This window comes from Copidosoma floridanum, unplaced genomic scaffold, assembly GCF_036245765.1.
Source record: "Copidosoma floridanum isolate Cflo_tuat_1 unplaced genomic scaffold, Cflo_Japanese_pri ptg000013l, whole genome shotgun sequence".
Lineage (NCBI taxonomy): Eukaryota > Metazoa > Arthropoda > Insecta > Hymenoptera > Encyrtidae > Copidosoma > Copidosoma floridanum.
The window spans coordinates 30,318,321-30,385,060 of record NW_028321890.1 but is presented as its reverse complement, the minus strand read 5'-3'; the positions used below and the strand labels follow the sequence as shown (position 1 = coordinate 30,385,060).

The window sequence follows — 66,740 nt, the reverse complement described above, 5'->3', positions numbered from 1 at the left end:
ATCTAAATAACTCATTTATAAATTTAACGTCTGATAATAAAGAGAAAAATAGTTTCATTGGTGGTACAGTAGTTTTCACAGCTCACGTTAACGCTTTTCCAATACCAAAGCTCACATGGTAATATCTATCTTGAACAAACAATCGCATCATTGTACTCTCAATGAATTGCTTACTTAGTTAAACGTTGAATATGGATTTTACAGGCTTGATCGTCATGGCAACGAGGTTATTTCGAGTTTTCGAAGGATGATATTACACTCGTATCCTAAAACTGAACTTTCAATAGCATTAACTCAGAAGCAAGACGAAGGAATTTACACACTTAAAGCCAATAATACCATTTTAGTAAAGTATTTAAACTTTACACTTGAAGTTTACGGTACTTTTAATATGACACTTATTGGTTATTAGATATTGAGAATACTATTATTATTTTTGTAGTCTTTAAATTCATGGTTATATTTTCCAGCAAAACCAAAAGTAAGACTTCACAATTCCAACACAAAATCCTATTACAGCTTTAACGAAAGTTTAACGTTTGTTGGCAAAGGCTATTGTTATCCTAAGTGTAACATATCGTGGATTTACATGAAGTGCCCTAAATATTTTAGAAGCGATTGTCAATCTGTGAAGCTACAGGTTTATATATTTATAAATAAAAATTAGCTCATTTTATATTTATACACTTACGTCAAACGGTATGAGAAAAAAAAAAGAACTTCAACTTACTTAGTAAATCAATTGTTCAAGGGTATAGAGATTGATGAGCAAAGTAACACAACTACATCCAAAGTTACATTGAACCTGGATGCAGAGGGCAGGATTATTTGTTTAGCAAGTAATACTTATGGCTCTGATTCTGATTTACGGGAAATTCTTCTTACTGGTATGCCTTATTTTAAGAATTATTTATCTTTATTTTTTATGAAACACTGATTTTTCAATAACACTTTTCTATTTATTTTATTTTAAAGATGGACTACCTAATGTTTCCTTCGGAATAATCAAGCCAAAAAAAGAAATATTTGAAGGTGATAATGTTATTTTAACTTGTGCTGCTGTGAAACGGGAATTTTCTTCGGTAAAATGGTTTTATAATGATGAAATAGTGACTAATTCCGGTTGGTTCTAATATATTAAAAAAAAATCTTTTTTTACTTTATAGTTTCTTAAAATTTATACTTTTTTTGATACGTATTTATTTTTAGATAAAGTGAAAATTAATTTTGAAGAAACCACATTTACTCTTCGCGCTGTTCTGTCCATTTATAACGTCAGTCTACTAGATGTGATGCAGTATTCTTGCGAAGCATCTTATGCTTACTCAAAAAAAACCTCCGAATTTTTAAATCTAGAAGTTAAAGGTTACTATACGTACATAATGTTGGAAAATTAATTATTCATCATCATTTCAGATTTAAGAAAACAAACATTTTTATTGAATTTGAAAATTTTCAGTTCCACAAAAACCTAGCTTCACTGATGTTAATATGAATGATACCGAAGTGAGGCGGTTATCATATGATGCAAAAAACCCTGTTTACTTGTCATGCTACGTTGATGGAAAGCCAAAACCTGTTATTACGTGGTTTAAGGATGGTGTGCCATTAAAGGTATCGGAACCCCAGTTTGGTGCTGTGGACGATAATCAAAAACTGATCATCAGATATTTCTCAGAAAGTGGCAGCGGTAACTATTCGTGTACCGCTGAAAATCGATTTGGAAAAATAGAAAAATCACAAAAAGTTATCATAATAGGTAATTACTGTCGAACCTAAAAATATATTCGTTCAGTTTATTCAGTGCATAGTTTAGTACATCGATGAAAACTCTTTGTTATAATTATAAAAATGATGTACTTTCTTTACCGCAATAACAATATTTCTAGGCAAAGTAAATCATGATCTTTTTATTTCTTGTAGTGAAAGCTCAATTTTATAATCGAATAAACAAAAACTGTCCTTTTGCCCTTGACTCTGCAACATGTACTCATATAATTTTTTATATTGGTAAATAAAATTTTTTTTAAACCTTCAACAATGTAAAATCAATTGAAATCTATGACAGGATTGATGTTTATACTTAAGTCTGTAGCATAATGTAGAAAATATCGTCATCAAAAAATAATTTTAGATGAAAGATTGATTAAAAATCTTTTTTTTTGGTTGGTCCTAATTTTTTATAGACAAAAAATAAAGTATTAAATTTTCGTTGAAGATGTGTGACCTGAAGAAGTCCATGTTTCCAAAATATAATTTGTTAGTAATTTTTACAATTGAAAAATTTACTAGCAACGTTATCTAAATTTATTTTATAATTAGGAGAACTAATTACATTTTAAGACTTCAGTTAAGCAGTGACAACATAGAAAGCTTACAAATTATACCTTACGCCTAGAGTACATTGTAATCATCTCATTTTTTTGTTTTCGTATATGAAGTTATCTGTATTAGTACAGCGTATTTTTTTTTCAATTTAGAAGCTTATTTTATACCTTGGGCACAAGCATTTGGAAATAAGAAATGCAATATCACCCCTGATTTGTACCAATACACTTTAAATATTAAATAATTGTATAAAGTGGTAGGGATGGCACAGACAGAGATAGCAAAAGATTGAGCGACTTAAATCCGACGGCAGTTCATAAATCTTTACTAGTCAAGTCAGTGTGAACCTATAGCTGTGCCACTGGTATCTTCATAAATAATACATAGAGGATACATTCCTCATTTTTGGTGGGTAATCATTTATAGTCTACTCATTGCCTACGTTTAGGCTGACTTGCATATTTCTCTGATTCTAAATATACAAAAAGTTGTCATCAGAACGAGTTGGAGACCCTTGGCAGCGCACAAAGATGAATCGAAGAAAATGGCATGATAAAATGGCGGTGATTCAGTGGCGGACACTACTTATTTCACTTGAACTAATTTTGGGTACGTACATAACCAAATACATAACTCATGAAAAAGAAAAAAAAAATCCACTCGTACACTTGGTAGTGTTATTTCTTATCAGTTATTCTACCTGTTGGAGCTAAAGTTGCAGTTTTAATTGTTGACAGCCAACGCCCCAATCTTTACAATAATCGTTAATACGCACTATCAGTCTGTAGGCAATTAAGAATGTTTTCATTGATAACATCGTCAAATTTCTTTATTTCATTGTCTCAAACGAGCTCATGCAAAATCAACGAATCCACTTTGCCAGTTTTATTTTTTCATGCGACTGATTTCTTACGTAAAGAGCTAAAAAAAGAACAGGTTTGTAAGATTCATTGGAAAAAATATTCTTCTATTTCTACACACATTAGCTTGCTGTGGACATAAACCCCTACTTTATCCCAACTTAACTACGTTAGAAATTGACGAAAATGAAGCTCTGACAATTACTTGCTCCGATGTCAACAATGTCAATTTTTACTATCCTGTAAACGATATACTCGACCAGGTAAGATTTGTTCTTTTAATAGTTTATATGTATTTTGGTGATAAAATAAATTAATAGACAACAGATCAACAATAATTACTTTCCTTAAAAAAGATAGAAGTATCAGAACACCGTATTACGAAAAATCAAAACGGCAGTTGGACGTTTCAAAGGTTATTCACGATTTTTGGCGACACTGGATGGTACTGTTGCACTAGTGCCAGCGAGAAGGAAACATTTCGGAGATACAAACCTTACAACGATCCAAAAGCCAGTTGCATATACGTTTACATTAATTGTAAGAAAAGTTTAATCACTATCCTACCCTTATATTATTGTTCAAATGTATCTGCGAAATAAAACTTGATGTGAAACAACATCAATAATTTAGCATACTTTTTATTTACAGCTAATAGAAGTGCATTTGTACAAAGTTTCGAGGAAGATGACGCTATCATGACGGATGTATGCATTGGTTACAATGTTGTTCCATGCCGTACGACCTCCTCTAAATTTAGAGTGATTCTTAAGGAAATCAACAAGGTAATACGATCTTAATTAAATTACTGTTACAAACAGAGAAAAAATACTTATTTACACAACATATTTACCCACCCCAGACACTCGAGTCCAGTAAAAACATAAATTTTGATCCCAAAGTTGGTTATGTCATAACAAATTTGAGGGTTCCAGCATTTCAAAAATATACTTGTGAGGTGAATCAAAACAATTCATCACAAAAAATAAGTTTCTATCTGTATGAAAAAGTTGCTTGCATAAGTAAGCCCAAATTAAAAATAGTCGAACAGAAACAAGTCACTAGAGGCTCAAAATTAACCGTCAAATGCCAGTTCAAAACTAGAAAAGAAGTTAACTTTTACAGCATCTTGTGGAAAAATCCACAAAATTTGGTAAACAGAAGTATACTTAATCATTATCTCAAATGCATATAATATTTTCTCTCATTTTATTCATTTTAGACTTCCGGGAAAATTTTGGACCCCGTTCAAGAAGAAAATGAAAGTATATTTGAACAAGATACTTTTATGGTAACGTCTGAGTTTATTCTGAACAATGTAACTTATAGTGATGAGGGAAATTATACTTGCGAAATAAAATCTTTATTTAATGAAACAACAAGTAACAGTATTTATGTCCGTATTTACGGTAAGTTGCACAACGCGCGTCTTTTTTTAAAATTATTTCAGTCTCAAAGATATTAAAAACTAATATTTATCTCAACGTCAATTTATCAGATCCAAATACCCCATTTATTAATTTAACATCTGATCACGAAAAAAAAAGTGGTGTCGTTGGTGGGACAGTGGTTTTTACAGCTCACGTGGATGCATATCCAATACCAAAGCTCACATGGTAATATTTATATTGCACAAATAGTGACACACTTATACTCTAAATCGATTATTCACATGATAGTATAATCTTGCATATAAATTTTGTAGGCTTGATCGTTATGGCAAGAAGATAAAATCAAGTTTTCGATATACCATATTACATTCACTTCCTAACTATTTAATGATGAAATATATTCAAAATAGAGATAAAGGAATTTATACACTTAAAGCCAATAATACTTTTATAGTAAAGTACTTTAACTTTACTCTTGAAGAAGTTTATGGTACTTTTGCAGATCACTTTTTTCTAATGAAAAATGCTACTATTTTAATGGTAGACTTTAAACTAATGTTCGTTTTTTTCAGCTAAGCCACAAGTTAGACTTCACAAGACTGATATGAAATCTTATTACAGCTGGAACGAGAGTTCATTATTCGTTTGTCAAGCTCATTGCTATCCTAAATGTAATATATCATGGATATACACGAAGTGCCCTATATTTATTGAAGATTGTCCGGCTGTGGAGAGAAAGGTTTTTTATTTCTATGAATTGGAATTTGTTAATTTGATATTAACATACTTATAAATAAACGCTATGAAGAAAAAAAAAAAACCTAAACTCTAAAAGTTATTTAATTGTTGAAGGTTGCAGAAGCAGATGAGCGGAGTAATATTACTACCTCCAAAGTACAATTTAATCTGGATGTAGAGGGTACGATTATTTGCTCAGCTAATAATGGTTATGACACCGTTTCTGACTCACGAGAAGTCCATCTTACAGGTATGCATATATCAACGTGAAACTTTCCTTAATAAAATTTTTCTATTTGCTTTGTTTTTAAGATGGACTGAAAGGCGTGTCTTTTGGTATTATTGAGCCAAAGGAAGATATATTTGAAGGTGATGACGTCACTTTAACATGTGCTGCTGTGATACGTGAATTTTCCTCAGTAAATTGGTTTTATGGTAGCAATAAAATGGTTATAAATTCCGGTTGGTTCTGATTTACTAAAAAAATAATTTAAATTTACTTTGTAGTTTTTTAAGATTTATATTTTGTTTAATACATGCATATTGATTACAGACAAAGTTAATGTTAATTTTAAAGAAACCACATTTACTCTTCGCGCTGTTCTATCCATTTATAACGTCAGTCAATTAGATGTGAAGCAGTATTCTTGCGTAGCATCTTATGCTCACTTTAAAAAATCCACCGAATTTTTAAATCTAGAAGTTAAAGGTAACTATACTTACATACTATTAGAAAATTTACTATTTATCATCATTTCAGATTTAAGAAAACAAGCTTTTTAATTGAATTAAAATTTTTCCAGTTCCACAAAAACCTAGCTTCTCTGATGTTAATATCAATGATACCGAAGTGAGACGGTTATCATATGATGTTCAAAACCCCGTTTACTTGTCATGCTACGTTGATGGACTGCCAAAACCTGTTATTACATGGTCTAAAGATGGTTTACCTTTAAAGTTATCGGAACCGCAGTTTGGTGTTGTGGACAATAATCAAAAATTGATCATAAGATATTTCTTAGAAAGTGGCAGCGGGAACTATTCATGTATTGCTAAAAATCGATTTGGAAAGATAGAGAAATCACAGAAAGTTGTTGTAATAGGTAATTGCTGTCGAATCTGCTAAGATACCTGTTAAGTTTAGTCTCTCCATAATTTCGCTATTTTAAGGTTCTTTATTAAAAATTTGGTAACAATGCGATTTCTTCACCACAAAATAGTTCTAGGCAAAGTAAATCATAATTTTTTCTTTCACAATAAAAATTCGATTTCATAATGGAAAAAGTTAAAATCTGTTCTATTGCCCTTGTCTGCAATATATATTTATACCTTTTTTTAAATTGGTAAATATAATTTTTTCAAAAATTTAAAAACGCAAAATTAACTGATATTTATAACAGGATTAATGTTTATAGTGTAGTCTATAGCATTATGTAAAAAATTTCGTAATCATAAAACAATTCGCGATGAAAGATTTATTAACAATCCTTTTTTTCGGTTGGTCCTAATTTCTTGTAGAAAAATAAAGCATTCAACTTTTGCTGCATAGTTCACCAAAATTGACTTTTTTCAAATGGTATGCAATTGTAGACAAAGTAAGCATTATTTTTAAAAATACATTTACTCTTCGCGCTGCTCTATCGATCCATAACTCAAGCTAGCAAATGCATAAAAAATTCTTATTGAGCATCAATAGAAGCTTATTCTTATGAGAACGATACATCTTTCTTGTAAGTAAGTTGTTAATAAAAACATTAACTGAGAAGTTTTATGACCTGTTGTTTCTATGAAACAAAACTACGTTACGTCTTCTTTGTGATATTTTTTTTCATTCACAGTTCCATAAAAACCTAGCTTTACTTATGTCAATACGTATGATACCATTGTCATCTTGTTAAAAAATGATGTTCAAAATTATATTTATTGATCATACTGCGCTAATTGAATGCCAGAACCCAATATAACGTGGACGATAGTTGATGCTTAGGTACATATGATTGTTGAGAAAACAGTTTAATCTCGTAAATAGAATGAATTGTAAAATACTTTTTACAAGGTTATAATAAAAAGTATTCATGTCTAGCATAAATTGCTCATGAAAATGTAGAAGAATCTTAAACAGCTATTTACTAACTTAAGACGGTTAAGTAAAGAATGTTCTAAATCTTGTGCGTATATTATTACCCGAGCCGAAGCCGAGCATTCTTTACTTCTGCTCGTGGTGTGTATATGATCTTACACCTCACCTGGACAGCAACTGATAACTAACTGCTGGTGGTGATGAATCATTTTCGGTATAGGTGTGGTGTAAAAATCATTAAGTTTCGGTAGTTAATTTATTTTATGTCATGCTTTTTTCTTGCGTATCAGGCCATAAATTTCTATGTGACATCACATTGATAAAAATGTTAATAAAGTGGTTAATTTTGATTATAGGGGTTCAGAAATCTTTGTTTTGGATTATTATATCAGCTTGGTTCATTCTTAATGTTGTTTTTCTGTTCATTTATCTATACTTGAAATTACGACATCAAAAGGTAAGAAATTGGTAAAAAATTGATCAAATTATTATCGTTAGAACATTGATATATTAAGTGAAAATTGAACTGCATGATTATTTAATGTATAATTTTATTGTTAATTATTTGAAGATGGTTACGAAAGAGTTGTGTTACGCTGGAGTTACGAACTTTGTAAATGGAGCAATCAATTCAATAAGCTCCGAACAAACTCTAGATGATCAAGCAGATTTTCTTCCGTACGACAGAAAATGGGAATTTTCCAGAGAAAAATTACAGTTTGGTATAAAAATACAACTTGATTCATAAATTAATATGATGTTATATTATTAGCATGACAATGCCGAACATTAGTCAATATGATCGGCGATTTATATATGAAACTTACGGTTTGTGGTTTTTGTTTCATAATGAAGACAAACAGTTAGGAAGTGGAGCATTTGGAGTTGTCTACAAAGCAATGGCTTTTGGGATTTGTTCCAACCAGTCTTCTACTACTGTAGCTGTCAAAAAGGTCCGTAAAAATGCAGAAGCAATATGTACTTATGCTCTTGCTAGAGAATTAAAAATAATGTCTCATCTGGGGCAACATTTAAACGTTGTGAATCTTCTTGGTGCCTGCACAAAAAATATTGCCAGAGGTAATGATGTATATAGTTGTTTAAATAAAACTGAGAAAATTAAATTTATGCAATGATTTTATTTTTTAGGTGAACTTTTGGTTATTGTCGAGTTTTGTAGATTCGGAAATCTGGAGAGCTATTTACGGTACCATCAAGAAAATTTCATTGATCAAATAAATGTTACTAATAGTAGAATTTCATTTGTTCAGGAAGGAATGAAAAGGTAGAAATATTTTATTTTTATGAATAACTTAATTTTAAAAAGTATCATGAATGATCGTTAGTAAATATGTAAACGTTAACAAAAATTTGCTGTGGTTTAAGCAATTGAATCACATGGCATATAATGGATAACAATTCACAAAAAATTAAAATTTAGGAAGCATCAATAGCTCAGTTATTCCAGGGATGTTTTATTATAAAGTGATAGTTGTGTCTGACTGATGCTGTGTTGAACTCGGAGAAGATAAAAAGTATAGAGTTGTGTCCTGGTCATTAAATCTTGGCATTGAGTTCAGTCATTGCAAAAAATCTCTGAAAACATCGTTTTTAATTTAGCCACATAACAATGTAATATGAAATAGCTGTTAACTATTTACGTCATAACTTTCGATCATAAATTTTAAAAATTATTATACAAAGTAACGTTTTATATTGAGTCAGATAAATAGATACACTCATCTTCATATCAACAAAAAAACATATTCAAACATGCCAGTGTATACCTACATATTTTTATTTACTGTCAGTTAGTCAAAACTAAGTATGACGGGAAAAACTGGTACATAGTTTATAATATGTTATCTTACTGTTAGGTTTGATACCAAATGGTAGAGAGTCATTAGTCAGGACCTCACGCAATACCAGGATTTAATGACTAGGACCTGATTTTGCCATCAAAAATATAGCATCATAAATTTGTCTAGAACTCAAGTTGACCACTCCTCTGTAGCTCATAAGTTATAGGGTAAATATAGTTAAGGCGATGTCTTATTAAAAAACTATAGATATTTCTTAAATAATATAATCACAATAAAAATCTTAAGGACGTTCATAACACGTAAATTTTATCATAAATATTGTTGAAACTTTAACTGTATATTTGGTACATTATAAAAATATTCCACGCACAATTTCTGACCGTTTTACTGTATCGCTTTTTATACATTTAATTAGCAAAAAATCTCAATTAAACATGTTACTTTATGGAAAAATAACGTAAAATTGCATTTATAAGGAAATGATCTGTTAAAATCTCATCATTTTTTTAAAATAAATAAATAATATGTTAAAGTTTCAAATAGATCTACAAGTTAGTTTTTCAATAAAACAAGGAAGTAGGGATCGAGTGTGTCTAAATGCGTACAAATAGTTACATCCATACGAGCTTAACAATTGCCAGTGTTGCTGCATGTTTGCACTTCCCTTACCTATCTAAACTTACCCCATGCTAACTGCAATGAACCTCCTTAACAAAGCTTCTATTATTCGTGCGCTAAATAAAAAATTCATTATCTATTGTACTGAAATTTATAAATCCAGTGGTCACATGAAGTACAATAGTGTTAACTGCTACTACATCCAACCCAGCTGGCGCTCTAATTACGAAGGTGATTATACAGATAGAAATGTCGAGCCTCTCTGCTCTCAGGATCTTTTAATATGGGCGTTTCAGGTGGCACATGGTATGGAGTACCTCGTTCGAAGAAAGGTATATACGGATATTCAAGCATTAGTTGTATTCATTATCACACACGTACCTAATTACTTTATCAATTAACAACACAGGTTCTGCATTGCGACTTGGCTGCGAGAAATATTTTACTAGCAGATAATAATATCATCAAAATTTGTGATTTTGGTTTGGCGAAGAAGATATATCAAGATGACATTTACAAGAAACAGAGGAAAGATCCGTTGCCCCTGAGGTGGATGGCCATAGAGTCCATTAGATATCGAATTTTCTCAACGAAATCAGATGTCTGGTCTTTTGGTGTAGTACTGTGGGAATTTTTTACTTTTGCTGAGATCCCATACCCAAGAATGGATGAAGAGAAGATGTATCACAAACTCATCGAGGGTTACAGAATGGAAAAGCCTGAATATGCTACCAAAGACATGTAAGTAAAATAGAGAAACAGTTGTTTTTTGTAATTGTTTTTAAACTTGCTCATTACTTTATTTTAGCTACGATATTATGCTTCACTGCTGGAAGGCTGATGCGAATCAAAGGCCATCATTTACAGACCTTAGTAAAAGTATTGGAAAACTTCTCGACGATGGCATCAAAGTAAAGTTTTTACAATTGTATCATACATACGAGAACATAAACAAAGCAAATGATTTGGAAGAAAAAATTGATTACTTGTCCAAAATGGCATCTCCTGATAACTTTACACATGTCCCACCTGAGCATGACTACGTCAACACATTGCCACAACTTGCGAAACCGTTGTATGTAAACGTAATAAATAACTGAATTCCAACCATCTTCAGAAAAACTTAATTCTTATGTATGACATAGCTTTTATTTTTTACCTACTCAAAACGACAATGTGAGTACACCGATGTTGAAGCAATTGTCTCTAACATAGTATTCACCTTTGGAATCTGAAAACCTCTGAAACACAGATAAAAAAAAGCAGATGACAGTTTCAAATTTAATTAACTATTTGTTGAAACTTTTTACATCTTACCAAATTACTTGTTTATGCTTCATATGAAATAATATCAGCCTCAGGCGCTTGGACACCAGCAAACGTCTTGCATTGTTAGCGTGAGCTTAAGTAATTCTTTTTAAAACTCTGGTTTTTACCAGAAGCTTGTCTGTTTGCAAAATACAGTTAAGATATGTAAAGTATAAGATACCAGAAAGATTCTATCTATTGCAGAAAAAATGCCATATCTACGAAACATGAGTAACACGTTTAATTTAATTAGTTTTATTATTTGATTAGATAGAAAAACATGTGTATTTGACACTCACATTAGTACGATCACACTTTTTTAAAATTGAATAAAACTCATGTTGTTCAGTTCTAACATTTCTAAATAAGACAAAGTATGGATCGAAAAAAGTTAACATTAAGATTATGGTAAAAATCACTTACAAGATAGGAAATAAGAAAATGCATGAGCTGCTGAAGTCCATGTTTCCACTAAATTTATTAATTTTTTTTACGATTGAAACATTTATTATACACTTTATCTAAAGTTATTTTATATTTAGGAGGGTAACTCCCGTTTCAAGAGTACAGCGAAGTCATTTAATGTATAAAAAGCTTATAAGTCATACCTAGCACCTGCAGTATGCAACTATCTCAGATCTTAATTTATTTGTCCCGTTTATGAAATAGTTTGATAAGTAGCACTACAGTTTTAATATTTGAATAATCATATAAAGTAGTGGAGATGCCATGAGCAGAGACGGCATAAGTTTGAGTAACTTAAATCCGACGGTAGTTCATAGATCTTTACTATCCAAGAAAGTTTCAACTCTGCTGTGCTACTAATAACTTCATGAATATTACAAAGAGGATACATTTCTCGTTTTTGGTGGGTAATCGCTTACAGTCTACTCATTGTCTACGTTTAGGCTGACTTGCATATTTCTCTGATTCTATAGAAACAAAAAGTTGTCATCAGAACGAGTTGGAGACCCTTGGCAGCGTTTAAAGATGAGCAAGAGAAAATTGCATGATAAAATGGCAGTGATCCCGTGGCTTCAAATACTCTTTCACTTGGACTGATTTTAGGTACGTACATAACAAAATAATGGGTCATGGGATCCACGGTAAGAACGAAGTTCTTTAAATATGAGACGGGTATAGACACAATTTCTCAGGTAACAAGGGAGTCGCCAGTCCCACAGGAAGAACGAAGCTCTGTTAACGTTAGTACTGCATTCATGTTATTTACTAAAACAAAAACTTGAAAAGCGAATAAAAAAATACAAAAACAATAGTTTAGTACTCACGATGGTTGAACTTCGTGAGAACGTCGTGCACAAATGTACAGTACTGACCCATTAATACCCCCTGGTTTGTTGTTTTAATTTCCTTTATAATTTTTTCATTTGTTTTTTTTTTTTTTTTAATTTCTTGATTTATTGTTTTTTTTACTTCTTGTTTTATTTTTTTTTTTTTTTCATTTCTTGTTTTATTTTTTTTCATATTTAATTTCATTACATTTTTTTTAATTGTTTTGTATTTCCTTTATTTAATTTCTTTTTTTATTTTCATATTTATTTTTTTTTTCCATTCCCTTTTTTTATTTCATTTTTTTTCATTCCATTGTATTTATTGATTTTGTAATTTTATTTTGTAACTTTATTTTATTATATTTTTACATTTTATTTCGTTAATTAAAAAAAAATTTTTTTTTTCACTTATTTTTTTGCGATATTATAGCCTATTAATACAATTTTTGTTTTATTTTTATATAATTACTTAATCACATTGTGCCATTATTTGTTTATCAAATTGAAAATAAGTGCCCTTAAAAACCATTAAAATGATACGAAACTCGAAATGTATTTATAGAATGATCTTACATAATTCATTTATGATTGAATGATGTTAATGACTCCAATAATAGCGAGTAGGATGAAATGCAATAAATACTAACACCAAACTAGTTTTTAACAGCAACAGCCATTGAAGTTAGTATTTATTGCATTTCATTTATGATTGATTTAATGAATTACTTTATTTATGAAATTATGTAATATTCTAACATAATTTGTTTGTCGAATTCGAAATAAGCGCCTTTAAAAACCATTGAGACATTCTTCAACTCTACTCTACATGTGTTTTTTTTTTTTTTTTTTTTTTTGTATTAAGTATTTAGAAAACAAATACAAATATAATTAATCATGAATCGAATGTATTATCAGTGAATGTATGTAAAAATGGAATATTTTAGTTATTAACCACACCATAAGTACAAGAAATCGAGTTTCTAAAGACGGCAGCGCTCGTAGCAGAGTGGGTAAGGTAATGGATCATACATGTAGGAGGTCGAAGGTTCTAATCTCTTAAATGGAAAATGTTTTTTTTTTATTTATATAAAATTGTAAAAGAAAAAAATTATTGCGTGAAAATCAAATTAAAGGTATGGAGAAGAGTAGAAGACGGTTGGTATATATACATATACATTGGGGAGAGGGGAAGTGTACAGTGAATAGTCGGTGAGGGGGACGGGGTAAGGGGGAACTTGAGAGGAAGAGTAAACCACTTTCGTTTCAAAAAAAAGAAATCTATCGGTTTTAAAATTCCAGCCCCCCGAGTAACGCGACATAAAGAGCTTCGTTCTAAAAAATACTTGTCGACAATTGCATTGATGCTCAGTTCTAATACTCAAAGCGTAAGTGTCTTTTAATTATTATTGTCAGCCAACGCCCTTATTCCAACAGTAATCGTCATTGCACTGATGTGTCCACAGGCAGTTTAGATTATTTTCATTGGTTTCGTTGTGATGACGTTTTTTATATCTTTTTATATCAGTTCACTTGCAGTTCATATTAAAACAACAAAACAACTATGTAAGAGTATAACGACAGATATGTTGAGCTATAAAATAACCATGAATATTGAGTAACAATGTAGACTTACTAAAAAACTTACAAAGAGTGAGGCAGTCAGAATTAGTCACCGAGACTGTAAGATAAAGACAAGTATAGACAATGATTTTCAAATATACAACTGTATAGAGATTCAGAAAAGTATAGACATGCAAAAAGCTGAGATAGCATATAATATACGTGCAAGCTAAGACATTGTTTACTTTATACCTCGAAATACATGATGCTCTACTTTTTAAGTTTTTCTACTGCGATTGGGGCATAAAGTAGAAAAAGTTTTTAAGATCATGGCATAAAATTAAAAATCACGTGATAGTATTGTTAATTTGACTATTCATATTTACTTGCACACAATAATAAGTAAGGGATCGAGGAAAAATAACTTACTTTCAAAAAACAAAATAATCGTCTAAAGTACTTTCAAGCAGAAATACCCCTAATCTCCGATTCGTTTACTTAATCCCTAACAGGTTTTTTTTTAAAGCTCTAAAAATTTAACATTTATTGACATAAACATTTTCTATTTATACAAAATAGATTGCAGTGGGCACAAGCCCCAACTTTATTCCAACTTGACTGTATTAGAGATAAACGAAGGAGAAGCTCTGAAAATCACTTGTTTTAATGTCAGTTATGTTAATTTTTACTATCCTGTAAACAATCGACTCGAACATGTAGGTTTTATTATTCTATAATTTTATATTTACTTAAGTAATAAAAACATAAATCTGTTCAAACATCATTAACATAAATGATTTATTTTCTGGTTAAAAGATACAAGTATCCAAACACAGTATTAGCCAAAATAAAGACGGCAGTTGGACATTTCAAAGATTATCAACGATTTTTGGTGACACTGGCTGGTATTGTTGCGCTCGTATGAACAAGCCGAAAACAATGTATATATTTAACCTCTACAACATTTTAAATGCTAGTTGCATATACGTGTACGTTCATTGTAGGAGAATTTTTATTATTTCTCCAAAATATAACTATGTATGAAAATGTTTGAATAACTCAGCAGACTTTTTTCGTACAGCCAATAAAAGCGCATTTGCGCAAAGTTTTGAGGCAAAGGAGTATCCTATTCTGACGGATGTATGTATGGGTTACAATATTATTCCGTGCCGTCCAACTTCTCCGAAATTTAGAGTGACCCTTAAACATGACAACAAGGTTAGACGTTTTAGATTAAATTTTTATTACAAATAGACATATATTTTTATTTAACATACTATTTTTATCAACTCTAGAAGATCGAGCCTAGTGGAAACATAAGTTTTGACCCAAAAGTTGGTTACGTCATGACAAATCTGAGGGTTCCAGAACTTCGAAAATATACTTGTGAGGTGAATCAAAATAATTTATCACAAAAAATAAGTTATTTACTATACGAAAAAGGTGCTTGTATAAGTCAACCCAATTTAAAAATAGACGGACCAAAAGAAGTCACTGCAGGCTCAAAGTTTACCATCAAATGCCAATTTAGAGTAAGAAAAGACGTTAACTTTTATGGCATTTGGTGGAAGAGTTCACGAAATTTGGTAAATACTAGAAGACGAAATAATGTCAACTGCATATTGTGTTATCTTTTACGTATCATTGATATCACTATTATCTATTTATTTTTTCAAATAATGAGATTCTCCGGGAAGATTTGGATCCTGTTAAAGAAAAAAATGAAGATATTTTGGAACAAGATTCTTATTTAATAACGTCTGAGATTATTCTAAACAATGTTGCTCTTAATGATAAGGGCAATTATACTTGCGAAATAAGGACATCATTCAATGAAACAACAAGCGACAGTATATACAAACGACATATATGTCCGTATTTATGGTGAGTCACTAAATGCAAATACCTTTTTTAAATTTTTTTTAGCTACAGAGATAAGAAGATCTAATATTTATCTAAACGTTAATTTATCAGATCCAAATGTCCCATTTCTTAATTTAATGTCTGATAATAAAGAAAAAAGCAGCATCATTTGTGGTACAGTAGTTTTCACAGCTTACGTTGACGCTTATCCAATACCAAAGCTCACATGGTAATTTTCGTCTTGCACAAATAATTGCATTAGTATACACAAAATTTATTGCTTTTAATTAGGCTAACGATAAATATGGATTTCACAGGCTTGACCCTCATGGAAATGAAATTAATAAAAATTTTCGAAGTCGCGTAATACGCTTATATCCTTATATTAAACTTAGAAGGTTGCAGACAAAATCAACTATAGTGACGGATATGAGTGGAAGAGAAAAACTTTTTTTTGTTTTGTTTATTTTATAACTTATATTTTTAAAATGATGACCCATTTTAGTTACGAAATTATGCTTCGCTGCTGGGAGGCTGAGCCAAATATGAGGCCACGATTTACAGACCTGAGTGAAAGTCTCGGAACACTTTTAGAGAATAGCGTCGAAATAAATTTTTTGAAATTGTACTATTCATATGAGAACAATGCAAATAATTTTGATAGAAAAAGTGACTGCATGTCCAAAGCGTCTTCATCAGATTACGTTGTACTGGTCCAATCTAAGCATGAGTACGTGAATGACTTACCTAAAGCCATAAAACCATTTTACACTAACGTAAGGAATGACTCTGCCTTGAGTTGACTCTCAGAAAATTTCTGACTACTAACATTAAACATGAGGAAAGCTTAGAAAATTGAAATGGTATTCGTTAATAATATGGACAAGCTGATTGTATAGAGCCAAAAAAGATTGAAGTGTATATTCAAAAGTAAAATACATAAAGGCAGATATTGTTTCCTTCAGCAATGAACTTTACTATCTCCAAACAAATCTATTTATGTTAATATATGTATTAACTCAGACTTGTATGTTACGTATTATAGCAGTAGTTTATTTTACATTTGTCTGCAAAATTATCTTTCTTCGTAAAAGAAAGTTCTATTTTCGATGTTTTTGAAACTTCTATATTTTATTTTTACTGTTAGTACATTTCCGAAAAAAATAAACATTTCATAAAAATTTTTATCGCGATTAATAAATAATCGTTATCATACGTGTACCAAATAAAAGTTATTAGTGAGAGGGTCAATGACTAATATTGTACTAAATCTTACTTTAAGGCGTCATTATAGAAAACGTATAATCTACATTATAAACTTATTTAAAAACTTGGTAAAGCCTGTATTTACATCAAAGTAGTGAGCTTGACAAGTTGAAATTCAATTTTTTCAAAGTGTAAAGTTGATTTTCTCGCTCACGTAGTTAAGCATGTAGTTAAGTTCTAACATTGCAAAGAAAAAAAGGCTAGCACTTGAAAAGTGCTTATGTGTAAGTAAAACAATCTCATAAATTAGTGTAATACTGTGCTACCACTATAGAGAGAACACCTTACATAAGACTATTGCCGTCATGTAATGACTTTTTATTTAGATGTTGCTATTGCAGAATCTTCAACAAACAATAATTATTTCCAACCAACGACTTTCTTAACGAGCAGGAGATCATGTCTCCTATCTTAGACTTCACCCTCATCTTTTTTTTGTTACTTTATCATTATTTATCATGTATAATCGAATTATAGTCTACGTCAAAATTGAGTGAAGAGAACTAACACATCATGAATACGACTATACTTTTTAAGTTCGATTTAGGTCATCACGATTGTTTATATCACTGTATCAATTTGTTTTGACAAACAGTTATTTTTAAGCACGTGTGTCATGCTATAAATCGAATCCTAAATTTCAAGCTATATTCAGAATACTCTAAATCATATTTTGGAATAGTCTTTGAAGTAATTTTTTATCAATCTATACTTTTACTTGTTCATTCTCCAAATTAGACATTTGACATTTTATTTTGCAACAGTTCACGAAAAGCCTTGGTCATACATTTTATGACAAATCTACTAATTTTTAAATTTATAAATACGGAAAGCTATAAAATCATATACCTAGTGCCTAAAATATGCAATTATATCACAATTTATTGTGTGAGTATTTGGAATTATACGATTTGTACAACTACATTTTCAATGTACAAATAATAGTATACATAAGTAGGGATGGCACGATAGCAAGGACAAAGACAGTAATACGTAGGCAGTTTACTGATCTTTACTATCGTTAGTGTCGACTCAGCTCCGCTACTAATAACTTCATGAATAATACGTAAATAATACGTTCCTCGTTTTTGGGGCGTAATCGCGAATAGTCTGCTAATTATCATCTTTCAAACTGATTTATATATTACTCTGAACCTAATTCACTGGGTTTGTACAAATTATCTTCAGAACGAGTTGTAGATTTCATGCAGTGTACAAAGATTTGCCTTACGAAGTGGCATGTTAAAATGGCAGTAATCCTGTGTCAAATACTACTTTTTTCGTTTGGACTTATTTCAGGTACGTACATACTCCATAGAAATATATATGTCTGAAAGTATACTAATTGTAAGTGGTGCGATTAAGTCAATCATCGTCTGTGTGTGGAAATCAGAGTATCTTTTTTAATTATCGCCAGCCAACGCCCAAACTCAAATAGTAGTTGTCATTTGCATGCTATTAGCCCGCAGAGAGTTATGATTATTTTTATCGATATCGTCATGTCACCAACATTTTTTTTTTTTTTCAACCTTCTCATGCACGTACATATTATGTATAATATGCAACCTACCTCAAAGCATTTTTTATGACATTAAAACCTCGATTCAGACGTTGACTGCACCTTTGGTAGAAAAAATAGTATTTTAGACATCCTAACACTTATTCGGTTATCTATAATCACTTATGCATGAATCTATTTAAACAACTAAGACAATATTTATTTTTGCTTCTACTTGACTAATTTTTACCACAAAATAATTCAAATAGAGCAGGCATATATCATTATGTGAAGTAATTAATTTTTATTCATACCCAATAGGTTGCAGTGGGCACAAGCCTCAACTTCATCCCAACTCGACTACATTAGAGATAAACGAAGGAGAAGTTCTGAAAATCACTTGCTCCAATGCCAGTAATGTTTATTTTAACTATCCTGTAAAAGATAGACTCCGTAACGTAAGTTTTAGTGTTTTATACCTTCCAAATATTTATGTCACATAAAAATTATTCTATAGAAACATTGTTAACACTAATTAATTTCTGGTGAAAAGATAAAAGTATCTGAACACAGTATTACCCAAAATGCAGATGGCAGTTGGACGTTTCAAAGATTATCAACCGTTTTCGGTGATACTGGCTGGTATTGTTGTGCTGATGAAATCAAGATGAGAACAATGTGGAGATATAATCCTTCCAACGTTCCAAATGCTAACTGTGTATACGTTTACGTTAATTGTAGGGAAACTTTGATTATGTCTGAAAATAAAATCAATTATGTAAATGTGTCAATAATTTAACATACTTTATTTTATACAGCTAATAAAAGCGCATTTGTGCAAAGTGATGAGGCATATGAGTGGCCTCATCTGTCGGAAGTATGCATTGGTTACTATATTATACCGTGCCGTACAACCTCCTCCAAGTTTAAAGTGACTCTTATAACAGAGAAAAAGGTAATTTATTATCGATTAAATAACTATAACAAATACAGGAGAATTTATAATTTAAACATTTTTATTCGCCTCGGTAGCTTAGTGGAAACATAAGTTTTGATCCCAAAGTTGGCTACATCATGACAAACTTAAAGGGTGTAATATTTCAAAAATATACTTGTGAGGTGAATCAACATAATTTGTCACAAAAAATAAGTTTTCGTCTGTACGAAGAAGTTGCTTGTGTAAGTGAGGCCAATTTAAAAATAGACGGACCAAAAGAAGTCACTGTAGGCTCAAAGTTGACCATCGAATGCCAATTTAGAATTAAAAAAGATTTTAACCTTTACAGTGTCTGGTGGAAGAGTCCACAAAATTCGGTAAATACAAGTATACAACATCATATTAGCTGCATATAATATTATCTTTTGAACATCGTTGATATTACTATTATCTACTTATTTCTTGTAATCCTTAGACTCCCAGAAAAGTTTTGGATCCTGTTAAAGAAGAAAAAGAAGATATTTTCAAACAAAATTATTATTGGGTAACGACTGAATTTATTCTAAATAATGTTGCTCGTAGTGATGAGGGCAATTATACTTGCGAAATACGATCATCATTCAACCAAACAACAAGTGACAGTACATATATCCGTGTTTATGGTGAGTTACAAAACGCGTGTTTTTTAATTTTTTAGCTTTAAATGTATAAAAGCTAATATTTATTTCCACGTTTATTTATTAGATCCAAATATCCCATTTATTACATTAACGTCTGATAATGAAAAAAAATACGGCGTCGTTGGTGGTTCTGTAGTTTTTACAGCTTACGTTGATGCTTATCCAATACCAAAGCTCACATGGTAATTTTTATCTTGCACAAACTATCTCATTATTATACCCTATTTTGATCTCTTATAAGAAGTTTAACGTCAAGTATGGATTTTTCAGGCTTGACCCTCATGGAAATGAAATTAATAAAAATTTTCGAAGTCGCGTAATACGCTTATATCCTTATATTAAACTTAGAATAGTATCAATTCAGAAAAGAGATAAAGGAATTTACACACTTAAAGCAAATAACAATATTTTGGAAAAGTACTTAAATTTTGCTCTCGAAGTTTACGGTATTTTTTGAAACTCTACTTATATATTTTCTAACATTATCAAATCTATTATTCTTATGGTAGTCTTTCAAATAATGGTTATATTTCTCAGCAAAGCCACAAGTTATGTTTCACGTTACCAACATAAAATCTTATTACATTTTCAATGAGAGTTTAACGTTTGTTTGCGAATCCTATTGCTATCCAAAGTGTAATATATCGTGGATTTACAAGAAGTGCTTTAGATATATTAAGTACGATTGTCAATCTGTGGAGCTACAGGTTTATCATTTTTATACATCAAAATTTGCTCTTTCCATATTCATACATTTTTATCGATGCTATAAAGAAATAAAAGAACTTCAACTTGATCAGTTATTCAATTGTTTAAGGGTATCGAGACCGATGAGCGGAGCAATACAACTATATCCAAAGTAACATTTAACCTAGATGTAGAAGGTGAGGTAATTTGTTCAGCTAGGAATAGTTATGGCTTTGGTTCTGACTCACGAAAAATTTATCTTACCGGTGTGCATAATTTAAGAATTTGGTCTTTATTTTTCATTGAACACAGATTCTCCGATAATATCTGTCTATTTACTGTGTTTAGATGGACTAGCTGACGTTTCTTTTGGAATAATTAAGCCCAAGGAACAGTTATTTGAAGGTGATAACGTAACTTTGACGTGTGCTGCTGTGAAAAGGCAGTTTTCTGCGGTAGAATGGATTGATGGCAACACCAAACTGGTCATGAATACTGGTTGGTTCCAACTATCTTTTAAAAAAATATTAAAATTTTAATTTGAGTTTACTAAAATTTTCACTTAGTTAAATTTTTATTTCATTTCAGATAAAAAAAAGGTTACTTTTGAAAGAACCACGTTTACTCTACGAGCTAATCTGTTTATTCATAGTTTAAATCTATCAGACGTGAAGAGGTATTATTGTGTAGCATTAGATGCTTATCTTGATAAAAAGAGTCAATTTTTTGATCTTGAAGTTCAAAGTAATTACAAGAAAATTTATTGAGAAAACTCGTTATTTATCATTCGTATAGACTAAAAATAAGAATGTCATTGATTAACATGTTTTGATTTACAGTTCCACAAAAACCTAGCTTCACTGATGTTAATATGAATGATACCGAAGTGAGACGATTAACAAATGATGCTCAAAACCCCGTTTACTTATCATGCCACGTTAATGGAATGCCAAAACCTATTATTACATGGGCTAAGGATGGTGTATCTTTAATTCCATCAGAACCACAGTTCAGTGTTATGGACGATAATCAAAAATTGATCATCAGATATTTCTTAGAAAGTGGCAGCGGGAACTATTCATGTATTGCTAAAAATCGATTTGGAAAAATAGAGAAATCACAAAAAGTTGTTGTAGTAGGGAATTACTGTCGTATCAGTTGTAAAACAGAGTCAATGCAGAACTAAATAAATCTATTGTCTCTTGATCAGAAACGCAAAGTTGATGTTATTATTTTATCGTAAAAATAATGTTTTTAGGCTAAGCACTCCATGATCTTTTTATTTCTTGGAATGGAATATTGATTTAATTTTATAGCAAAAACACTAATTGCTGTACCTACGTTCTTGACTTACAATATAATTTTATCTTTTGCTATTAAAAGGCAAATAACATCCTCTAGAAGCATACATCGCAAAGCAAATTAAATTGACAATTGTAAAAGAATATCATTCACTTCTTTTTCTGATTTATGTTTGCTGTTGTTTGTTTGCTTTTATCTGTTTCAGTCATGTTAATAGCTGCTCAGAGTAACAGGAAATCGAGGTTGTTTATGAGCATAAATACACTATCATTATTCTAACTAGTATACACTATTATTATTTCAAACAAGATTTTCGATTAATGTTTATCTCTTTGATAAAATAGTTATAAAGTTTTTTCTAAAATTATGTAACAAATATGTACAAATATTAAAAATAAAAAAATTATCGAAATTATCATTGTGATATACAATTATTTCGTCATGTTTTTCATCACTCTAAAACTCCTTTGGACCTAGTAGGCTATCTAGAGACGTATTATGGATTCTGTAAAGGAAAATTTATTATGTATCATTATTACAGACTCAAAAAACAACCTCCTTCAATTAACATTCATTGATTTACAGTTTCACAAAATCCTAGCTTTGTTTAAAATAAGTAATTAAATTAATGTGTTGTATTTATGTGCAACTTGCATAAGTTTTTGATTTATTTATTTGTTACTTTTTAAGCCATCGTAAGAATATTTTGAATTACATTTTGAAAATTTTGAAGTCTTGAAAGAACTCTTAACATGTATTTTTACTGGTTTGTTTTGCTTATAAATTATTTCCTTGTTTTCATGTTACAGTTCCCAAAAATTCTTAATTATAAATTTTCAGAAAAAACATTGAACACGAAAATTTATGTTACAAAGGACTAAATATTTTCAAAGACCTCTTTAAAAAAGTTGACCAACAGAAACGTATGAAATCATCCCTGGTATCTTATCTGAGCAATAGTTTCATATTTTTTTTTGTTATTATATGTGGGATAGTTTGAGTTACATCCACACACTTTAAATATTTGAATGGTAGTAGGAAAAAGTGACGATAGCACGGACAGAGACAGAATAAGGCTGGGTAACTTAAATCTGAAACTTAGTATCAATTTCACAGCGCTACGGGTAAGTACATAAATACAGCATTAAGGATACGTTCCTTTTTCTTGGTGCATTATCGTTTGTAGTCTGCTTATTATCAATCCTTACACTAACTTCTATATTTCTCTGACTTGAGGTTTATGAAAAGTTCTGTTGAGAACGAACTGGAGACTCCCTGAAGCGTGAAAAGATGAGCCTGACAAAGAGGCATAATGTATTGATAGTGATCCAGTGGACACAACTACTTTCTTCACTTGGAATAATTTTCGGTACGTTAATCACGTATAAAAAAAATATACTTAGCAGTGCAGTTAACAGTCAGTTATAGTACCTTCAATAAAGCTAGAGTCTTTTTCAATCATCATCAGCCAACTCCCCGATATTTTCAGTAACCGTGATTGTGCGCTATTGGCCTGAAGGCCGTTTGGATTATTTTTACTCATTGTCTTACACGAGTTCATGAACAGTTTTTTATCTATAAGTCTACATTGGTATAAAAAAATTATGGCATTATAGACTCAACAATCGGTTTATTTAGTTAAACAATTAATTCTACATATACATATTGATTAAATCATAAAATTTTAAATTGAAACAACTGAAGGTCTTTAGATTCTAGAAATTGTGTACAACTTTCAAAATCATTTGCTTTTATTAAAGTAGATGTTTCATGTACAATTAAAACGAAAAAGGTGCTGAGTCTTTGCGGTCGAAACAAAATAATCTTCTTACAAAATAGAAAAAAATACATCACTGAATAAGTTAAAAAAAAAAAAATTCAAACAACCTATTTTTTTATACGTTTCTTTGGATTTCAAAATTTATTTCATAAAGAGCCAAAAGTAGAGCTGGCATCAAATACGTACTAACGTGAACATTTTCATACTTATACACAATAGGTATTCATATAAATATGAGTTTCTAAGTATACGTATTGGTACGATTTATAATCGTATGTGTTAAATTGATATTATCTTTACTAGTTATCGCTAGCCAACGCCCTAATCTATACAGTAATCTTCATTGCATCATGCTATTGGCCCACAGTTGGCTTGTATTATTTTTATTGGTATCGTTATGTTACTTTTTTTTCTTGCCTTTTTAAATCTTTTTCTATGTAACCAATACGTCCACATTGGCAGTAAAAGAACTGTGGTACCATTGACTTGAATGGACCGTTAGTTAAGTTTAATAATTTATTTTCAACTTGAGCACTATTTCAATTACCAAATCTAAAATTAAAAAGCACACGAAGGTCTTCATATTCTATTTTTATTTATAATCATATACTATAAATAACTAAATTTGGAGAAAAATTTCAAATCAATGTAATTTCTTTGGAACAACTTGCACTTATTAACGTAGAAGTTTTAACTACAAAAACAAAACAAAATGTGTTTTGAAACTTTTGAAGAGCCACTTACTTAATTTCCGGAGTATTTTAGTAAAACTCATTTATGACTTCTAAGGTTTAATAATGAAAATTACACACTTAGAAGACAAGGATACATTGAACTATGAAATAATAACACCTAATTCGGTAAAAAGTGAATTTTTTAGAACACATCAGTGACACAGAAATTTTTTAAGATATACAGAGACAGAGATACTGAAATACAAACAAAGAGCAAAATAAAGAGGAATCTGTGAGCGATAGAGACTACCAGATAAAGATAATATACAGAGACTCTGTGCCATAGAAATACTGAGATTTAAGAGAGGCTTAAATCAGCAGAAGAAGATATACTAAAATCTCGTCAATAAAATAAATTTTTTAACGACCACTTGGGTAGTAACAAAGTTTAATTTTTAAAATCTAAGTAAATGTACTTAAGCACGCTTTGAAGTAAAAAAATTTTTAATTCACATGTATTTTTCACGATATAAAACATATATATACTTAGACGCATAAATAATGCAACTTAACTAGCATTTTTTTTTTTTAAAAGGCAATTGAAACTAAGTTAAAATTAAAGCAGACCAACAAATTCAAAGCACATCAAGAAAGAAAATCAAAAATATCTCACAAAATACTTTTGACAACAGTCAATAAACGTTTAATCTGTGATATTGTTTACACTCCACGGTTAGCTACATGATGCAATATTTTCTAATTTCAGGGAATAAAATCCAAAGCAGAAAGAGATTTTGAAATTTATTATATGAAATTAACAACTATGTTAGCGCAACACGTACGCATTCGACTATCCATATGTACTTGTGCATGAACTTCTGTAAGCGACCAAGACAACCATGTTACGTCTACTTAAGCCAATTTTTACCACTAAGGGATATAATAACGAAGCAGGCATCTAACATTACTTAATGTAAACAATTTTTATTTATACAAAATAGGTTGCAGTGGGCACAAGCCTCAACTTCATCCCAACTCGACTACATTGGAGATAAACGAAGGAGAAGCTCTTAAAATTACATGCTCTAATGTCAGTGATGTAAAATTTTACTATCCTGTAAAAGACACACTCCAAAACGTGAGTTTTACTATTTTATAACTTTACATTTATTTAGATACTAAAAAAATTAATCTATAGAAACATGGTTAAAATTAATTATGTTCTGATAAAAAGATTAAAGTATCCGAGCATAGTATTACTCGAAATCAAAACGGGAGTTGGACGTTTCAAAGATTATCAACTGTTGTTGGCGACACTGGCTGGTATTGTTGCGCTGATATGAACAAGACAAAAACAATGCGAATATCCAATCCCTCCAACATTTTAAATGCTAATTGTACATACGTTTACGTTAATTGTAGGAAAATTTCAATTATTTCTAAGAATGTCTATACGTGCATAAATGCATCAATAATTAAGTATCCTTTTTTCCATACAGCCATTGAAAGTGTATTTGTACAAAGTTTTGAGGGATTTCAATACCCTACAGCAACAGATGTATGTATGGGTTACAATATTATTCCGTGCCGTACTACTTCCCCTAAATTTCAAGTGACTCTTAAACAAAAGAACAAGGTAATTAATTCTTAATTAAATTACAATTAGCACTTCGTAAGAATTTCTAATTCACGAAACATTTTTATCTCCCCCAGAAGATAGAGCTTAGTGAAAACGTAAGTTTTGACCCTAAAATTGGTTATGTTGTGACAAATCTGAGGGTTCCAGCATTTCAAAAATATACTTGTGAGGTGAATCAAAGTAATTTATCTCAGAAAATAAGTTTCTACCTTTACGAAATACCTTCTTGCATAAGTAAACCCCATTTGAAAATAGATGGACCGAAACGAGTCACTAGAGGCTCAAAGTTGACCATTAAATGTCAATTTAAAGTTAAAAAAGCTGTTAACTTTTACAGCATCTTGTGGAAGAGTCCACAAAACTTGGTAAATACAAGTATACGCTATCACATCAACTGCATATTTTGTTATATTTTATAGATTGTTGACATTATTACTATCTACTTATTGCTTGCCGTTATTAGACTTCCGCAAAAGTTTTGGATCCTGTTGAAGAAGAGTATGAAGATTTTTTGGGACGTAATTCCTATTGGGTAACATCTGTATTTATTCTAAGAAATGTTACGCAAAATGATGAGGGCAATTACACTTGTGAAATAAAATCGTCACTCAATGAAACAGCAAGAGACAGTATTTTTGTCCGTATTTACGGTGAGATACAAAACGCGTGTAATTTTTTTTTTACTATTTTGGCTTTTAAAATATCGTAAGCTTATGTATATTTTATCATCAATTTTTTAGATCCAACTAACTCATTTATTAATTTAACGTCTGATAATCAAGAGAAAAACAGTTTCATTGGTGATACAGTAGTTTTCACAGCTCACGTTGACGCTTATCCAATACCAAAGCTTACATGGTAATATTTATCTTGCACAAACAACCTCATCATTGTACTCTTAATGAATTGCTTACTTAGTTAAACGTTAAATATGGATTTTACAGGCTTGATCGTCACGGCAACAAGTTTGTTTCGAGTCTTCGAAGTATGATATTACACTCGTATCCTAAAACTGAACTTTCAATAGCATTTACCCAGAAGCAAGACGAAGGAATTTACACACTTAAAGCCAATAATACCATTTTAGTAAAGTACTTAAACTTTACACTTGGAGTTCACGGTACTTTTAATATGATACTTATTGGTTATCTAATATTGACAATACTATTATTATTTTGGTAGTCTTTAAAATCATATTCATGTTTTCTAGCAAAGCCAAACGTAACACTTCACGATTCCAACACAAAATCTTATTACAGAGTCAACGAAAGTTTAACGTTTGTTGGAAAAGTCTACTGTTATCCCAAGTGTAACATATCGTGGATTTACATGAAGTGCCCTAAATATTTTAGAAGTGATTGTCAATCTGTGAAGCTACAGGTTTATATATTTATAAATAAAAATTAGCTCATTTTATATTTATATACTTACGTCAAACGCTATGAGAAAAAAAAAGAACTTCAACTTACTAAATCAATCAATTGTTTAAGGGTATAGAGATTGATGAGCAGAGTAACACAACTATATCCAAAGTAACATTGAACCTGGATGCAGAGGGCAGGATTATTTGTTTAGCAAGTAATACTTATGGCTTTGCTTCTGTTTTTCGGGAAATTTATCTTACTGGTATGCCTTATTTTAAGAATTATTTATCTTCATTTTTCATTAAACACTGATTTTTCAATAATACTTTTCTATTTATTTTATTTTTAAGATGGACTGCCTAATGTTTCCTTCGGAATAATCAATCCAAAAGAAGAAATATTTGAAGGTGACAATGTTACTTTAACTTGTGCTGCTGTGAAACGGAAATTTTTTTCGGTAAAATGGTTTTATGATGATGAAATAGTGACTAATTCCGGTTGGTTCTAATATATTACAAAAAAATCTTTTTTTACTTTATAGTTTCTTAAAATTTATACTTTTTTTGATACGTATTTATTTTTAGATAAAGTGAAAATTAATTTTAAAGAAACCACATTTACACTTCGCGCTGTTCTTTCTATTTATAACGTCAGTCAATTAAATGTGAAGCAGTATTCTTGCGTAGCATCTTATGGTTACTTAAAAAAAACTACAGAATTTTTAAATCTAGAAGTCAAAGGTAACTATACTCACATAATTTTGGAAAATTTATTATTCATCATCATTTCAGATTCAAGAAAACACACCTTTTAATTGAATTTGAAAATTTCCAGTTCCACAAATACCCAGCTTCATTGATGTTAATATGAATGATACGGAAGTGAGACGGTTATCATATGATGCTCAAAACCCCGTTTACTTGTCATGCTACGTTGATGGAAAGCCAAAACCTGTGATTACGTGGTCTAGGGATGGTGTGCCATTAAAGGTATCGGAACCGCAGTTTGGTGTTGTGGACAATAATCAAAAATTGATCATAAGATATTTCTCAGAAAATGATGGTGGAAAATATTCATGTATTGCTGCAAATCGATTTGGAAAAATAGAAAAATCACAAAAAGTTATCATAATAGGTAATTACTGTCGAACCTAAAAATATAATCGTTTAGTTTAATCAGTGCATAGTTGAGTACATCGATGAAAACTCTTTGGTATAAATATGATAACAACGTACTTTTTTTACCGCAATAACAATATTTCTAGGCAAAGTAAATCATGATCTTTTTATTTCTTGCAATAAAAGCTCGATTTTATATATTTAAATAAATAAAAACTGTACTTTTGCCCTCGATTGCAACATGTACTTATATAATTTTTTATATTAGTAGATAATATTTTTTTTAAAACCTTTAACAATGCAAAATCAATTGACATTTATAACAGGATTGATGTTTATACTTAAGTCTGTAGCATAATGTAGAAAATATCGTCATCAAAAAATAATTTTAGATGAAAGATTGATTAAAAATCTTTTTTTTTGGTTGGTCCTAATTTTTTATAGACAAAAAATGAAGTATTTGATGTTTGCTGGAGATTGGAGATGTGTGACCTGAAGAAGTCCATGTTTCCAAAATATAATTTGTTAGTAATTTTTACAATTGAAAAATTTACTAGCAACGTTATCTAAATTTATTTTATAATTAGGAGAACTAATTATATTTTAAGACTTCAGTTAAGCAGTGACAACATAGAAAGCTTACAAATTATACCTTACGCCTAGAGTACATTGTAATCATTTCATTTTTTTTTTTTCGTATATGAAGTTATCTGTATTAGTACAGCGTATTTTTTTTTCAATTTAGAAGCTTATTTTATACCTTGGGCACAAGCATTTGGAAATAAGAAATGCAATATCACCCCTGATTTGTACCAATACACTTTAAATATTAAATAATTGTATAAAGTGGTAGGGATGGCACAGACAGAGATAGCAAAAGATTGAGCGACTTAAATCCGACGGCAGTTCATAAATCTTTACTAGTCAAGTCAGTGTGAACCTATAGCTGGGCCACTGGTATCTTTATAAATAATACATACAGGATAAATTCCTCATTTTTGGTGGGTAATCGTTTATAGTCTACTCGAAAACTTCAAAAATATACTTGTGAGGTGAATCGAAATAATTCATCACAAAAAATAAGTTTCTATCTGTATGAAAAAATTGCTTGCATAAGTAAGCCCAAATTAAAAATAGTCGAACAGAAACAAGTCACTAGAGGCTCAAAATTAACCGTCAAATGCCAGTTTAAAACTAGAAAAGAAGTTAACTTTTACAGTATCTTGTGAAGAAATCCACAAAATTTGGTAAACAGAAGTATACTTAATCATTATCTCAAATGCATATAATATTTTCTCTCATTTTATTCATTATAGACTTTCGGGAAAATTTTGGACCCCATTCAAGAAGAAAATGAAAGTATATTTGAACAAGATACTTTCATGGTAACGTCTGAGTTTATTCTGAACAATGTAACTTATAGTGATGAGGAAATTATACTTGCGAAATAAAATATTTACTTAATGAAACAACAAGTAACAGTATTTATGTCCGTATTTACGGTAAGTTGCACAACGCGCGTTTTTTTTAAAAATTATTTCAGTCTCAAAGATATTAAAAACTAATATTTATCTCAACGTCAATTTATCAGATCCAAATACCCCATTTATTAATTTAACATCTGATCACGAAAAAAAAAGTGGTGTCGTTGGTGGGACAGTGGTTTTTACAGCTCACGTGGATGCATATCCAATACCAAAGCTTACGTGGTAATATTTATATTGCACAAATAGTGACACACTTATACTCTAAATCGATTATTCACATGATAGTATAATCTTGCATATAAATTTTATAGGCTTGATCGTTATGGCAAGAAAATAAAATCAAGTTTTCGATATACTATATTACATTCACTTCCTAACTATTTAATGATGAAATATATTCAAAATAGAGATAAAGGAATTTATACACTTAAAGCCAATAATACTTTTATAGTAAAGTACTTTAACTTTACTCTTGAAGAAGTTTATGGTACTTTTGCAGATCACTTTTTTCTAATGAAAAATGCTACTATTTTAATGGTAGACTTTAAACTAATGTTCGTTTTTTTCAGCTAAGCCACAAGTTAGACTTCACAAGACTGATATGAAATCTTATTACAGCTGGAACGAGAGTTCATTATTCGTTTGTCAAGCTCATTGCTATCCTAAATGTAATATATCATGGATATACACGAAGTGCCCTATATTTATTGAAGATTGTCCGGCTGTGGAGAGAAAGGTTTTTTATTTCTATGAATTGGAATTTGTTAATTTGATATTAACATACTTATAAATAAACGCTATGAAGAAAAAAAAAACCTAAACTCTAAAAGTTATTTAATTGTTGATGGTTGCAGAAGCAGATGAGCGGAGTAATATTACTACCTCCAAAGTACAATTTAATCTGGATGTAGAGGGTACGATTATTTGCTCAGCTAATAATGGTTATGACACCGTTTCTGACTCACGAGAAGTCCATCTTACAGGTATGCATATATCAACGTGAAACTTTCCTTAATAAAATTTTTCTATTTGCTTTGTTTTTAAGATGGACTGAAAGGCGTGTCTTTTGGTATTATTGAGCCAAAGGAAGATACATTTAGAGGTGATGACGTCACTTTAACATGTGCTGCTGTGATACGTAAATTTTCCTCAGTAAATTGGTTTTATGGTAGCAATAAAATGGTTATAAATTCCGGTTGGTTCTGATTTACCAAAAAAATAAATTAATTTTACTTTATAGTTTCTTAAGATTTATACTTTATTTAATACATGCATATTAATTTTAGATAAAGTTGATGTTACTTTCAAAGGAACTACATTTACTCATCGCACTGTTTTATCCATTTATAACGTAAGTCTATTAAATGTGAAAAGGTATTATTGTGCAGTGACGGATAATTTTTCTAATAAAAAAAATCAATTTTATCGTCTCAAAGTTAAAGGTAGGAATAAAACTATTAATTTAGAGAATTATAAGTAAAAAAACAATAAATCTTCAACTTTACATGTTTTATTTACAGTTCCACAAAAACCTAGCTTTACTGATGTTAATATGAATGATACCGAAGTGAGACGGTTAACATATGATGCTAAAAACCCCGTTTACTTATCATGCTGTGTTAATGGAATGCCAAAACCTATTATTACATGGGCTAAGGATGGTGTACCTTTAAAGTTATCGGAACCGCAGTTTAGTGTTGTGGACGATAATCAAAAATTGATCATAAGATATCTCTCAGAAAGTGACGGCGGAAAATATTCGTGTTATGCTGAAAATCGATTAGGAAAAATAGAAAAATCACAAAAAGTTATTGTTACAGGTAGTTTTTGTCGTAACAGGGAAAATGGTTATTTATCGAAATCAGTGAAAAACTGAATAAACTTGTTAAACCCCTCGTTAAAAATGTAATCTGACTGAAAATTTTTTAATATAAAAACAATGTTTTCAGCCTAACTTCACACGATTTTTTCGTTTCCTAATATAAATTATATTTTATAACGAAATAATAAAATACTGATCTCAAGCTCTTGATTTGGTATCATAATTTTAACTCCGTTATTGATTGGGGAATAGTTTCTTCTCAAAGTATGTATGGCAAAGCAAATTAATTTGTAAAAGGATAGCATTGTAAGACTTACACCTTTCTCCAATTTATCAATCAATGTTATACATGACAGTAAATACATCACAGAAGACTGTTAGAGTTGCAACTTGAACTTTTATTCTTTTTTCCTGTACCTCATAAAATTATTCCATAGAAAATGACTTCTTGATGTCCAGTGCTATAACTCTTCCATTAATCACGGAAGTGATGGCTTGATAGAGAATAAGGGATTCCTTGGGGGGTCAGTCCTTGCCCTGATGGCGAGCGCCACTAAGTATGAAAAGTACATAAAAATTCGCTGACATTTACATATATTTTTAAAAATAATTATTTAACATTGCACTTGAATAACAGCTTTATTAACTACACCATTTTTTAGTGATAGCAAGTAAAATTTTTTTATTTATACTTCCCTTAAAACGGCTAGCACATGCTGCACCATTGTAGTGCAATAGGGTGTAGGTATTATCGATGTTTTCTATACTAATCTGACATAGTATACGTAATTCATAAATAAGTTTCCTGCACTCGTGAAAACAATAAAAATTATAATCAATCAATAGGTTCTACTTAAATAAACTCGTGGTGTTTCTTTGAGAATTAAATGAATTTCTTAACTATTTAATTAATATACTTAAAGCTTCCGTAAGTATACTCTAAATCATATTTTTGTTTGTTTTGCTAATAGACATTTGACATTTTATTTGTCAACAGCTCACAAAAAGCTTCGATCATATATTTTATGACAAATCTGTTCATTTTTAAACGTAAATGTACGAAAAACTATAAAATTATGTACCTGGCGCCTAAAGTAAACAGTCAAATCACAGTTTATTGTGTTTTTACGTGGGATCATCCGATTGGTACCTCGACACTTTAAATATATAAATGTTAATTTGTATAAGTGGGGATATCACGGACAGAGCCAGTAATTCGAAAGCACTGAGATCTTCACTATCAAATATAGAGTCGACTCAGCTGCACTCCTCAAGAATAACAGGTAAAAGATACAATTTCTGTTTTTGGTGCGTCATTGAATATGGTTTACAATCATTCATCTTAAAACTGACTTGCATATTTCTCTAAATCTGAATCCTTAACAATAGGTTAATAAAAAGTTGCCTATAAAGCAGCTTACAAGAATAAACGTGCCAAAGTGGCATTATAAAATGGCAGTGATTATGTGGCCAACACTACTTGTTTTATTTGGACTAAGTTTGGGTACGTACATAATGCATTAAAAAAACAAAAAAAAAGAAACATGTATCTGCAATAATACTTAGTGATACGATTCATAGTCAATTATTGTATTTTGTTCAAACTAGAGTGTCTTTTTTAATTATCGCCAGCCAACGCCCAAACCTTAGCAGTAATCGTCATTACGTTTTATTGGCCTGTAGATGCTTTAGATTATTTTTATCAGTATCGCCATGCTATATCCTTTTTTTTTTTTTTTTTTACCATCGTAAACGAGTACAGATACAATACGTAATCAATAAGATTTTATAACCCAGAAATACAGAGATTCAGGAGAGACTGTATTAAATAAATTTAACCTCCACTGTAACTTCATTAAAATTATACAATTTTTTTTCTGACCTCGGGCGTTTTTGAGGGTCAGGTGGGCTCTCGGTAGGAAAAATAGGATTCGCGACATAAGTACCATCGCTCCGTGGCTATCTTACGTCCCTCGGGCCACAAAATAGCCCCGGAGACGATGACTCTTATCCGACGAAAACTACGTCAAGACCATTCAGTCAGTTGAAGGTTAGATTTTCTTAACCTCATTTGATGTACTTAAAAGCACTTTAGAGATAATTAAATCAACATTTTGAATGTGTTACTCATAATATAAAACTATATTTTTTCTACTTAAGCCTGTTTCGTCTACAAAAAAGATGAAAAAAGAGCAGGCACCTAATACTATCTGGCGTGAAAAATTTTTATTTAAACACAACAGGTTGCATTGGGCACAAACCTCAACTTCATCCCAACTCGACTACATTAGAGATAAACGAAGGAGAAGCTCTTAAAATTACATGCTCTAATGTCAGTAATATTAAATTTTATCATCCTGTTAAAGACACACTTCATTATGTGAGTTTTACTATTTTATAACTTTACAGTTATTTAGATAATAAGGAAATTAATCTATGAAAACATGGTTAAAATTAATTATGTTCTGGTAAAAAGATTAAAGTATCCGAGCATAGTATTACTCGAAATCAAAACGGCAGTTGGACGTTTCAAAGATTATCAACTGTTTTTGGCGACACTGGCTGGTATTGTTGCGCTGATATGAACAAGACAAAAACAATGCGAATATCCAATCCCTCCAACATTTCAAATGCTAATTGTATATACGTTTACGTTAATTGTAGGAAAATTTCAATTATTTCTAAAAATGACTATACATGTATAAATGCATCAATAATTAAGTATCCTATTTTTCATACAGCCATTAAAAGTGTATTTGTACAAAGTTTAGGGGAATTTCAGTACCCTATAATAACAGATGTGTGTATTGGTTACAATATTATTCCATGCCGTACTACTTCCCCTAAATTTCAAGTGACTCTTAAACAAAAGAACAAGGTAATTAATTCTTAATTAAATTACAATTAGCACTACGTAAGAATTTTTTATTCACGAAAGATTTTTATCTCCCCCAGAAGATAGAGCTTAGTGAAAACGTAAGTTTTGACCCTAAAATTGGTTATGTTATGACAAATCTGAGGGTTCCAGCATTTCAAAAATATACTTGTGAAGTAAATCGAAGTGATTCATCACAGAAAATAAGTTTTTACCTTTACGAAATACCTTCTTGCATAAGTAAACCCCATTTAAAAATAGATGGACCGAAACAAGTCACTAGAGGCTCAAAGTTGACAATCAAATGTCAATTTAGTGTTAAAAAAGTTGTTAACTTTTACACCATCTATTGGAAGAGTCCACAAAATTTGGTAAATACAAGTATACGCTATCACATCAACTGCATATTTTGTTATGTTTTATAGATTGTTGACATTATTACTATCTACTTATTGCTTGCCGTTATTAGACTTCCGCAAAAGTTTTGGATCCTGTTGAAGAAGAGTATGAAGATTTTTCGGTACGTAATTCCCATTGGGTAACATCTGTATTCATTCTAAACAATGTTACGCAAAATGATGAGGGCAATTACACTTGTGAAATAAAATCGTCACTCAATGAAACAGCAAGAGACAGTATTTTTGTCCGTATTTACGGTGAGATACAAAACGCGTGTAATTTTTTTTTTACTATTTTGGCTTTTAAAATATCGTAAGCTTATGTATATTTTATCATCAATTTTTTAGATCCAAATAACTCATTTATCAATTTAACGTCTGATAATCAAGAGAAAAACAGTTTGATTGGTGGTACAGTAGATTTCACAGCTCACGTTGACGCTTTTCCAATACCAAAGCTTACATGGTAATATTTATCTTGCACAAACAATCGCATCATTGTACTCTTAATAAATTGCTTACTCAGTTAATCGTTAAATATGGATTTCACAGGCTTGATCGTCACGGCAACGAGTTTATTTCGAGTTTTCGAAGGATGATATTACACTCGTATCCTAAAACTGAACTTTCAATAGCATTTACCCAGAAGCAAGACGAAGGAATTTACACACTTAAAGCCAATAATACCATTTTAGTAAAGTACTTAAACTTTACACTTGGAGTTCACGGTACTTTTAATATAATACTTATTGGTTATCTAATATTGACAAAACTATTATTATTTTGGTAGTCTTTAAAATCATATTCATATTTTCCAGCAAAGCCAAAAGTAACACTCCTCGATTCCAACACAAAATCTTATTACAGCGTCAACGAAAGTTTAACGTTTGTTGGCAAAGGCTATTGTTATCCTAAGTGTAACATATCGTGGATTTACAAGAAGTGCCCTAAATATTTAAGAAGTGATTGTCAATCTGTGAAGCTACAGGTTTATATATTTATAAATAAAAATCAGCTCATTTGATATTTATACACTTTCGTCAAACGTTATGAGAAAAAAAAAGAACTTCAACTTACTTAGTTAATCTATTGTTTAAGGGTATAGAGATTGATGAGCAAAGTAACACAACTATATCCAAAGTAACATTGAACCTGGATGCAGAGGGCAGGATTATTTGTTTAGCAAGTAATACTTATGGCTTTGCTTCTGTTTTTCGGGAAATTTATCTTACTGGTATGCCTTATTTTAAGAATTATTTATCTTTATTTTTCATGAAACACTGATTTTTCAATAACACTATTCTATTTATTTTATCCTCAAGATGGACTACCTAACGTTTCCTTCGGAATAATTAAGCCGAAGGAAGAAATATTTGAAGGTGATAATGTTACTTTAACTTGTGCTGCTGTGAAACGGAAATTTTCTTTGGTAAAATGGTTTTATGATGATGAAACAGTGACAAATTCGGGTTGGTTCTAATATATTAAAAAAAAATCTTTTTTTACTTTATAGTTTCTTAAAATTTATACTTTTTTTGAAACATATTCATTTTTAGATAAAGTGAAAATTAACTTTGAAGTAACCACATTTACACTTCGCGCTGTTCTTTCCATTTATAACGTCAGTCAAATAAATGTGAAGCAGTATTCTTGCGTAGCATCTTATGCTTACTTAAAAAAAACTACAGAATTTTTAAATCTAGAAGTCAAAGGTAACTATACTCACATAATTTTGGAAAATTTATTATTCATCATCATTTCAGATTCAAGAAAACACACCTTTTAATTGAATTTGAAAATTTTCAGTTCCACAAAAACCTAGCTTCACTGATGTTAATATGAATGATACGGAAGTGAGACGGTTATCATATGATGCTCAAAACCCCGTTTACTTGTCATGCTACGTGGATGGACTGCCAAAACCTGTTATTACATGGGCTAAGGATGGTGTGCCATTAAAGGTATTGGAACCGCAGTTTGGTGTTGTGGACAATAATCAAAAGTTGATCATCAGATTTTTCTCAGAAAATGGCAGCGGTAACTATTCGTGTTCTGCTGAAAATCGATTTGGAAAAATAGAAAAGTCACAAAAAGTTGTCATAATAGGTAATTACTGTCGAACCTAAAAATACATTCGTTCAGTTTAATTAGTGCATAGTTTAGTACATCGATGGAAACTCTTTGTTATAAATATAAAAACAATGTAATTTCTTTACTGCAGTAACAAAATTTCTAGGCAAAAAAAATTGTAATCTTTTTATTTTTCGCAGTGAAAGCTCGATTTTATAATCGAATAAATAAAAACTGTACTTTTGCCCTTGACTCTGCAACATGTACTTATATAATTTTTTATATTGTTTGATAATATTTTTCTAAAACCTCAAACAACGCAAAAATAACTGACATTTAAAGTAGGATTAATGTTTATTGTTTAGTCTTTGCGTTATTAGCATTATAGACAAAAAATGACGTACTTAATTTTCGCTGTTTAGTTGGCCAATATTGGTTTTGTTTAAATTGTATTTAATTTAAAACAAATTATGCGTTACTTGTAAAAATGTTACATTTACCCTTTCCGCTGTTCAGTTAATACATAACGTAAGTCTAGCAAGATAAAAATAATCTATTATTGTACAGCATTACCTGTTCTTATAAAAACAAACGATATTTTATCTTTAGGTTGTAAATAAGAACATTTATTCGTAAAATGTATGATTTAAAGTTATTATAGGATAAAAATACATTAAAAAACCTAGCTTTATTAACGTTAATGTAAATAATATAATATTGACTTGGTTGGCAAATACTGTTCAAAAATCTCAGAATGTCAAAACTTTGTGGTTAACAAATAATGCTCTTATAAGATTGTTTAGAGAACAGTGTAGTCTTGTGAATAACAGTAAATAATTAATTGTAAGATATCTTTGAGAAGGTGATGGTAGAAAATATTCATAAATTTACTAAAAATCGTTTTGGAAACAGAAAAATCTTTGAAAATTAATTTTTTTCGGTAATTTAGTCATATTCTAACGTTATGGTTTTATTATTTTTACGTAATAGGTCATGAATTTGTACACAAAAATGGTAATAAGATGGTCAATTTTAATTTTTAGGTCTCAACAAGTCTTTGTTTTGGATTGGAATGACAGCTTGGTTAATTATAATTATTATTTCTTTTTCATTGTACTTTTACCTGAAAACACAATATAAGATGGTAATTGTTGAAACTAAAACTTATTAGATAAAAATTAAACTTTATGATTATGTTACATAAAATTTTACTAATGATAATTAAAAGATGGTTACAGGAAGGTTGTTTTACGCTAGACTTAAAAACTTTGTGGATGGAGCAGTTAATTCAATAAGCTCAGAACTAACTCTGGACGATCAAGCAGAACTTCTTCCGTACGACAAAAAATGGGAATTTCCCAGAGAAAAATTACAGTTTGGTAAGAAAATTTAGTCTGATTCTAAAACTAATATGATGTGCAATTAATATAATAAACCTTAACAACAATTAATATGATGAACGATTTATATGAAACTAGTGATTTTTTTTTCGATCAAGAAAAACAGTTAGGACGAGGAGCTTTTGGAGTTGTGTACAAGGCAGAAGCTTATGGGATTTGTCCCAACGAGTCTTCTACTACTGTAGCTGTAAAAATGGTCCGACGAAATGCTGAATCAACGTGTATTTATGCTCTGGCAAGAGAATTAAAAATAATGAGTCATCTTGGACAACACCCAAATGTTGTAAATCTTCTTGGTGCCTGCACGAAAAATATTGCCAGCGGTAATGATGTAATAGTTATTTAAATCAAAACAGTAATTCTTGTTTCATCTAAATATTTAATGTTTTAGGTAAACTTTTAGTTATTGTCGAGTTTTGTAGATTTGGAAATCTAGAAAGTTATTTACGGCATCATCAAGAAAACTTTATTAATTCAATTCATGTGACTAATAGTAGAATAAATCTATCTGTTAAGAAAGGATTAAAAAGGTTAAAATTTCTCATTTTTATCAAAAACTCTATGATTTATCACTTTGCATTCACGTTGTGTAAGCTTACCAAATTTCAATTGAGTTATTTTAGCAGTTGTACTTGAGCGAGTCAAGTTTTAGAAAAACCTGGATTTGTTTTTGTTTTTGTAGAATAAAAGCCATATATATTGGAAGTAGGCACCTAATATGTGTATAGAAACTAAAAATCTAAATTCATGACCAACATTTTGCACTTCGTCTATGAAATAAAAATAATGTCTTAGAGTAGATAAAGTCATTTCTTACGTAATACTGTTATAATAATAATCTTAACGTTGCCTTCGGAAATAGTAAACTAAATAATAAATTCATCGTCTATTACACTAATACTTGTAATTTCAGCGGTCAAATAATGCACAATGGTATAAGTAAGAACTGCGACTACATCCAACCCGGCTGGCGCACTAATTACAACGGTGACTATACAAATAGGAATGTCAAGCCTCTCTGCTCTCAGGATCTTTTAATATGGGCGTTTCAGGTGGCACATGGTATGGAGTACCTCGTTCGAAGAAAGGTATATACGGATATTCAAGCATTAGTTGTGTTCATTATTACATGTACTTAATGATTTTACCACTCGACAACACAGGTTCTGCATTGCGACTTGGCTGCGAGAAATATTTTACTATCAGATAATAATATCATCAAAATTTGTGATTTTGGTTTGGCGAAGAAGTTATATCAAGATGACATTTACAAGAAACAGAGCAAAGATCCGTTGCCCCTGAGGTGGATGGCCATAGAGTCTATTAGTTATCGAATTTTCTCTACGAAATCAGATGTCTGGTCTTTTGGTGTAGTACTGTGGGAATTTTTTACTTTTGCTGAGATCCCATACCCAAGAATGGATGAAGAGAAGATGTATCACAAACTCATCGAGGGTTACAGAATGGAAAAGCCTGAATATGCTACCAAAGACATGTAAGTAAAATAGAGAAACAGTTGTTTTTTGTAATTGTTTTTAAACTTGCTCATTAATTCATTTTAGTTACGATATTATGCTTCACTGCTGGAAGGCTGATTCGAATCAAAGGCCATCATTTACAGACCTTAGTAAAAGTATTGGAAAACTTCTCGACGATGGCATCAAAGTAAAGTTTTTACAATTGTACCATACATACGAGAACATAAACAAAGCAAGTTATTTGGAAGAAAAAATTGATTACTTATCAAAAATGGCATCTCCTGATAACTTTACACATGTCCCACCTCAGCACGGCTACGTCAACACATTGCCACAACTTGCAAAACCATTGTATGTGAACGTAATAAACAACTGAATTGTAAACATCGTCAGAAAAAGTTAATTTCTGTCTATAATATACTATTTTCACGGCAATCATGTTAAATCTAGAAAAAATTAAATAATCATACCAACTGAATTGGTAAGGGCCAGAGTTACGGTAATATTGTGCGAAATATTTTACGGCACAAAGCTTAACAAAGTAAATAATACTTTCTGTGGTAAAAACTTGAATTAGCATTACTTTATGCATGAATAATGCGTTTAAGTAACCTTAGGGGCTGATTACGATAACGTTTTTCAACAAATTGTTGAGAATAGCAAGTATTGTTGTGCCTTAGATTCTCTTACCGACCCAGTGATTATTCAGTTCAGTTAAGTAAATACATCTCATCTTAAGTATAATATGAAATTGTAAGCCCATTATGTCTACTTATGACAGTAGATTTCGTCAGCGGAGCGCATCTACTTCAGGACAATCACTGGGCCCAAGGGTGCTTGTAATTTAAATCTCGAAGGACTTTTATAAAGCTACTGCCACAGAAGAGCGTGTGAACGCGTTAAGTCGCGTGTATACACGTTTGCGTACGTTAAGGTAGTTGGTATTCAAATATAATACCTGTTGCCAATCTAAGGGGGGTCTGTAGACTGTATAGTTGTTCAACTCGCACAACTTACTTATTATACTTTTCTAACCTTAACATAAAAATAATACCAAATCTGAAGTATACAAAGATCAGTGTCTGAAACAAGTACTTTCAAATAATATTTGTAAAATTTTTAGCCAAAATCTTTTTTATGATATAATAATCTTTTTCAGAATAGAATATTTACTTATAAGTACCGTAAACTCCAGCTATTGGTTTTTCAGTTCATATCATATTTGATGAAAATAATAATTTTTCGCATTTACATCTTACCCTATTTTTTTAGTACTGAAGCTTTAGTGTCATTATGCATTTGTGTAGAGATTATAAAACTGTATTAACTCGTATAGTGGTGTACTGAAATTCTACGAATATCAATTGGTTACACTTGAAAGTTACCTCTTCAATATAGTACAAAATGTTGAAACGTATAGAGTAGTGGGGATGCCACGAATAGGCACATCATGAGTTAGTGACTTAGAGTGGACGACAGTTCATAGATCTATACTACCTAAGACAGAGTGAACTCAGCTGCGCTACTAGTATATTCTTGAATAATGCGTTAAAAACATACATTCCTTGTTTTTGGTGGATAGTAACTTACACTCTGCTAATTGTCTACGTTTACACGGACCTGCGTATTTCTCAAACTTTAGTTTACGAAAAGTTATCATAAAAACAAGTTAAAGACCTTCGGCAGTGTGCAAAGATGAGGCAGACAAAATGGCATAATATAATGTCAGTAATTCAGTGGCTTAACCTACTTTCTTTACTTGGATTCATTATAGGTACGTTTATAAAGTATGGAAAAAAAAAATGTCTACTAGTTTTCATTGTAGTGAAACGTATGGTCAATTAATTAATCTGTTAAAGCCAAAGTGTTAGGTTAAATTATCGCCATTCATCTTTACAGAAATCGATATTTCGTGGTCATTTAGATTATGTTAATTGGTTTCGTCGTCTAATTTTTTTTCTCATCGTCACATAATAGTTCGTGTAAAATTTGTAATCGAGAAGTCCACGTTATCAGCCATATTTTTATAAGTGACTTCATAAGAATTCAGTAAGCAGTAAACATAAATCTAAAACTTAATGTCAACATTTTTATATTTCTACAACATAGGTTGCAGTGGACATAAGCCCCAACTTTATCCTAACTCGAGTACATTAGAGATAAACGAAGGAGAAATTCTAAAAATTACTTGCTCTAATGTCAGTAATGTTAATTTTTACTTTCCTGTAAACGATGAACTTGATAACGTGAGTTTAGGTCTTTTATTACTTTTTTACAATAAAAAAATAAATGTATAAAAAAATGATAACCATCAACTATTTTCTGGTAAAAAGGTAGAAGCATCTCGATACAGTACTACCCAAAATAAAGATAGAAGTTGGACGTTTCTAAGGTTATCAACAATTTTTGGCGATACTGGCTGGTACTGTTGCGCTGGTAAAAACACGACACACAAAATTCGAAGATACAAACCCTACAACGATCCCTATGCCAGTTGTATATACGTTTACGTTAACTGTAAGAAAATTTTGATATTTAAGCTACCTCTTTTGTTGCTATTAAAATATGCTGACTAAACAAGTCTTAATATAAAAATGAAATAATAACTACCTTTTTTTTAAATTTAGCTAATATAAGCACTTTTGTACAAAGTATTAGCGAAGATGATGTTATTACGATGGGCTTATGTAATAGTTACAGTATTATTCCATGCCGTACAACCTCCTCCAAGTTTACAGTGACTCTTAAAGAAAACGACAAGGTAATGTGTTATCAATTAACTTACTGTGCCATAAAAATGATTTATTCACACAATATTTATACTTACTTCAGAAGCTCAAGTCTAGTGGAAATATAAGTTTTGACCCCAAAGTTGGTTATGTGTTTACTAATTCAAAAAACTCAATGCATCAGAAATATACATGTGAAGTAAATCAAAACAATTTATCACAAAAAATAAGTTATTATATAAACCAAAATCTCGCTTGTATAAGTAAGCCCAGTTTAAAAGTAAGCAAATGGAAGCAAGTCACTACAGGTTCAAAGTTGACCATCGATTGCCAATTTAGAGTTAGAAGAGAAGTTAACTTTTACAGCATCTGGTGGAAGAGTCCACAGAACTTGGTAAATGCAAGTATATGCTATCACATCAACTGCATATTTTGTTATATTTTATAGATTGTTGACATTATTACGATCTACTTTTGTTTGCCATTATTAGACTTCTGCAAACATTTTGGATCCTGTTGAAGAAAAGTATGAAGATGTTTTGGATAGTTATTCCTATTTAGTAACGTCTGTATTTATTCTAAACAATGTTACGCAAAATGATGAGGGCAATTATACTTGCGAAATACGATCATCAATCAATCGAACAACAAGTGACAGTACATATGTCCGTGTTTATGGTGAGTCGAAAAATGCGCGTGTGTGTGTTTCTTTATTGATTTAGCCTTAAAAATATCGAAAGCTTACGTTTATTTTAACATCAATTTTTTAGATCCAAATAACTCATTTATCAATTTAACATCTGATCATGAAAAAAGAAGTGGCATCATTGGTGGTTCAGTAGTTTTCATAGCTCACGTTGATGCATATCCAATACCAAAGCTCACATGGTAATATTTACATTGCTCAAACAATTGTGTGTTGCATTTATAATTTATTGATTAACATAACAAATAAATTTTGCAGGCTTGACCGTAATGGAAAGGAGATTAAATCAAGTTTTTTTTGTGTTATATTACAGTCAGATACTAACGTAGTAATGATACGAAAATTTTTGCAAAAGAAAGATAAAGGAATTTACACACTTAAGGCTGATAATACCGTAATAGTAAAGTATTTTAACTTTACTCTCGAAGAAGTTTACGGTTTTTCTAATTTTTTATCTATTATTCATTCCTAATAACAGTGTCAATCTTTTCATTTTAATCTTTTAAATAATGTTAATATTTTTCAGAAAAGCCACTAGTGACAATTTATAAGACCAACGTAAAATCTTATTACAACTTTAATGAGAGTTCAATGTTTGTTTGCGAAGCCTACTGTTATCCTAAGTGTAATATATCGTGGACTTACAGGAAGGGCCCTATATTTAAAGACGATTTTGAATCTCGGGAACTAAAGGTTTTTAATTATTATTAATAAAAACTAATTTATTAGATAGTGGTAGGATTAATATCATAATGAAATAAAAGAACTTTAATTTAGGTTAAGATCACAAGTCTTGCGAATTACGTCAAAGAAAATTTCTTAACTACCACTAATCTAATAATATTCTGCCTTATCTCTGAGACCATCTATTATAAGCAGCCGAATAAAAAAGCTATATTCTATCATCGTATTAGAAACTTGCAACAATCGCATAGAAATCCACACTCTTTATTCTGGGGAAATATAAATTGCTTATTTTTCTGTAAACTATGTGCGAAATGAGACGTCCATTCGTCTCGTGATTGTAGAATTATAGATATATATTATTACATTTAACAATCAAATTCTCTTTCAATATGCTTAACAGATTAAATTCTTAGATGCAGTGCGATTGACATAGCTTTTCTGTACGAATCAGATTAAGAGGTGGTAGGGGAACTTTCCTTGGCACATTTCTTAATATAAAGCTTGATTCTATGAGGACGTGTTATGGTGGACTTACGTCATTTAATTGTTTAAGGGTATAGAAACATACCAGCAGAGTAACATAAGTACATCTAAGGTAAAATTGAACCTTGACGTAGAAGGTACAATAACTTGCTTAGCTCACAATAGTTATGGTTCCGTCTCCGACTCACGGGGAATTTATTTTACTGGTGTGCATATTTCACGAATCATTTAGTATTTATTCTCCATCACATACTAAATAAAACGTTTCTATTTATTTTGTTTTTGAGATGGATTACCTGACGTCTCTTTAGGAATTATTCAGCCAAAGAAAGATGTATTTGATGGTGATGACGTTACTTTAACATGTGCTGCTGTAAAACGGGAATTCTCTTCGGTAAATTGGTTTTACAATGACAATAAATTAGTTGTGAATTCTGGTAAGTCCTAAATTAACTTTGTAAAAACAACATATATTCAAGTATTGCTGCATAATTTATTAAAGTTTACGTATCATTTTATTAATATTAAATTTCAGACAAAGTAAACCTCACTTTTGAAAAAACCACCTTAACTCTACGCTCTGTTTTATCCATTTATAATGTCACTTTATCCGATGCAAAAAGATATTACTGTGTAGCATCAGATGCTTATCTTAATAATAAAAAACAGTTTTATTATCTGGAAGTTAAAGGTAATTATAAAAAAACTAAATTGAAAAATTTATCATCTATCATAATTATAAAATAAAGTACATTGGTCTTTAATTGGTATTTTTTAATTTATAGCTCCACAACAACCTACCTTTATTCATAATAATATGAATGATACCGAAGTGAGGCGGTTAGCAAATGATGCAAAAAATCCTGTTTACTTGTCATGCTACGTTTATGGAATGCCAAAACCTGTTATTACGTGGTCTCAAGACGGTGCACCTTTAATGTTATTAGAACCACAGTTCAGTGTTGTGGACAATAATCAAAAATTGATCATCAGATATTTCACAGAAAGTGGCAGCTGGAACTATTCATGTATTGCTAAAAATCGATTTGGAAAAATAGAGAAATCACAAAAAGTTGTTGTAATAGGTAATAACTGCTGTCGAATCTGCTAAGATACCTGTTAAGTTAAGTCTCTCCATAGTTTCGCTATATCAGATTCTTTATTAAAAATTTAGTAATAATGTAATTTCTTCATCACAAAATAGTTCTAGGCAAAAGTAAATCATGATTTTTTTATTTTTTGCAATAAAAATTCAATTTTTTAATGGAAAAAATCAAAATCTGTTCTATTGCCCTTGTCTGCAATATGTATTTACACCTTTTTTAAAATTGGTAAATATCATTTTTTCAAAAATTTAAACAACGCAAAATTAACTGACATTTATAACAGGATTAATGTTTATAGTGTAGTCTCTAGCATTATGTAAAAAATTTCGTAATCAAAAAAAAAAATTGTCATGAAAGGTTTATTAACAATCTTTTTTTTTTGTTGGTCCTAATTTCTTGTAGAAAAATAAAGTGTTAAACTTCTGCTGCATAGTTCACCAAAATTGGCTTTTTTTAAATGGTATGCAATTGTAGACAAAGTAAGCATTATTTTTAAAAATACATTTACTCTTCGCGCTGTTCTATCGATCCATAACTCAAGCTAGCAAATGCATAAAAAATTCTTATTGAGCATCAATAGAAGCTTATTCTTATGAGAACGATACATCTTTCTTGTAAGTAAGTTGTTAATAAAAACATTAACTGAGAAGTTTTATGACCTGTTGTTACTATGAGACAAAACTACGTTACGTCTTCTGTGTGATATTTTTTTTTATTTACAGTTCCATAAAAACCTAGCTTTACTTATATACCATTTTCATCTTGTTAAAAAATGATGTTCCAAATCATATTTATTGATCATATTGCGCTAATTGAATGCCAGAACCCAATATAACGTGGGCGATAGTTGATGCTTAGGTACATATGATTGTTGAGAGAACAGTTTAATCTCGTAAATAGAATAAATTGTAAAATATTTTTTAAAAGGTTATAATGAAAAGTATTCATGTCTAGCAAAAATTGCTCATGAAAATGTAGAAGAATCTTAAACAGCTATTTACTAACTTAAGACGGTTAAGTAAAGAATGTTCTAAATCTTGTGCGTATATTATTACCCGAGCCGAAGCCGAGCATTCTTTACTTCTGCTCGTGGTGTGTATATGATTTTACACCTCACCTGGACAGCAACTGATAACTAACTGATGGTGGTTATGAATCATTTTCGGGCTAGGTGTGGTGTAAAAAATATTGAGTTTCGGTAGTTAAGTTATTTTATATCATGCTTTTTTCTTACGTATCAGGCCATAAATTTCTATGTGACATCACATGGATAAAAATGTTAATAAAGCGGTTGATTTTGATTATAGGGGTTCCAAAGTCTTTGTTTTGGGTTATAATAACAGCTTGGTTAATTCTAAATGTTGTTTTTCTTTTAATTTATTTTTACTTGAAAATAAGACATCAAAAGGTAAGAAATTGGTAAAAAATTGATCAAATTATTTTCTATCAAGATTTTCCATTAATGTCTTACAATTTTCAAATTACAGATTTTACGGCATATCTTTACTTAAAAAATTTTTGAAACCTCCAACCTCCCACCCTTCTTTGTCAGCATTCAATGACATAGAAAAATTTCGCCCGTAAAAAAAAATTTCCACCTCGACCAGTCACAAAGCTTGGAAGTAAACCCTAGCACTTAAGCAAACATACCTTAGTATTGTTAATCGTTAGTTGACTGAGATATGCGTACATATAAAGCGCACTTGTAATACCTGATGTATTGTGGCCATTTCTCTATAACTCTATAAAATGAATCATATTTGCTGCCATTCTCGGTTTATTATCCGTCATCATAGTTATACACATAGACCATGAAAAACCTGATGATCAGCTTTCGAAGAGCATTTATATGTATAACAAATTTAATCTTATATTTAAGTGTTATATCTAGCTATTACCATGGCGGAAATAAAGATCACCGGAAACCATTGGAGTTGCGAGACGAACTTTTGTTCTTTTTAATTATTCCTGCTTCAAAATTTCATGACGTTTTTTGTCCTGTAACTCATTAAATTATTCTACAGCGAATCATCTCTTTGTGTACACTGCAATTACTCTTACATTAATTTATGTTACTGAAGTGACAACTTGGAGTGGAAATTGTAAGCCGTACCAGGATAAAAAAGTGGAATCTTCAAGACCAAAGTAAAAAGTACATAAGTTAGTCAATTACTCGAGGTGATATTTAACATACGTCATAATGTCAAAACTTCTTCTTGTATAGAGTGTTTCAATTGTATAGAGTCCTTTTAAGAGAATTTTATTACAGAAACAAACATTTAGTGACCCTTGAAAAAAATACGTATGAATAAGTGATCGCATTACATAAGTTCTCATCAAGGATATAATATGTATAGATTTTTACCGATTGTGATAAAAAAATATTTCTTTTAGTTTAGGCGTTGTTTTTCAATCTTTAGATGTTTATTGCGCCATCAGTAAGACAAATAGAGTTCGCACCTGTTGCACATGTTACTAAAGCAAAAACACAAGGGGTCACGCCACCAACCACAAAAAGTAAATTAAAATTCGTTAAAATAAAAATATATGTGATTTAACATTACATTTCAATAACAGCTTCGTTAGCTACACCATTTTTTAGTGGTAATAAGTAAAAATTTGTCATTTATACTTCCCTTAAAACGGCTAGCACATGTTGCACCATTGTAGTGCAATAGTATGTCGGTATTATCGATGTTTTTTATACTAATCTGACCTAGTATACGTGATTCATGAAAAAGTTTCCTGCACTCGTGAATACAATAAAGATTTTAATCAATCAATAGGTTCTACTTAAATAAACTCGTGGTGTTTCTTTAAGAACTAAATAAATTTCTTAATTATTAAATTATTATACTTAAAGCTTCCGTAAGAATACTCGAATCATATTTTTGTTTGTTTTGCTAAGGGACATTTGATATTTTATTTTGCAACAGCTCACAAAAATCTTTAATCATATATTTTATGACAAATCTATTTATTTTTAAACGTAAATGTACGAAAAGCTATAAAATGATATACCTGGCGCCTAAAGTAAACAGTCAAATCACAGTTTATTGCGTTTTTACGTGAGATTATCCGATTGGTACCACGACACTTTAAATATATAAATATTAGTTTGTATAAGTGGGGATATCACGGACAGAGCCAGTAATTCGAAAGCACTGAGATCTTCACTATCAAGTATAGTGTCGACTCAGCTGCGCTCCTCAAGAATAACAGGTGGAAGGAACAATTTCTGTTTTTGGTGAGTCATTGAATATAGTTTATAATCATTCATCTTAAAACTGACTTGCATATTTCTCTAAATCTAATTCTTTAACTGTAGGTTAATAAAAAGTTGCCTATAAAACTGCTTGCAAGAATAAACGTGACAAAGTGGCATTATAAAATGGCAGTAATTATGTGGCCGACACTACTTGTTTTACTTGGTCTAAGTTTAGGTACGTACATAATACATTCAAAAAACCAAAAAAAAAAAAAAAAAGAATTATGCGTTTACAATAATACTTACATTTGTTAGTGATGCGATATATAGTCAATTGTTGTATTACGTTGAAACTAGAGTGTCTTTTTCAATTATCGCGAGCCAACGCCCAAACCTTAGCAGTAATAGTCAATACGTTCTATTGGCCCGTGGATGCTTTAGATTATTTAAATCAGTATCGCCATGCTATATCGTATTTTTTTTTTTTTTTTTTTTTTTTCTTACCATAGTAAGCGAGTGCAGATACAATACGTAATCAACAAGATTATATGTTTCAGAAATACAGAGATTCAGGAGAGACTGTATTAAATAAATTTAACCTCCACTGTAACTTCATTATAATTATACAATTTTTTTTCCGACCTCGGGCGTTTTTTAGGGTCGGGTGGGCTCTCGGTAGGAAAAATAGGATTCGCGACATAAGTATCATCGCTCCGTGGCTATCTTACGTCCCTCGGGCCACAAAATAGCCCCGGAGACGATGACTCTTATCCGACGAAAACTACTACAAGACCATTCAGTCAGTTGAAGGTTAGATTTTCTTAACCTAATTTGATGTACTTAAAAGCACTTTAGAGATAATTAAATCAATATTTTGAATGAATTACTCAAAATATGAAACTATATTTTTTCTACTTAAGCCTGTTTCGTCTACAAAAAAAATAAAAAAAGAGCAGGCACCTAATACTATCTGGCGTAAACAATTTTTATTTAAACACAACAGGTTGCGTTGGGCACAAACCCCAACTTCATCCCAACTCGACTACATTGGAGATAAATGAAGGAGAAGCTCTTAAAATTACATGCTCTAATGTCAGTAATGTTAAATTTTATCATCCTGTAAAAGACACACTCCAACACGTGAGTTTTACTATTTTATAACTTTACATTTATTTAGATAATAAAAAAATTAATCGATAGAAATATGGTTAAAATTAATTATGGTTTGGTAAAAAGATTAAAGTATCCGAGCATAGTATTACTCGAAATCAAAACGGGAGTTGGACGTTTCAAAGATTATCAACTGTTGTTGGCGACACTGGCTGGTATTGTTGCGCTGATATGAACAAGACGAAAACAATGCGAATATCCAATCCCTCCAACATTTTAAATGCTAATTGTACATACGTTTACGTTAATTGTAGGAAAATTTCAATTATTTCTAAAAATGTCCATACATGTATAAACGCATCCATAATTAATTATCCTTTTTTTCATACAGCCATTAAAAGTGTATTTGTACAAAGTTTCGAGGGCTTCCAGTACCCTATAATAACAGATGTGTGTATAAGTTACAATATTATTCCGTGCCGTACTACTTCCCCTAAATTTCAAGTGACTCTTAAACAAGGGAACAAGGTAATTAATTCTTAATTAAATTACAATTAGCACTACGTAAGAATTTCTAATTCACGAAACATTTTTATCTTCCCCAGAAGATAGAGCTTAGTGAAAACGTAAGTTTTGACCCTAAAATTGGTTATGTTATGAAAAATCTGAGGGTTCCAGTATTTCAAAAATATACTTGTGAGGTGAATCAAAATAATTCATCACAGGAAATAAGTTTTTACCTTTACGAAATACCTTCTTGCATAAGTAAACCCCATTTAAAAATAGATGGACCGAAACAAGTCACTAGAGGCTCAAAGTTGACCATCAAATGTCAATTTAAAGTTAAAAGAGATGTTAACTTTTACAGCATCTGGTGGAAAAGTCCACAAAACTTGGTAAATACAAGTATACGCTATCACATCAACTGCATATTTTGTTACATTTTATAGATTGTTGACATTATTACTATCTACTTATTGCTTGCCGTTATTAGACTTCCGCAAAAGTTTTGGATCCTGTTGAAGAAGAGTATGAAGATTCTTTGGAAATTAATTCCTATTTAGTAACGTCTGTATTTATTCTGAACAATGTTACGCAGTATGATGAGGGCAATTACACTTGCGAAATAAAATCCTCACTCAATCAAACCGCAAGTGACAGTATTTTTGTCCGTATTTACGGTGAGATACAAAACGCGTGTAATTTTTTTTTTATACTATTTTAGCTTTTAAAATATCGTAAGCTTATGTATATTTTATCATTAATTTTTTAGATCCAAATAACTCATTTATCAATTTAACGTCTGATAATCAAGAGAAAAACAGTTTCATTGGTGGTACAGTAGTTTTCACAGCTCACGTTGACGCTTATCCAATACCAAAGCTCACATGGTAATATTTATCTTGCACAAACAACCTCATCATTGTACTCTTAATGAATTGCTTACTTAGTTAAACGTTAAATATGGATTTTACAGGCTTGATCGTCACGGCAACGAGTTTATTTCGAGTTTTCGAAGTATGATATTACACTCATATCCTAAAACTGAACTTTCAATAGCATTTACTCAGAAGCAAGACGAAGGAATTTACACACTTAAAGCCAATAATACCATTTTAGTAAAGTACTTAAACTTTACACTTGGAGTTCACGGTACTTTTAATATAATACTTATTGGTTATCTAATATTGACAAAACTATTATTATTTTGGTAGTCTTTAAAATCATATTCATATTTTCCAGCAAAGCCAAAAGTAACACTCCTCGATTCCAACACAAAATCTTATTACAGCGTCAACGAAAGTTTAACGTTTGTTGGAAAAGTCTACTGTTATCCTAAGTGTAACATATCGTGGATTTACAAGAAGTGCCCTGAATATTATAGAAGCGATTGTCAATCTGTGAAGCTACAGGTTTATATATTTATAAATAAAAATCAGCTCATTTGATATTTATACACTTTCGTCAAACGTTATGAGAAAAAAAAAACTTCAACTTACTTAGTTAATCAATTGTTTAAGGGTATAGAGATTGATGAGCAGAGTAACACAACTATATCCAAAGTAACATGGAACCTGGATGTAGAGGGCAGGATTATTTGTTTAGCAAGTAATACTTATGGCTTTGCTTCTGATTTTCGGGTTATTCTTCTTACCGGTATGCCATAATTTAAGAATCATTTATCTTTATTTTTCATCAAACACTGATTTTTCAATAACACTTTTCTATTTATTTTATTTTTAAAGATGGACTACCTAACGTTTCCATTGGAATAATTAAGCCAAAGGAAGAAATATTTAAAGGTGATAATGTTATTTTAACTTGTGCTGCTGTAAAACGGAAATTTTCTTCAGTAAAATGGTTTTATGATGATGAAATAGTGACAAATTCCGGTTGGTTCTAATATATTAAAAAAAAATGCTATTTTTCTTTATAGTTTCTTAAAATTTATACTTTGTTTGATACATATTAAATTTTAGATAAAGTGAATATTAATTATAAAGAAACCACATTTACTCTTCGCGCTCTACTGTCCATTTATAACATCAGTCTATCAGATGTGAAGCGGTATTCTTGTGTAGCATCTGATGCTTACTCAAAAAAAACCACCGAATTTTTAAATCTAGAAGTTAAAGGTAACTACACTTACATAATTTTGGAAAATTTATTATTCATCATCATTTTAGATTTAAGAAAACAAACATTTTAATTGAATTTAATATTTCTAGTTCCACAAAAACCTAGCTTCACTGATGTTAATATGAATGATACCGAAGTGAGACGGTTATTATATGATGCTCAAAACCCCGTTTACTTATCATGCTACGTTGATGGACTGCCAAAACCTGTTATTACATGGGCTAAAGATGGTGTGCCATTAAAGGTATCGGAACCGCAGTTTGGTGTTGTGGACAATAATCAAAAATTGATCATAAGATATTTCTCAGAAAGTGGCAGCGGTAACTATTCGTGTACTGCTGAAAATCGATTTGGAAAAATAGAAAAGTCACAAAAAGTTGTCATAATAGGTAATTACTGTCGAACCTAAAATTATATTCGTTCAGTTTAATCAGTGCATAGTTTAGTACATCGATGAAAACTCTTTGTTATAAATATAAAAACAATGTAATTTATTCACCACAATAACAATAATTCTATGCAAAGTAAATTGTAATCTTTTTATTTCTTGCAGTGAAAGCTCGATATTATAATCGAATAAATAAAAACTGTACTTTTGCCCTTGACTCTGCAACATGTACTTATATAATTTTTTATATTGTTTGATAATATTTTTCTAAAACCTCAAACAACGCAAAAATAACTGACATTTGAAGTAGGATTAATGTTTATTGTTTAGTCTTTGCATTATTAGCATTATAGACAAAAAATGACGTACTTAATTTTCGCTGTTTAGTTGGCCAATATTGGTTTTGTTTAAATTGTATTTAATTTAAAACAAATTATGCGTTACTTGTAAAAATGTTACATTTACCCTTTCCGCTGTTCAGTTAATACATAACGTAAGTCTAGCAAGATAAAAATAATCTATTATTGTACAGCATTACCTGTTCTTATAAAAACAAACGAGATTGTATTTTTAGGTTGAAGGTTGTAAGTAAGAACATTTATTCGTAAAATGTATGATTTAAAGTTATTATAGGATAAAAATGCATTAAAAAACCTAGCTTTATTGACGTTAATGCAAATAATATAATTTTGACTTGGTTGGCAAATACTGTTCAAAAATCTCAGAATGTCAAAACTTTGTGGTTAACAAATAATGCTCTTATAAGATTGTTTAGAGAACAGTGTAGTCTTGTGAATAACAGTAAATAATAAATTGTAAGATGTCTTTGAGAAAATGATGGTATAAATATTCATGACTTTACTAAAAATCGCTTTTAAAACAGAAAAAACTTTAAAAAATAATTTTTTTTTGGTAACTAAGTCGATTTATGTCATTATGCTTTTACTATTTTACATAATAAATCATGAATTTGTACACAAAAATGTTAATAAGATGGTTGATTTTAATTTTTAGGTCTCGACAAGTCTTCGTTTTGGATTGGAATAACAGCTTGGTTAATTATAATCATTATTTCTTCTTCATTTTACTTTTACCTGAAAACGCAACATAAGATGGTAATTGTTGAAACTAAAATTTATTAGATAAAAATTAAACTTTATGATTATGTTACATATAATTTTACTTACGATAATTAAAAGATGGTCACAGAAAGGTTGTTTCACGCTGGACTTAAAAACTTTGTGGATGGAGCAGTTAATTCAATAAGCTCAGAACATACTCTAGATGAACAAGCAGAACTTCTTCCATACGACAAAAAATGGGAATTTTCCAGAGAAAAAATACAGTTTGGTACGAAAATTTAGTTTTACTCTAAAACTAATATGATGTGCGATTAATATAGTATACCTTAACAACATATAGTATGATGAGCGATTTATATGAAACTAGTGAATTTTTTTTCGATAAAGAAAAACAGTTAGGACGTGGAGCTTTTGGAGTTGTATACAAGGCAGAAGCTTATGGGATTTGTCCCAACGAGTCTTCTACTACTGTAGCTGTAAAAATGGTTCGACGAAATGCTGAATCAACGTGTATTTATGCTCTGGCAAGAGAATTAAAAATAATGAGTCATCTTGGACAACACCCAAATGTTGTAAATCTTCTTGGTGCCTGCACGAAAAATATTGCCAGCGGTAATGATGTAATAGTGATTTAAATCAAAACAGTAATTCTTGTTTCATCTAAATATTTAATGTTTTAGGTAAACTTTTAGTTATTGTCGAGTTTTGTAGATTTGGAAATCTAGAAAGTTATTTACGGCATCATCAAGAAAACTTTATTAATTCAATTCATGTGACTAATGGTAGAACAAATTTATTCGTTAAGAAAGGATTAAAAAGGTTAAAATTTCTTATTTTTATTAAAACTTGATCAGTTCTTACTTTGCATCTACGTTGTGTAAGCTTACCAAATTTCAATTGAGTTATTTTAGCAGTTGTTCTTGAGCGAGTCAAGTTTTAGAAAAGCCTGGATTTGTTTCTGTTTTTGTAGAATAAAAGATATATATATATATATATATTGGAAGCAGGCATCCAATATGTATATAGAAACTAAAAATCCAAATTCATGACCAACATTTTGCACTCCTTCTAGAAAATGAAAATAATGTCTTAGAGTAGATAAAGTCATTGCTTACGTACTACCGTTATAATAATAATCTTAACGTTGCCTTCGGAAATAGTAAACTAAATAACAATAATAAATTCATTGTCTATTACACTAATACTTGTAATTTTAGCGGTCATATAATGCACAATGGTATAAGTATTAACTGCGACTACATCCAACCCGGCTGGCGCTCTAATTACAACGGTGACTATAAAAATAGGAATGTCGAGCCTCTCTGCTCTCAGGATCTTTTAATATGGGCATTTCAGGTGGCACATGGTATGGAGTACCTCGTTCGAAGAAAGGTATATACGGATATTCAAGCATTAGTTGTGTTCATTATTACATGTACTTAATAATTTTATCAATCAACAACACAGGTTCTGCATTGCGACTTGGCTGCGAGAAATATTTTACTAGCAGATAATAATATCATCAAAATTTGTGATTTTGGTTTGGCGAAGAAGATATATCAAGATGACATTTACAAGAAACAGAGCAAAGATCCGTTGCCCCTGAGGTGGATGGCCATAGAGTCTATTAATTATCGAATTTTCTCAACGAAATCAGATGTCTGGTCTTTTGGTGTAGTATTGTGGGAATTTTTTACTTTTGCTGAGATCCCATACCCAAGCATGGATGAAGAGAAGATGTATCACAAACTCATGGAGGGTTACAGAATGGGAAAGCCTGAATATGCTACCAAAGACATGTGAGTGAAAAAGAGAAACAGTTGTTTTTTGTAATTGTTTTCAAACTTGCTCATTACTTTATTTTAGCTACGATATTATGCTTCACTGCTGGAAGACTGACCCGAATCAAAGGCCATCATTTACAGACCTTAGTAAAAGTATTGGAAAACTTCTCGACGATGGCATCAAAGTAAAGTTTTTACAACTGTACCATACATACGAGAACATAAACAAAGCAAATGATTTGGAAGAAAAAATTGATTACTTATCAAAAATGGCATCTCCTGATAACTTTACACATGTCCCACCTCAGCACGGCTACGTCAACACATTGCCACAACTTGCAAAACCATTGTATGTGAACGTAATAAACAACTGAATTGTAAACATCGTCAGAAAAAGTTAATTTCTATCTCTAATATACTATTTTCACGGCAATCATGTTAAATCTAGAAAAAATTAAATAATCATACCAACTAAATTGGCCAAGGCCAGAGTTACGGTTATATTGTGCGAAATATTTTACGGCACAAAGCTTAACAAAGTAAATAATACTTTCTGTGGTAAAAACTTGAATTAGCATTACTTTATGCATGAATAATGCGTTTAAGTAACCTTAGGGGCTGATTACGATAACGTTTTTCAACAAATTGTTGAGAATAGCAAGTATTGTTGTGCCTTACATTCTCTTACCGACCCAGTGATTATTCAGTTCAGTTAAGTAAATACATCTCATCTTAAGTATAATATGAAATTGTAAGCCCATTATGTCTACTTATGACAGTAGATTTCGTCAGCGGAGCGCATCTACTTCAGGACAATCACTGGGCCCAAGGGTGCTTGTAATTCAAAGCTCGAAGGACTTTTATAAAGCTACTGCCAGAGAAGAGCGTGTGAACGCGTTAAGTCGCGTGTATACACGTTTGCGTACGTTAAGGTAGTTGGTATTCAAATATAATACCTGTTGCCAATCTAAGGGGGGTCTGTAGACTGTATAGTTGTTCAACTCGCACAACTTACTTATTATACTTTTCTAACCTTAACATAAAAATGATACCAAATCTGAAGTATACAAAGATCAGTGTCTGAAACAAGTACTTTCAAATAATATTTGTAAAATTTTTAGCTAAAATCTTTTTTATGATATAATAATCTTTTTCAGAATAGAATATTTACTTATAAGTACCGTAAACTCCAGCTATTGGTTTTTCAGTTCATATCATATTTGATGAAAATAATAATTTTTCGCATTTACATCTTACCCTATTTTTTTAGTACTGAAGCTTTAGTGTCATTATGCATTTGTGTAGAGATTATAAAACTGTATTAACTCGTATAGTGGTGTACTGAAATTCTACGAATATCAATTGGTTACACTTGAAAGTTACCTCTTCAATATAGTACAAAATGTTGAAACGTATAGAGTAGTGGGGATGCCACGAATAGGCACATCATGAGTTAGTGACTTAGAGTGGACGACAGTTCATAGATCTATACTACCTAAGACAGAGTGAACTCAGCTGCGCTACTAGTATATTCTTGAATAATGCGTTAAAAACATACATTCCTTGTTTTTGGTGGATAGTAACTTACACTCTGCTAATTGTCTACGTTTACACGGACCTGCGTATTTCTCAAACTTTAGTTTACGAAAAGTTATCATAAAAACAAGTTAAAGACCTTCGGCAGTGTGCAAAGATGAGGCAGACAAAATGGCATAATATAATGTCAGTAATTCAGTGGCTTAACCTACTTTCTTTACTTGGATTCATTATAGGTACGTTTATAAAGTATGGAAAAAAAAAATGTCTACTAGTTTTCATTGTAGTGAAATGTATGGTCAATTATTATATCTGTTAAAGCCAAAGTTTTAGGTTCAATTATCGCCAGCCATCTTTACAGAAATCGATATTCCGTGGTCATTTAGAATGTGTTAATTGGTCCTGTCGTCAAAATTTTATTCTTATACTAGTTCGTATATAATTTGTAATCGGTAAGTCCCCGTTACCAGCCATATTTTTATAAGTGACTTCATAAGAATTCAGTAAGCTGTACACATAAATCTAAAACTTTATGTAAACAATTTTTTATTTCTACAACATAGACTGCAGTGGACGTAAGCCCCAACTTTATCCCAACTCAACTACATTAGAGATAAACGAAGGAGAAATTCTAAAAATTACTTTCTCTAATGTCAGTAATGTTAATTCTTACTTTCCTGTAAACGATGAACTTGATAACTTGAGTTTAGGTATTTTATTACTTTAACCATCAACTATTTTCTGGTAAAAACATAGAAGCATCTCGATTCAGTACTACCCAAAATAAAGATGGATTTGGACGTTTCTAAGGTTATCAACAGTTTTTGGCGATACTGGCTGGTACTGTTGCGCTGGTAAAAACACGACACACAAAATTCGAAGATACAAACCCTACAACGATCCCTATGCCAGTTGTATATACGTTTACGTTAACTGTAGAAAAATTTTGATATTTAAGCTACCTCTTTTGTTACTATTAAAATATCCTGACTAAACAAGTTTAAATATAAAAATGAAATAATAATTACCTTTTTTTTTAATTTAGCTAATATAAGCACATTTGTACAAAGTATTAGCGAAGATGATGTTATTACGATGGGCTTATTTAATAGTTACAGTATTATTACATGCCGTGCAACCTCCTCCAAGTTTACAGTGACTCTTAAAGAAAACGACAAGGTAATGTGTTATCAATTAACTTACTGTGCCATAAAAATGATTTATTCACACAATATTTATACTTACTTCAGAAGCTCAAGTCTAGTGGAAATATAAGTTTTGACCCCAAAGTTGGTTATGTGTTTACTAATTCAAAAAACTCAATGCATCAGAAATATACATGTTAAGTAAATCAAAACAATTTATCACAAAAAATAAGTTATTATATAAACCAAAATCTCGCTTGTATAAGTAAGCCCAGTTTAAAAGTAAGCAAACGGAAGCAAGTCACTACAGGTTCAAAGTTGACCATCGATTGCCAATTTAGAGTTAGAAGAGAAGTTAACTTTTACAGCATCTGGTGGAAGAGTCCACAGAACTTGGTAAATGCAAGTATATGCTATCACATCAACTGCATATTTTGTTATATTTTATAGATTGTTGACATTATTACGATCTACTTTTGTTTGCCATTATTAGACTTTCGCAAACATTTTGGATCCTGTTGAAGAAAAGTATGAAGATGTTTTGGATAGTTATTCCTATTTAGTAACGTCTGTATTTATTATAAACAATGTTACGCAAAATGATGAGGGCAATTATACTTGCGAAATAAAGACATCATTCAATAAAACACAAAGTGACAGTATTTGTGTCCAAATTTACGGTGAGTTGCAAAACGTGCGTAGTTTTGATACTTTTATTTTGCTTTAAAATTATCATACACGTACATTTATCACAACATAAATTTTACAGATCCAAATACCTTGTTCATTAATATGACGTCTGATGATGAAAAAAAAAGTGGCATCATTGGGGACACAGTAGTTTTTACGGCTCACGTGGATGCATATCCATTGCCAAATCTTACATGGTAATTCTTGTCTTGCAGAACCGATCGTATCATTATACTGTAATCCGATAGCTGATAGTGAGTGTAACATCAAATTTGAATTTTACAGGCTTGATCGTAATGGCAATGAAATCATTTCGAGTTTTCGAAGTATTATATTAAACTCATATCCTAAAATTGAACTTTCAATTGTATATATTCAGAAAAGAGATAAAGGAACTTACACTCTTAAAGCCAATAATACCGTTTTAGTAAAGTACTTAAACTTCACTCTCGAAGAATAGTCCGTTTTAGTAAAGTACTTAAACTTCACTCTCGTAGTTTTCATAGCTTACGTTGATGCGTATCCAATACCAAAGCTCACATGGTAATATTTACATTGCTCAAACAATTGTGTGTTGCATTTATAATTTATTGATTAACATAACAAATAAATTTTGCAGGCTTGACCGTAATGGAAAGGAGATTAAATCAAGTTTTTTTTGTGTTATATTACAGTCAGATACTAACGTAGTAATGATACGGAAATTTTTGCAGAAGAGAGATAACCAAATTTATACACTTAAAGCTGATAATACCATAATAGTAAAGTATTTCAACTTTACTTTCGAAGAAGTTTATGGTTTTTCTAATTTGTTAACTATTATTTATTCGTAATAACAGTGTCAATCTTTCCATTTTAATCATTTAAATAATGATAAAATTTTTAAGAAAAGCCACTAGTGGGAATTTATGAGACCAACGTAAAATCTTATTACAACTTTAATGAGAGTTTAATGTTTGTTTGCGAAGCCTACTGTTATCCTAAGTGTAATACATCATGGATTTACAGGAAGGGCCCTATATTTAAAGACGATTTTGAATCTCGGAAACTAAAGGTTTTTAATTATTATTAATAAAAACTAATTTATTAGATAGTGGTAGGATTAATATCATAATGAAATAAAAGAACTTTAATTTAGGTTAAGATCACAAGTCTTGCGAATTACGTCAAAGAAAATTTCTTAACTACCACTAATCTAATAATATTCTGCCTTATCTCTGAGACCATCTATTATAAGTAGCCGAATAAAAAAGCTATATTCTATCATCGTATTAGAAACTTGCAACAATCGCATAGAAATCCACACTCTTTATTCTGGGGAAATATAAATTGCTTATTTTTCTGTAAACTATGTGCGAAATAAGACGTCTATTCGTCTCGTGATAGTAGAATTATAGATATATATTATTACATTTAAAAATCAAATTCTCTTTTAATATGCTTAACAGATTAAATTCTTGGATGCAGTGCGATTGACATAGCTTTTCTGTACGAATCAGATTGAGAGGTGGTAGGGGAACTTTCCTTGGCACATTTCTTAATATAAAGCTTGATTCTATGAGGACGTGTTATGGTGGACTTACAGTCATTTAATTGTTTAAGGGTATAGAAACATATCAGCAGAGTAACATAAGTACGTATAAAGTAACATTGAACCTTGACGTAGAAGGTACAATAACTTGCTTAGCTCACAATAGTTATGGTTCCGTCTCCGACTTACGGGGAATTTATTTTATTGGTGTGCATATTTCACGAATAATTTAGTATTTATTCTCCATCACATACTAAATAAAACGTTTCTATTTATTTTGTTTTTAAGATGTACTACCTGACGTCTCTTTAGGAATTATTCGGCCAAAGAAAGATGTATTTGATGGCGATGACGTTACTTTAACATGTGCTGCTGTAAAACGGAAATTCTTTTCGGTAAATTAGTTTTACAGTCCTGAATTAAGTTTGTAAAAACAATATATAATTAAGTATTGCTGCATAATTTATTGAAGTTTACGTGTGATTTTATTGATATTATATTTGAGAAAAATTAAACCTCACTTTTGAAAAAACCACCTTCACTCTACGCTCTGTTCTATCCATTTTTAATGTCACTAAGAAGGTATAACTGTGTAGCATCAGATGCTTATCTTAATAAAAAAAAAAACAGTTTTATTATCTGGAAGTTAAAGGTAATCATAAGCAAACTAGTTTGAAAAATTTACTATCTATCGTAATTATAGACTAAAAATACGTTGGTCTTGGATTTGTATTTTTTAATTTATAGCTCCACAACAACCTACCTTTATTCATGTTAATATGAATGATACCAAAGTGAGGCGGTTAGCAAATGATGCAAAAAACCCTGTTTACTTGTCATGCTACGTTGATGGACTGCCAAAACCTGTTATTACGTGGTCTAAAGATGGTGTACCTTAAGTGTTATCAGTACGACAGTTTAGTGTTGTGGACAATAATCAAAAATTGAGCATAAGATATTTCTCAGAAAATGATGGTGAAAAATATTAGTGTTCTGTTGAAAATCGCTTGAGAAAAATAGACAAATTACAAAAAGTCGTTATAGTAGGGATATACTGTCGTATCTTAGAAGATAGTTGTAAAGTGTAGTCAATGCACAACCTAGAAATCTACTTATATCTTTTTTTAAAATATGATGCCGACACAATTTTTGTAAAAGTTTAATCAATGTTACTGGACTAAGAATAACACATTTCTTTAATTCTGATATCAATTTGATTCTATTTCGAAATAATAAAGAAATATACATACGCTCTTGACTTTGCAACATAATTTTATTTTCCATTATTGATTCCTAGATAATATCTTTTAGAAGCCCTCATCACAAAGACAATTAAATTGACAATTGTAAATAAAAGGATGGTAGTTTATACCTTTTTTTAATTATTACATTTGTTTTTGCTTCTGTCTGTTCCAGGTTACGTAAAAAAACATGAAATCTATGTTGTACATGAGAAGAATACCGTCAGAATTACAATAAGTGCAGACTATTATTACTTTAAAGAAGATTATTCATTAATAATTATCTTTTATTTTATTTCAAAAATAATTACACAATTTTTTTAATAACTATGTAAATAATTGTACGAAAACATCTAAAAACAAAAATCTTATAGAAATCATACTTGTGAAATATATTTATTCAATTATTTATTTATTTATTTATTTATTCTTTTTACTCAAAGTACTCAAATACTTCTTTGGAACTAGGAATTCGTCTAGAGACAAATTACAGATTTTACGGCATTTTTTTACTTAAAAAATTTTTGAAACCCCTAACCTCCTACCCTTCTTTGTCAGTATCCAATAACCTAGAAAAAATTGCCCGTAAAAGAAAATTTCCACCTCAACCAGTCACAAAGCTTGGAAGTAAACCCTAGTACTTAAGCAAACATACCTTAGTATTGTTAATCGTTAGTTTACTGAGATATGCGTACATATAAAGCGCACTTGTAATACCTGATATATTGTGGCCATTTCTCTATATTTCTATAAATTGAATCATATTTGCTGCCATTCTCGGTTTATTATCCGTCATCATAGTTATACACATAGACCATGAAACACCTGATGATCAGCTTTCGAAGAGCATTTATATGTATAACAAATTTAATCTAATAATTATGTGTTATATCCAGCTATTACCATGGCGAAAATAAAGATCACTGGAGACCATTGGAGTTGCGAGACGAACTCTTTTTCGTTGCAATTATTCCTGCTTTAAAATTTCATGACGTTTTTTGTCCTGTAACTCATTAAATTATTCTATAGCGAATCATCTCTTTGTGTACACTGCAATTACTCTTACATTAATTTATGTCCCTGGAGTGACGACTTGGAGTGGAAATTCTAAGCCGTACCAGGATAAAAAAGTGGAATCTTCAAGACCAAAGAAAAAAGTACATAAGTTAGTCAATTACTCGAGGTGATATTTAACATACGTCATAATGTCAAAACTTCTTCTTGTATAGAGTGTTTCAATTGTATAGAGTCCTTTTAAGAGAATTTTATTACAGAAACAAACATTTAGTGACCCTTGAAAAAAATACGTATGAATAAGCGATCGCATCACATAAGTTCTCATCAAGGATATAATATGTATAGATTTTTACCGATTGTGATAAAAAAATATTTCTTTTAGTTTAGGCGTTGTTTTTCAATCTTAAGATGTTTATTGCGCCCTCAGTAAGACAAATAGAGTTCGCACCTGTTGCACATTTTACTAAAGCAAGAACACAAGGGGTCACGCCACCAACCACAAAAAGTAAATTAAAATTCGTTAAAATAAAAATATATATGATTTAACATTACATTTCAATAACAGCTTCGTTAGCTACACCATTTTTTAGTGGTAACAAATAAAAATTTTTCATTTATACTTCCCTTAAAACGGCTAGCACATAATGCACCATTGTAGTGCAATAGGGTGTCGGTATTATCGTTGTTTTTTATACTGATCTCACCTAGTATACGTGATTCATAAAAAAGGTTCCTGCACTCGTGAAAACAATAAAGATTTGAATCAATCAATAGGTTCTACTTAAATAAACTCGTGGTGTTTCTTTAAGAATTAAATAAATTTTTTAACTATTAAATTATAATACTTAAAGCTTCCGTAAGAATACTCTGTATCATATTTTTATATTTCAGAATTTTCTCAGATGTACTTTTTAATCGATCTGCACTTCTATTTGTTCGTTTTGCTAATAGACATTTGACATTTTATTTTGCAACAGCTCACAAAAAGCTTCGATCATATATTTTATGACAAATCTATTCATTTTTAAACGTAAATGTACGAAAAATTATAAAATTATGTACCTGGCGCCTAAAGTAAACAGTCAAATCACAGTTTATTGTGTTTTTACGTGGGTTCATCCGATTGGTACCCCGACACTTTAAATATATAAATATTAGTTTCTATAAGTGGGGATATCACGGACAGAGCCAGTAATTCGAAAGCACTGAGATCTTCACTATCAAATATAGAGTCGACTCAGCTGCGCTCCTCAAGAATAACAGGTAAAAGATACAATTTCTGTTTTTGGTGCGTCATTGAATATGGTTTACAATTATTTATCTTAAAACTGACTTGCATATTTCTGTAAATCTAATTCTTTAACTCTAGGTTCATAAAAAGTTGCCTATAAAACTGCTTGCAAGAATAAACGTGACAAAGTGGCATTATAAAATGGCAGTGATCATGTGGCCAACACTACTTGTTTTATTTGGACTAAGTTTAGGTACGTACATAATGCATTAAAAAAACAAAAAAAAAAAAACATGTAGCTGCAATAATACTTAGTGATGCGATTTATAGTCAACTATTGTAGTATGTTCAAACTATAGTGTCTTTTTCAATTATCGCCAGCCAACGCCCAAACCTTAACAGTAATCGTCATTACGTTCTATTGGCCCGTGGATGTTTAGATTATTTTTATCAGTATCGCCATGCTATATCCTTTTTTTTTTTTTTTTTACCATCGTAAACGAGTACAGATACAATACGTAATCAATAAGATTTTATAACCCAGAAATACAGAGATTCAGGAGAGACTGTATTAAATAAATTTAACCTCCACTATAACTTCATTAAAATCATACAATTTTTTTTCCGACCTCGGGCGTTTTTGAGGGTCAGGTGGGCTCTCGGTAGTAAAAATAGGATTCGCGACATAAGTACCATCGCTCCGTGGCTATCTTACGTCCCTCGGGCCACAAAATAGCCCCGGAGACGATGACTCTTATCCGACGAAAACTACGTCAAGACCATTCAGTCAGTTGAAGGTTAGATTTTCTTAACCTCATTTGATGTACTTAAAAGCACTTTAGAGATAATTAAATCAACATTTTGAATGTGTTACTCATAATATAAAACTATATTTTTTCTACTTAAGCCTGTTTCATCTACAAAAAAGATGAAAAAAGAGCAGGCACCTGATACTATCTGGCGTGAACAATTTTCATTTATACACAACAGGTTGCGTTGGGCACAAACCCCAACTTCATCCCAACTCGACTACATTAGAGATAAACGAAGGAGAAGCTCTTAAAATTACATGCTCTAATGTCAGTGATGTTAAATTTTATCATCCTGTAAAAGACACACTCCAACACGTGAGTTTTACTATTTTATAACTTTACATTTATTTAGATGATAAAAAAATTAATCGATAGAAACATGGTTAACATTAATTATGTTCTGGTAAAAAGATAAAAGTATCTAAACACAGTATTGTCCAAAATCAAGACAGTAGTTGGACGTTTCAAAGACCATCAACCATTTTCGGCGACACTGGCTGGTATTGTTGCACTGATAAAAGCAAAACAAAAACTATTCGGAGGTATAATCCATACCACATTTCAAATACTGATTGTATATACGTTTACGTTAAATGTACGGAAACTTTGATTATTTCTTTAAAACATTATTCAATACAAAAATGTATCAATTATCCAACATATTTTTTTTATACAGCTAATAATAGCGCGTTTGTGCAAAGTTATAGGACACATAGGTACGGTATGGTAATCGACGTTTGCATTGGATACTATATTATTCCATGCCGTACTACATCCCCTGAATTTCGAGTTACTCTGAGTGATGAAAAGAAGGTTTAACTATCTTAATTAAATCACTGTTACAAATACCAAAGTATTTCTAATTTTCACAACATTTTTGTCCACCTTAGATACTTGAGCCCAGTAAAGACATAAACTTTGACTCCAAAGTTGGTTTTGTTATGAAAAATTTTAGGGTTCCAATGCTTCAAAAATATACTTGTGAGGTGAATCAAAATGATTCATCACAGAAAATAAGTTTTCAGCTTTACGAAATACGTTCTTGCATAAGTAAACCCCATTTAAAAATAGATGGACCAGAACAAGTCACTGTAGGCTCAAAGTTGAACATCAAATGTCAATTTAGAATTAGAAGAGAAGTTAACTTTTATAACATCTGGTGGAAGAGTCCACGAAATTCGGTAATACGAATATACGCTATCATATCAACTGCATTTTGTATCATATTTTATAAATTGTTGGCATTACCCTTATCTACTTATTGCTTGCCATTATTAG

The 66,740-nt window shown here is 30.7% G+C and overlaps 5 protein-coding genes and 2 long non-coding RNA genes across 7 annotated transcripts; all 7 read left to right on the top strand.

Annotated features, from left to right (window-relative positions):
• Nucleotides 1-7,968: 7,968 nt before the first annotated feature.
• On the top strand, nucleotides 7,969-15,534 carry LOC149375012 (vascular endothelial growth factor receptor 1-like). The gene is made up of 9 exons (XM_089590810.1): nucleotides 7,969-8,119; nucleotides 8,253-8,477; nucleotides 8,547-8,682; nucleotides 10,002-10,170; nucleotides 10,248-10,579; nucleotides 10,647-10,913; nucleotides 14,815-14,917; nucleotides 15,294-15,389; nucleotides 15,475-15,534. Exons 1-9 carry the CDS (start codon nucleotides 7,969-7,971, stop codon nucleotides 15,532-15,534), a joined length of 1,539 nt encoding a protein of 512 aa, XP_089446936.1.
• A 2,736-nt stretch (nucleotides 15,535-18,270) lies between these two features.
• LOC149375011 (vascular endothelial growth factor receptor 1-like) lies at nucleotides 18,271-22,115 on the top strand. Its single transcript, XM_089590809.1, has 13 exons — nucleotides 18,271-18,426; nucleotides 18,947-19,083; nucleotides 19,179-19,362; nucleotides 19,444-19,580; nucleotides 19,658-19,939; nucleotides 20,038-20,224; nucleotides 20,307-20,424; nucleotides 20,513-20,688; nucleotides 20,780-20,949; nucleotides 21,060-21,195; nucleotides 21,278-21,427; nucleotides 21,518-21,673; nucleotides 21,769-22,115. Exons 1-13 carry the CDS (start codon nucleotides 18,333-18,335, stop codon nucleotides 22,113-22,115), a joined length of 2,274 nt encoding a protein of 757 aa, XP_089446935.1. The 5' UTR covers nucleotides 18,271-18,332.
• Nucleotides 22,116-28,554: 6,439 nt separating this feature from the next.
• Nucleotides 28,555-40,712, top strand: LOC149375010 (vascular endothelial growth factor receptor 1-like). The gene is made up of 13 exons (XM_089590808.1): nucleotides 28,555-28,822; nucleotides 30,863-30,922; nucleotides 31,148-31,276; nucleotides 31,339-31,431; nucleotides 31,814-32,113; nucleotides 36,945-37,100; nucleotides 37,195-37,494; nucleotides 38,697-38,837; nucleotides 38,957-39,181; nucleotides 39,250-39,388; nucleotides 39,772-39,946; nucleotides 40,022-40,353; nucleotides 40,421-40,712. Exons 1-13 carry the CDS (start codon nucleotides 28,555-28,557, stop codon nucleotides 40,710-40,712), a joined length of 2,610 nt encoding a protein of 869 aa, XP_089446934.1.
• Nucleotides 40,713-41,958: 1,246 nt separating this feature from the next.
• LOC149375009 (uncharacterized) lies at nucleotides 41,959-43,263 on the top strand. The gene is made up of 6 exons (XM_089590807.1): nucleotides 41,959-42,110; nucleotides 42,446-42,582; nucleotides 42,670-42,853; nucleotides 42,964-43,097; nucleotides 43,169-43,193; nucleotides 43,250-43,263. The coding sequence occupies exons 1-6, from the start codon at nucleotides 42,032-42,034 to the stop codon at nucleotides 43,261-43,263; spliced, it is 573 nt and encodes a 190-aa protein (XP_089446933.1). The 5' UTR covers nucleotides 41,959-42,031.
• Nucleotides 43,264-43,654: 391 nt separating this feature from the next.
• On the top strand, nucleotides 43,655-44,158 carry LOC149375008 (uncharacterized). The gene is made up of 3 exons (XR_016293001.1): nucleotides 43,655-43,743; nucleotides 43,836-43,953; nucleotides 44,030-44,158. It is a non-coding gene; the product is annotated as an uncharacterized LOC149375008 (long non-coding RNA).
• Nucleotides 44,159-44,363: 205 nt separating this feature from the next.
• Nucleotides 44,364-45,319, top strand: LOC149375007 (uncharacterized). The gene is made up of 3 exons (XR_016292991.1): nucleotides 44,364-44,464; nucleotides 45,012-45,147; nucleotides 45,229-45,319. It is a non-coding gene; the product is annotated as an uncharacterized LOC149375007 (long non-coding RNA).
• Nucleotides 45,320-45,758: 439 nt separating this feature from the next.
• LOC149375006 (vascular endothelial growth factor receptor 1-like) lies at nucleotides 45,759-56,633 on the top strand. The gene is made up of 18 exons (XM_089590806.1): nucleotides 45,759-46,026; nucleotides 50,259-50,395; nucleotides 50,971-51,261; nucleotides 51,360-51,546; nucleotides 51,639-51,756; nucleotides 51,843-52,018; nucleotides 52,109-52,278; nucleotides 52,387-52,522; nucleotides 52,612-52,758; nucleotides 52,948-53,001; nucleotides 53,095-53,394; nucleotides 54,408-54,508; nucleotides 54,593-54,743; nucleotides 54,863-55,087; nucleotides 55,156-55,294; nucleotides 55,693-55,867; nucleotides 55,943-56,274; nucleotides 56,342-56,633. Exons 1-18 carry the CDS (start codon nucleotides 45,759-45,761, stop codon nucleotides 56,631-56,633), a joined length of 3,399 nt encoding a protein of 1,132 aa, XP_089446932.1.
• The last annotated feature ends 10,107 nt before the right edge of the window (nucleotides 56,634-66,740 follow it).

Bases quoted from the DNA above. Each gene is read 5' to 3' on its own strand.
- LOC149375011 (XM_089590809.1), top strand. From the start codon at position 18,333: ATGCAGTGTACAAAGATTTGCCTTACGAAGTGGCATGTTAAAATGGCA. The intron at 19,084-19,178 runs GTAAGTTTTAGT...TCTGGTGAAAAG, and splicing joins TAAAAGATAGACTCCGTAAC to ATAAAAGTATCTGAACACAG. The intron at 19,940-20,037 runs GTAAATACAAGT...TGTAATCCTTAG, and splicing joins GGAAGAGTCCACAAAATTCG to ACTCCCAGAAAAGTTTTGGA.
- LOC149375009 (XM_089590807.1), top strand. From the start codon at position 42,032: ATGAGGCAGACAAAATGGCATAATATAATGTCAGTAATTCAGTGGCTT. The intron at 42,111-42,445 runs GTACGTTTATAA...TCTACAACATAG, and splicing joins TTTACTTGGATTCATTATAG to GTTGCAGTGGACATAAGCCC. The intron at 42,854-42,963 runs GTAAGAAAATTT...TTTTAAATTTAG, and splicing joins TATATACGTTTACGTTAACT to CTAATATAAGCACTTTTGTA.
- LOC149375010 (XM_089590808.1), top strand. From the start codon at position 28,555: ATGAATGATACGGAAGTGAGACGGTTATCATATGATGCTCAAAACCCC. The intron at 37,101-37,194 runs GTAACTATACTC...GAAAATTTTCAG, and splicing joins TTTAAATCTAGAAGTCAAAG to TTCCACAAAAACCTAGCTTC. The intron at 39,182-39,249 runs GTAATGATGTAA...TTAATGTTTTAG, and splicing joins CACGAAAAATATTGCCAGCG to GTAAACTTTTAGTTATTGTC.
- LOC149375012 (XM_089590810.1), top strand. From the start codon at position 7,969: ATGGTTACGAAAGAGTTGTGTTACGCTGGAGTTACGAACTTTGTAAAT. The intron at 8,120-8,252 runs GTATAAAAATAC...TTCATAATGAAG, and splicing joins CAGAGAAAAATTACAGTTTG to ACAAACAGTTAGGAAGTGGA. The intron at 8,683-10,001 runs GTAGAAATATTT...TTATAAATCCAG, and splicing joins GTTCAGGAAGGAATGAAAAG to TGGTCACATGAAGTACAATA.
- LOC149375006 (XM_089590806.1), top strand. From the start codon at position 45,759: ATGAATGATACCGAAGTGAGGCGGTTAGCAAATGATGCAAAAAATCCT. The intron at 52,279-52,386 runs GTTTATATATTT...CAATTGTTTAAG, and splicing joins GTCAATCTGTGAAGCTACAG to GGTATAGAGATTGATGAGCA. The intron at 56,275-56,341 runs GTGAGTGAAAAA...ACTTTATTTTAG, and splicing joins GAATATGCTACCAAAGACAT to CTACGATATTATGCTTCACT.